At 36.0% G+C, this 72,089-nt stretch overlaps 1 pseudogene; it reads right to left on the reverse strand.

Moving 5' to 3' along the window:
• Positions 1-34,776: 34,776 nt before the first annotated feature.
• Positions 34,777-34,830, reverse strand: LOC132674658 (U5 spliceosomal RNA; annotated as a pseudogene).
• Between the last annotated feature and the right edge of the window lie 37,259 nt (positions 34,831-72,089).

Here is a 72,089-nt window from a genome sequence, read left to right on the forward strand (position 1 = left end):
TACATTTATTAACTTATATTTAAAAAGTTAATCCACTTCAACTACGATTGTCCCATTTGGCTTGGTTTAAAATCCAAAATCAAGTGCTAAAAAGAGATCAGTTAGAGTCCCTGTGTCCCAGTCCAGATTCCCCAGAGATGGCATCTGTGTGCTTCAGGGTGATTATCTTCATCCCTTCTCCCATATGGATTTCAACTAAACTGAGAAATAGGCACAAAAGTCAGAGTGATCAAAATACCTATTCTGTTTCTGGTAAAGGTAATTTGCATGAGAAGGAACAGCATTTTCTTCTAAGACAGCTGGTCCTCCAAGCTTTCCAGTGATATATAAAGCTATTAATTGACAGTGACTGTGCATGAAATAAGAAGGAATTGGAAGTTGCCCAAAACCATCACTTGCACTGACCAGTAGGAGCATAGTGGAGGGGAATGCCTTACCCTATAGGCCTTTTGAGAGCTGAAGAATCATCAGCTAGTCTGGCATGGGACTCAAAGATCTGCTTTTTTACAAGTACTGGGTGACTTTAAGAAACAGCCAAAAAGAAGAGCAACTATAGAGATGAAGCAAGGAAATTGCACAGAGGGAGAGAAAGGAAAACAAAATACACAATGTGGGTGACAGGGAATAACAAGTCAATTACGATAGGTATAAAGAAATATGTGTACATTTGATCTCATTTTGAGATACAAAACTATTATATCTTTCAGGAGTTTGTGAACTATTTCAAAATGCTTTCTTATTAAATTGTACAATATTTTCATTATCAGCAGTTTTTTCCTGTAAAGAGCCAGATAGTCAATATTTTAGACTTCATAAGCCATACAGCATCTTTTACAACCACTCAATTCTGCCATTGTGGAATAAAAATAGGCATTGATGATATGTAACTGAATTGTATGATTGTGTTTCAATAAAACTTTATTTACAAAAACTGGCACTGGCTGGTGGTATTTGGCCCATGAGCTGTAGTTTGCCAATCTCTCATATAGTTGATTAGCATGTATTATCTACTATTTGAGGAAGACATGAAAGTTAATTGGATTTCTAAACATTACATAGAAATTCAACAGGAAAATTAAAATCTTGGTTAAATTCTAATACGGATTTTAAAAAAACCTAAATTGTAAAAGAAATTGATAAATAAAAATTCGGAATTAGAGTCTCTTTGGTAAGTTCCAGAGATCTAACATACAGTAATGTGATTCCAGTTAACAATACTGAATTGTATACTTGAAATTTGTTAAGAGGGCAGATCTTAAGTGTTCTCGACATAAAGAAGAAAAGAAAAAAAAATGGCAACTATATGACGGATATGCTAAATAGCTTTATTTTATAATGTATATGTATATCAAATCATCAAGTTGTATGCCTTAATATATATAATTTAATTACCATTTATACCTCAATACAGCTTGGGGGAGGTGTGTGAAGTCTATTTGGTAAGTAGACTGCTGAGTAAACAATAGTTAAAAATAATAAACTACTCATGGTCCTGGAAAGAAAAGGTATTTCATCTGAACAACTTTATAGTAGTTACTAAGATTATAGCATAATGCTAAGGAAATCATAATAGAGGAAAAATCATATTTTTAACTTGCATGTAAAGAATATTAATTGGAAATCTTCACATATGGGAAGTGTCTTATTAAAATATGGAGAGGACATCTATATCCCTTTCATTGACTCTAAAACGTGGCTTACGTCTTAGGAAAGGATTTCTGATATTGCAGGTTCAGATATATGATCAGTGCCCAAATGTCAAGGGTTAAGAGATGTTCAATGAAATGTGGTTAGTGAAATGTCATGTGGCAGAATTCCAATCATGAAATGCTACAAAATGAAGGGTCATGGCAACCTATGGTGTGAAAGAAAATGTCAGTAATGGAATGGAACAGTAAATAACACTATCCTGCTTGTTATTTAAATGGACACTTGGCAATTCATTTCATCTTCACTTGATCACTTTACTTTCTCTCTGTGATCTATGCACATTGGGTGCCCCCTTTTGCTCACTCACTCTCTCTCTCCCCAGCATACATTTTAAGCAGGCACTGTTTAAACACTCTTAAAAGATAAAAATGGTATAAAAGAGAAACCCCATGGGGCTCAAAGGTAGCTATTATTTCTCACAATATACTCAAACAAAATATAGTGAGCTTACGATATTACACTGTGATAGAAACTCGTTCTTGAGCCAGTTAGATTTTGGGCAATTACTCATAGTTTTACAGTCTTATACTCTTATCAAGTAAAATCAATCTGAGCTCTGCTTTCCTCAGAGGAAAAGTGTTCTCTCCAGCACACTTTATGTGCAGTACTGTATAGTGTCTGCCCCTATGGAATTGTGCTACACACAAATACTGCAGCCAAACACACCAAATTTGCCAGGAATTAAGACAGTTTGTGTGAGGTTGGTAGTAGCTTTGGAAGTAGATATTACTCTGGAGGTTGGTAGACTATTACTTTGGTTACCAGCCAAGTAACCAATCTCTGAGTACTCTCATTCTTGTATAGTCTCCCCTATAAATCTGGGCTGACCCTGAAATATGTTTTAACCAATAAAATGCAGCAGGAGTGACATTGTGTCAGTTCTTGGCTGAAGCCTTAGGGAAACCCAGAAAATTTTGCTTATGTACTTTACATTTTTGCATTTTGGGTAGAGCCAGCTGCCATGTAAGAAGTCCAACTACCTTGAGAACACTATGCACATGGCCAAATTGACCATATGAAGAGTACACATGGTTGAGAAATGAAGTGTCCAGGCAGTAGCAAAAACAGAGGCCCCAGGCATATGACCCCAGTGGAATCGATGTAGCCAGCCCCCAGTCACTTGAGCCACACCGGATGGCCCTATGTGCTGCAAAGATGAGCTGAGCCAGTTCCACCATCCTCTGTCCAAAGTCTTGTCCCACAGAATTGTGAGCAAATAAAAGGTGGTTGTTTTAAGCCACTGAGTTTTGGGATAGTTACGCAGAAACAATATATAACTGAAGTCGGAGAAGAGAGGCAATCATAGGCAAAGCCAGGAAAAAATAAAGACCCTGGTAACCAACAATGTTCTTGAGGAAAATCCAGGGAATGTCATTATATACAACCAAATATACTCTGCCATAGGCGCCCTCAGACAAATTATGTACCATTACACCAGATAGTCTTTCAATAATGAGAGGAGATAATATGGTCTCATCAAATGACAAGGGGACATATACTGTTTAGTTTTGGGGATATAGGTCCAGGGGGCAGAGAACAGAAACATTTCTTCTGCAGGTTACTTTTAATAGAAGGGTCAAGAAAGAGAGCAGAATTTGTTAAGGTTTGCATTTCTATATTTACATTGGTAAAGAAAAATTTTGATAAAGGCAAGGTGTTATGATCATCCTATAGAAACAAAATGGACACTCACTCAAAATTTGGTTTGGCTGTTGAGACTGAAGACACCACAGGTTTTCTGGGGAGAGCAGGGCAGGATTCTCAAGCTGGTTCAAAAATGGCTTGAAAGAGTACAGAAAGGAAGCTAGTTTGAGATTTTCATGGTGGAGAGAAGGAGTGGGGCAGGAGTAAAGTTTCCCTTACAGAAAAGGGTATGCCTGGTTTGAATTTTCTATCAGTGCCAAAGAGAGGAGCATCTGGCCTTTCTTATTAGTTTGTCCAGACATAAGGCAAAGGAGAAAAAACAGTGGTGAGGCTCAAAAGCTTTCAGAAGTCAAACATCCAAAAATGGAGTCAAACTCTTTGTTATAATCCATTAGTGTTTGATGACTAAAATGTGCCACAATGGCATACAGTTCATTTCATTGAATTTGAACTTATTTAAGTAGGCCATTATAGCATTCCATGAGGCCTGTTATATGACTGGCAAGGGAAAAAAACAGGTCCTTGAATGTCTTCTTCAAGAGCCCAGTAAAATGAGCGCCTTGCTCACTGTCAATAACATCTGGAACTCTGAAGAGGATAAGGAGTGTCTTGGTGAGGCTATAGATTTTAGATTTAGTGTGTATAGAAACCTATGTGACCTTGATCTATGTTTTGGATGTTTATGAGGCAAGAAATTACCAGAGTTCTTTACCCTTAAGGGGGCAATAATGGAGAGGGAATTGTTGCTGCCACTGAGTGGATCAGACATCCAGACGATTTGCAGTGGTTCAAGAGACTAAAATTGTGCAGATAGGGTTGATTGTTGGCCAAGACATCACATGCTAAGATGCCTGACATCCGGTGTTTCAGTGTCTAAAGTTCAACCAATTATGCTGACCTATGTGTCCTGTCCTTTATCAAAGACATTCTGGTTTAGGGATGGAAAGCAGCTGCTCTCCAGGGATTTTCATCATTTGTGATTGTTGTAAATAATTTCATCCATGAAGTTTACAAACGTGTTTTGCTGTTCATTTAGTTGATCCCAAGGGGCTTAGGTAGCCAGAGGTGCTTGGAGAAGGGGTTGTCTTCTTTCATATTCTGGCATATAGCAGGAGACTAAGGACAGAGGATGTAACCCCTCCTGTAGGAAGGATATGTCAAACGGCCTAGGTTTGTCTCTATACTGTAGCAAGGCACCTCAGCAGTCATGCTGAGTTTGAGGATTGCTGCTTCCATGATCAAGACTAGATAGGCAGCTGGTATGAAAGTCACATGTCCAGTGTGTGGTCAAAAAATGCCACTAAAATGGCATACAGCATTGGGTAGGTAGGGGCGGTTTTTTGCATCAGAAGCCTGTGGGCAACTTATAATCATTATAGGTGGTGAAGAGACTCCAAAAGACATGAAAAGAAGTTACAAAAGCCTCTACAACAAAGGAGTGTCTGAAGATACTAACAGGAGAGACTGTTGTACACATTTTGAACAGATTCTAGAGAATTTTGTTATAAACTATAGTAGCAAAATATTTACCAGTTGCTGTTTGTATAGAGTCAGAAATTTCAAGAATATTGATATGGAAACCTTAATACGTGAGACCAAGGCATCAAGGTTGCAGTAATATACTGTGTGGGTACCATTTATTTTTTGTAAGTGTAAGAAGAGGGCATATTAGACTATTAAGTGGAGAAGAAGTGGGAATAATTACTTCCTCTCTAAGTAGGACTTTTACAATGTGGTTCAATCTTTGAAGGCCCCAATTCTAATTTGAGCTTTATTAACTATTTTAACTAGCGAGAAAGACCATGTAATCCTATTTTGTCAAGCTACTTTGTAAGCGCAAAGACTTAATTTAATTTTTAATTTACTATTCATTAGGTCAAGGCAATTATTGCTTATCATAGGATATTTTTGGGCAATAGGTGCTATGAATATGGGGAATTTAGGCAAGACAGTAGTTCCAATGTTTAAAATGAGACATGTGTCCTCTACTTTATGTTCAGTATCTCCCCTAAGATCATGGGGTGGAGGGGTGCTTTGTTTCAGTTTAGTGGGATTCCCCAGTGTAACTATAATTTGAGCCCCCATGTTGATTAAGGCCATAAAGGTTTGCCAATTTGTGCATTTTAGCAGATATAAAAAGTTAATTAACAACCTATACTGTAGGGACACAAAAACCAATCAGCACCTTTTTTTTTCCCTCCCTTTTCTGTGTAAATTACTTTAGTAACTTTTGGGTTTCCAATTGGGTCAGGTTTTTTCATTTATACCTTTTGTATGTTTCATTCCTCTGGATCCAGATTTCTTTCCTCTCTCCCTTTCCCTTCCCTTCCTGCCTCTCTCTGTTCTTTCTTTCTTCCTGCTTTCTTTCTTGTTTTTGTGTGTGTGTGTGGAGGGGGGAGGGTTACTGGGTATACTTGAGTGGGTTCCTCTCTACCCTGCTCATATTATAGGCTTCTTCCTCCAGAGAGCCTCAAATCAGTATCATCAGGGTTAGGGGCTTCATCTCTGGCAATGGTTGAATTAATCCTTGATTGTGCTACAGGAATGCCATGGATGTTTTTCCCTATATCTCTGATGATAAGTATCTGTTTTTGGCAACAGAGATGTGAGTACAACAGCACCAGCACCAGCACCAGCAAAGGCATTTTGTAGTGTCCCAGTGAGCCCTCTGCCTTTAGGAGGGTGGAATTCAGCAATTCAAATTTTCAAATAATTGCTGCTATTCAAATAGTGATCATTTTTCCTCCATTGAGTTACCACCCAATGTGCCCATGTATCACACAGGGTGTAATTTTTTCCCTTGAACTCTGTGTGAATGAGGGCATACATGTGGATGAAACACCTCAGGTCACAATTGGTCACAGAGCAGGAGTCATTCTCTGAACCTAGTGTCAGTCACAGTTTTTCCTGGAATTGGGACACATGATTTAATATAAGGCATGCAGATGGGTTCGAGCTGAGACTCATGACCCAGGGCTGCTTGAATAAGGGCCTGAATCCCATACTTCTTTTCCTGAAAGCCAATTAATTATTAAAACTTCTGACTTAGGTTGGTTAAATCTATAGCAGGCGCCCAGTAGAACTCAGAAAATACAGCACAAAGCAGCACAGCTCAAAATGCAGGCTAGCCAGCAAGCGGCAGCTCGAAGTTCATGCTAGCCATCAGACAGTAGCACCTGTTTGTTAGTAAGCCAGAGAAAGAGAAGAAAGACCCCTAGTGATGGTGCTAATTGTCTAGGGATTCCATTCCCAGAGTCTGCCGTGACATTCTGCAGAGACAGGGATCATACACAGAAACTGAATGGGACCTCCAACCAAAATTTGGTCAAGTCTGAAGACTCCAGGCACACACCAACAAGGTCTGAAAAAGGTTTATTATTTACATAATGGGGCTTTCTGGGGAGAGGAGAGCAGACTTCCCAAGCAGGTCCAAAAATGGCCTGAGAGAACAGAGAAAAGGGACTGGTTTGGGGTTTTGATAATGATTAAGGGACAGTGGGAAGTGATAATGATTAAGGGATAATGATTAAGGGACTGCCAAGATGGGGGGCAGAAAAAAAAGAGGAGAGGCGGGTGTAAAAACTCTCAGCAGTCAAACATCGAAAATAGAGTCAGACTTTATCACCAAGGGATTTCTGGATACAACTGTTCACAGTGGAGTGAACTGCCAATGAAAATTGACTGTATGAGCTTAGAGGAGTTAAGACGACATGCTGTGGTAGGTGGTGGATCACTGGAGCACCCCTAGGCATCTATAATCCTTTCCAAAGGGGAACAGAAGGATGAGGGCAAAGGTTTAAAATGACAACTTGCCCTGAAAAGTGAGCCTTTTATTTTTCTGATATTGTGGGATTTTAGCAAGTCAACTTTAAAAGATAATAGCTTACATAATCAGCATTCACCACTGTATTCCATATGGAGAAATACATGGTACCTAGTACAGCCTGTGACAGGGGGTAGGTACTGTGCAAACATTGGCTAAATAAATATATGAATTTTATGGAGTTTTAGACTTTAAAAACTACTTCCTCATACTTTATCTCGTTTGATATTTAAATGCCTTCTCTGAGAAAGACACTATTATCTACATTTTACAGGCAAGGGAGCTGAAGTTCAAGAAAGATAATGCCTTTGCTCAAATTCAGGCAGTGAAAGAGCTAAGGTTCAAGCCCTATTATTTCTAAAGACTTGTGTTTCTTACCAAAGCACACTGTCCCTGCTAGAGATAGAGATAGGAGATCTCTATTTGGAGATAAATGAATTCCTCTCTCAGAGTACTTTCTGGTTCTTTCATCTTTCTGATCTTCGAAACTCTACTTCATAATTTAAAAGGCTGTTTCAATGAATGGTGAAAAAAATCTGTTAGACACATTTAATTCTAATAACACTTAATTCCAGTGATTCACATATGCTGTTCAAATACTTCGTCTGGAATAATTCTCATTTCTTCCACTAAAGTCCAGATTCAGATACTCTAAGTGATTCATTTATTATACTTGATATCCTGAAATATTTTGAATATTTTTTGAAGATTCAAATAAAAAGAAACAATCAGATCTCTTTCCAAAGCCGTACTTCATTTCCTCCTAAATCAATGTAAAATTGTGTTCAGGAGATGAGTTCTAATTGACTATAACCCAAAGTGGAATTTGTTTTAAAGTCCTTATCACTCTGATTGCTCAATCTGTAATCAGCTTTCAAGTTCAGAAGCTACATGAAGTGTGTTCCTTAAGTGGGTGGGTCACATGAAAACTCACAACATGACAAATATTTTTTTAAGGAACAAAGCTTATCACAAGTGGTAGAAAGCTGAATTTATATTTATGGTCAATTTAGTCCTCTCAAGGAGACCATTTTCAAAACAATGCAGTGCAAAATTCCACCCACACTTTAATTCCTGAAGCATCTAACAATTGAATCCCTGCCATTGTTATTCCATCTATTAATGTCCTAGATGTCTATCTCAGATAACATTTCCAGATGTCCTGAAAGCATTTCTCTCTTGGATGGAAAGCACTGTCACTGACCAAATTTGCTCCTCTTAATGCCTCTCTTTCCTTAGATTCCTGATAGACTTGTCCATCAGATCATAGTTCATACAAGGGCAGAACTATCTGAATCCTAAGGTAAAAACTGTTTAGATTCTCACCCTGAAACCCGGAAAGAAGTGTGGGTGATGAGCTTCCATATATACATTTTACTTCAGAGAAATGTGATTTACCTATTACAAAGGCATTGTTTTTTGTAGTTAGCCCCCCTGCTAATTCCTAGAAGGTACATTTCTGAGATCTAAAGAGATGTAGTGACATCACTATCCATGAACCCCTCTGTTAGTCTGTGATAACAAACACAAGGCATTCCTTTTACTTATTTCGTTGAGTGGGGCAGGGAGTGATTTTTCACAGTACTTACTATACTTTATTATGACAATTCAATTCCCTGTCATCTTCCTCAACAAAATAGTAGGATTCATGCATACACTTTAGGTCTTATAGTACTAGCACTGGACTTTAGTAAATATTTGTTGAGCTAAATTCTAAAATAAAAGTGATATTTCCCCCCTCTATTGTACCTTCTCTGTGGAGCCTTGAGCAATTCAAAATATATGGGCAGATATTTTTCCTGTGTCAACACCTTCCATTTGAAGGAGGATTGATTTGTGTAATAGTAAATTGTACTGTGAATTTTTATTCCATATGTTATTGTTTGTGTCCTGAGTCAATATTAAGGTTTCAAAGGGAAAAATATATTTTTAGACTCACATTAACAATAGTGTCATTACATCCTGTTTCGAATGCTGAGTGCTTCTATTTAATGTGACCAATTAGCACTCAAATAATGGTGTGATCATTTTTATTTTTGTTGTTCTAGGATATGGTGCTTTGGAAAATAAAAACTCTTCAGCAGGAGTGATAAATACATCCCCCATGCGACACTACTAGTTCCTAAACCTGCATCATAAGTCTCTCTTTTCTCAGAACTCCAGAACTTTTGCCTAGACATAAATAAGCAATCTTTGTTCTCAAATAATGCCTAAGACACATCTTATAAAATCCATTATGAGTTTGGCCAAGTTTTGGTCCTGTAATCACTCAAGAAAGAGTAGTTTCATTGAAATCACCTAGGATAGTGATGAGTTCCTAAGTCATTGTAGATCCTCAGTTCTATCCCCTGCTGTTGGAACAGTTTCAGCCCCTATGTCAGCAACAACTCGGTTTGTCACATGATCTAATGCATCCCTGTGGTTAGTTAGCAAGAGACACGTGTTTCAGTATAGGTAGAAGTGGAACATGATTTTCCCAGTCCTTTAATTCCCTGATGAACAGGATTTACTCACAGTTTTATCTTCTCTCACTTGGAATTAATATATTAACATCCTAAGAGGATCCTGGCTGCCAGTCCCAACTCTTCCCTCTTAAATATTTTAATCACTGAGCATGAATAATATAGGAATGTCATTCCCAAGCATTCAGCCATTTCCTACAGAGTAAATAAAATTTTCTTAGTAAATAGAAGCATTTTATGGTTTCACCCCATCTCACCACTTTTCACCTAACACCTTAAACCCTAATAATGCCAAAATGCTTCCAGTAACCCTACAGAAATTTCACAATTCAAAGAACACTGTCTTGGGTGCACTTCCTGCCTTACTTCATCTGGCTTTCAGTCCTTCATCTCTGCCAATAGTTCCTTCAGGAAGCCCAAGGTGCAAGTAGGAACCTTTCCATTGTGTTCCCTGAAAACCTCAACATACTTCTAATCTATCAATCAAAACGTATTTATTGGGTGCCTATTATAACCTAATTAGGCATTATAATATACTATAATTTTAAACAGTATCTTCTCTGCAACTGTTGCCTGGAAATTCTTCAAAGACAGGAGTCATATATAATGTGCCTTTGGCCTCCTCTGCCCATAGTACAAACGGTTCATAATAGAGGCTAAGTAATTACTGGTTAAACTGAAGTGAAACAGAAATTAAAAGGGAAATCTAAAGTTATTTTCCTGAATACCTTATTTTAGAAGGACAAAGCTAATAGTTGTGATTCACATATGGCTCTCCTAAGGGAGGGGGAGAGCAAATCAACTGGCCATTGCTAGATTCTTTTTAAAAAACTCAAAACCAGGGGTTCCTGGGTTGCTCAGTCAATTAAGCATCTGACTCTTGGTTTTGGCTCATGTCATGAACTCATGATTCCTGAGTTGGAGCCCTACATTGGGCTCTGTGCTGCCAGCACAGAACCTGTTTGGGATTGTCTGTCTCCCTCTCTCTTTGCCCCTCCCCCCACTCATGCTGTCTTTGTCTCTCTTAAAATAAATAAATAAACTTTAAAAAACCCCTCAAAACCAATCCTTTACACAATCAGGGGAGATCAACTCTAATATAAATTTCTATACAGCATTATTGTTATTGTTATTATTATTATTATTATTATTATTTTATTATTTTAGAGAGAGAGAGCATCAGTAGGAGGGGGCAGAGGGAGAGACATCTTAAGCAGAATCCACACTCAACACAGGGCCTGACACGGGCTGGATCTCACCACCACAAGATCATGACTGGAGCCGAAATCAAGAATTGGACGCTCAACCAACTGAGCCACCCAGGTGCCCCTGTATGCAACATTATTGAAAACAATTTTTATTTGGACTGGAATAACTTTATGGTATACCGTAATTAGAATAAAATTCAGGAGCAGCAGTTTCTTATTCACAGGTGATTTTCATTAGCAGAACACTAAAATATAAACCTGTCTTCAATGTCCTCTTGTTGCAATGTTTATCAAAGGTAAATTATATATATACAGTAAGGTTTACAGTCATGTATATCTTCCTCCAAGTTTCACAGTTTATAATTTCCATGATGATTCTTTGGAACAATGTGGACCAGCATAAACCAGAAGTAGAATAAAATTGGTTAAATTAACAGATCACAGCTGAGCCAGGAAGACAAAATTAAGGGTCAAGTTTGAGGGAGGAGCATTAGATACAAATTTTATTCAGAGTCATGGTGATCTGCACACACCATAAAAGTTTCTTGGACCACTCATTCAGACAGAAATGATCCAACACTTTGTAGACACCAAAAGACAGAGTTGTTCTAACAAATTTTCATGTTGACAGTGAGGGTTTTTTGCTTGTTTTTTTTTTTTTAATCCATAACTCTAGGGTTGCCTGTTTGATTCTATTAGATGAAACACTGATTATTAATATAAAGTCGTGCATCTAGAAAGTTGAGAAATTGGCCTGTGCTCTTAGTGTCTGTTTTATGTGGGGGCATTGCATTTTTTTAATTGACCTGGAAAGCTGGGTATAAATTTTGTCAATATGGTCAAATGGGGAGTGCCTAGACTTTGATCCTTTTGAACCATGAATCCCTTCTTCCCCCTCTAGTTACCTCTCAACTCAATTTAGGGGGTCCAAACCTTCCTTTTCGAGCAATTCTCCTACATTTCTATCATAAAGATCTATTCCTCTCTATCAAAGGTTACTCCCAGGAATATTTGCAGTTTATCATCATCTTTTTTACTAATAGTTTTTCTTTTCAGTATCAAATTAATATATAGAATCATTCTTAACCAAATTTCACCCAAATCATTGGATTAACTAATGCCTCTGTAAAATGATCAGATTGCTCTTACTGCACACCGAATTTATGGCTAGTAGCTTATTCTCCCCTAAGTATAAACACATCTGCTTATACCAGGTAAGCTGGATCTTACCACAACTCAGGTGTTTCTGCCTCTAAATCTGTTCATGCCAGTTTTCTTTGCAGTGGTAGCTTCCAAAGTTTGCTGTCATCATTTTTCCCCACCCTGCGTGAACATGCCACTCCTCCCTCTCAGAAGAGGGTCTGATTCTGCTCCCCTTGAATCTGGGCTGGCTCTGTGACTTGCTTTGACCAACAAAATGTGGCAGAAGTGTTGCTGTGCTAGTTCCAGGTTTGGGCTTTAAGGGAATTGGTACCTGCTTATTCTGTCTTAAAAATCAGCCATCACATAAGAAGTTTGATTACTGTGAGACCACCATGCTATAAGGAAACGCAAGATAGCCCTGTGGAGAAGCCACATGGAAAGAGATGTCCAGTCACCTCCTAGCTATTTTTGCCACCCAGCTGAGGCAGTAGACATGCCAATCCTAGAAAATACCACATAGGATGGAAGAACCATCCACCTGAGCCCTGTTCAGATTGCAGAATTGTAAAAAATAAAAAATCACATTGTTGTTTTAAGTCTCTAAGTTTTTGTTATACGCCATAGATAGCTTAAGCACTTGTAGTAATCACATAATTTAGTCAAATAAGTAAACCCATGAGGCTTGAATGTTGGATGAATGAGAATTGTTTCTATTAAAAATAAAATGAAAGCTTTGGAAAGTCTTAAAAAAGCTTTCAAAAAATAGCTGAAAGAAGAGAAATGTTGCTATCAAAATAAGGATTGGGGGAGAAAACAAAAACCTAGGAATAGTCTGCATTCAGATTGCTTTAAAACATCTTGATGTATATTTTTTATAGTTCTCATTTGCTTTGCTTTGTTCTTGCTTGCTTATCCTTGAATGTGAAATGTTCTACTAGCCAGAATTACCTGCAACCACAGTGGCTATGTTAATTGAATTGGCCCCCACTGTCCACTTCATTGCAGTAGAATATCTTTCTCTGATCTGTTAGCTAAGGAAGCAGGCTTAAGAGTCCAATATGCTAACCACTTTTCTGCACTTATTAGCTACCCAACTAATAGAACTCCAATATAGTCTGATAAAATTTGCATCTTTGCTGCCAACCTGTATTTTATACATAGAAGAGAGTGTCTGAGGCAATCTCTAGTGCTTGGTCCAGATGAACACACATAAATGACACATGCTAAAGAGGGCATCCTAGAAAACAAGGTTCCCACCTGTCTATTTATGTGTTAGCTGAGTTTAAGACTTGTAACCATAGACAAAATAGAGGGAGAAAATAGGAGATAATTATGACTGCCTAATGAAATAATACCTATAAAATAATGAAAAAAAAAAAAACCCTTCTGGTTAGTGAAATCTCATCATCCTTGAGCTAGGGACATATGTGGAAGTTGAGCAAGTATCCCCTCCCAGATCCCTCTGCTGACACAGAACCAAGGCATACAAAAACTGTGCTTCTCTGCCGAAACCTTTTGACTTCTCGAGTGTTATAAATCTCTTCCAGTCTCTAGCATATAGCTAGATAACATTCTTAGCTTCTAAGTGCTATTGTATAGTTTTTATTGTTATAGATATTTATCAGGAAGTTGGAAAGGCAGAGTCATTTTAATTTGAAAATCATTTGAATGTCTTTGAAAGAATTGTTTCCCAAACAGAGCAATTTGATTCTTCTCTTTCTCAACTCTACACCAGCTATTGAATTCAGGCATTTTTCTCACTTGGAAGGTGGTAGAGAAATGTGATTATATTACTTACCAATATTATATTTCCCATATTTGAACATTTTATATTCCATTATGAGAATATTGTCTTCAACCATGTGGCAGAAACAGTAATGCACACCTAGTAGCCCATTTGTTTCTCCATATTTCCCATCCCTCTGCAGTTATGGGGCCATGTGATTAGTTCTGGCCAATGAAAATAAAATACAAGTAGAAGTGTGATAGTTCATTTCTAGACTGAAGAATTAAAAAACCATGTGTGATTCTCTGGTTTCTTATTCCTCTGCCAGGATAACTGACAAAGCCTTAAATTACAGATGATTCACCTATAAGACAGAACCTTAGATCAGCCTGTGTCCCTAGTTGAGTAGATGAAAGAGAGCTCCTCGTCTATGCATGTAGAAGATATAGCATGAGCAATTCATAAACTTTTGCTGAACTTATCTAAAATTTTGGAACTGTTTTGTCACTGCAGCACAACCTAGTGTACCGTAATAATACATTATGGTACGATAACAAAAATAAATAATCAGTTAATAAATTCACCCAATGTGTAGTGGGCATCCACTAGTGCCAAGTACTATTACAAGACACTAGGGTTAGGTTTGTGCAAAAATACACAGCGTATGTCCTCCGTGAGCTTATAGTCTAATGAGGAAAATGGAAAATAAACCTTCAACAAGGAGCATTGGCAAGCCCACATTATATGCTGCAACTATACCAGGCACTTGGCAGAAAAATATGAATGAGGAATTTTTTAATGTGATACAGTATAGTTCAGTGTAATAGCATCATGATTATAGATTATTAAAATATAATATGGCTTTGGGATGAGCACTGGGTGTTGTATGGAAACCAATTTGACAATAAATTTCATATATTAAAAAAAATATATATATAATATGGCAAGCATTTCAAGAAAGCCTGTATAAAATATTGGACAGTAGAGATAAAAAAGCAAATAATTATCCTGAGATGTCATGGAAGGCTTCTCAGAGGAGGTGACATTTGTTTGGATCGTGAAAAGTGAGTAAAACGTCACCTACTGGAGAGGTTGATGAGGTAGTCATTAACACTGTTCAACAAAATTACCTCACTTTCTTTCTTCCATTGGTAGGATTGCACTTCTAATCCCCTTTCAATTTAAAAATAGCCAAGTGCTTTCCTTTGGCCAACGAAATGTCAATAGAATGGGTGATTGACACTTTGAGGCAAAAAAAAAATTTAAGAGCCAATGCGTTATTTGCCATGGTCCATTCTCACTTCTGATCATGGGAGTGCAGTCTGAGATTAAGTTTCCAGCAGCCTTGTGTCAGAGGGACTATGATAAGATGAGCCCCCAGCAATCCACATTGCATAAGTAAAAATAAATTTTTATTGTGTTGAGACACTGATAAGTGAAGAGTCATATGTTATTGCAGCATAACTACTTCTGACTGATAACAGTATATTCCAGTTAAGAGAATAGCTAGCGCTAAAAGATCTAGAGATGTGAAAGATTATTGTGCGTTTCTGAAACAATGAATTCAGCAAGGCTTAAGTTCAAGGTATGTGGTGAAAAAGGTTGAAATAAAATGAGGTAAGACAGATATGTAAGTGATGAATCCCTAAATTCTACTGAAACCGATATTATGCTATATGTTAACTAACTAGAATTTAAATAAAAACTTGAAAGAAAACGAACACGCAAAAAAGATGAGGTAAGAAAGGGTAAGGTGTGAGTGGTCTTCTATTGCTGTTAAAGGACTACTTTATTCTTGAAGCAAGAAAAATAATTCTGGAATAGAATAGTGATAGTGATAGTCAAGGTATGAGCACATGTCTACCTTCACTCATGTCTATCTAACACTGTGCTAGAGAATGCTTTGTAAAAAGCCCTTAGAGAAAGATTTTAAATAATAAGTTGTCCTGTTGAGGCAATTAGGTGTGCTGATGAAGTCACGCTGACAACTTCTTGTTTCATATCATGTAAAGCAGGATGTTGTCAAAGCCTTGAATCTATTGTCTGTCATTGCTACCATATTTTATTTGGAGAATGTTAATATCTCCTAAAAGGTAAAGCTGAGAATCTTTTTTTATTGTTGTTAGATTTGCTTGAGAGATGGAGTAACATGCCGATTGTCTGTGGCGGTGGGGAAATGAAACTGTCACATCAATTACAAAAGCTGCTAAGTTGCCAGCAGGAAAAGCATTGATTCTCAGTGAGCTCAGATCTGTAATTTCAGATACCTTTGTCATCTCATTGAATGGAAAACTTTGAAAAGAAAATCACTTCTTCCATTCATAACAATACCCATCATTGGAGTCTTTGGACGAACTGATAAGATGAAAATTTATTTTTGAAATGCCCTCAGTTGTTAATTTTTACTTATAATTTAATTTTCATTTTTCCTTTCTTTGAGGTATCAGTTTATCAGCTCTCTAGATTCCTAGCAGGACTCAATATGACCACACAGTAGTTTGCAAGTTTATTTCAATATGCAACTAAATAAGAGTGATTCAGAATTGTGTACATTAGTATCTCAAAAAAAAATTTTTTTTAAAAAAGCATTTATTTCTATTAGCAGTTTAAATTCTGGCCATAGTTTGTTTCTTCCCTCCTGTTGCCTCCATGTCTGGTCTCTTCACAAAATAGAAATCAAGATATTTAGAAAATTTAGAAAGTCTTTGCTCTCTACGAACCAGATCAAATTGTTCTAAAGTAGTCCAAGGAGACTTTTGGGGAGGGATGGCTGGCGGGGATGACAGAAGGAAAAATGAGAGACACTATGGCAGGAAGGGATTGGCTGCTGTTATTTATCAAACATCTTTATGTGTCCTGCCTGATACATTTATCCATTCCCAGCATCTCCCCCTTCTACCACTAATGACCAGGTTTCAAGGGTTCTGATGACAATCTGAAAAGTTTAGGAGTTGCATATTTTGTTTAGGGATTGTGACAGAATCATCATCTTCTTCTCCTTCTCCTTCTCCTTCTCCTTCTCCTACTCCTCCTTCTTCTTCCTGAACACAGAGGGAAGGCTGTATTTCTGAGTCTCCCTTGAAGTTAGATTATGGCAACATAACTGGATTCTGGGTAATGAGTTGTGGGTAGAGCTGTTGTATTGATTTTGAAGCCTGCCCTAAAAATCTTCTGTGTGCTTTTCCATACTCTTCCTTCTGTGGTTACCATGGAGGCCATGTTTTTAAGATGGCAGTGTTATACAATGGAAGGAGCATAGATTCCTGAGACATTCTTGAAGGAGTACTAGCTAACGTGTAGCCAATGGCAACTTGAGAAAAATTTTTATCAAGCCACTGAGATTTGGTAGTTGCTTTTCACAGTGGGTGATATACTTCTTGTTCTAATACAAGATACTTTTGAAAATGAGAAAAGGTATCCTAATATGTTCAAAGTTTAGAATAATATGGGAGAAACAATAGAAATCCCTTCAAGTAGGGCTTCTAGACTCCAAAATGATACTTAAAATTGTTAATACTACATCATGACTTACATAAACTATAGCTGTCACATGGGTTGAACCAATATTTAAGAATCCTTTCTAGAGAACTGTGGTCATCACTTTCCATCTTAGCTTAGGGATAGAGGCAAAGCTGTAGCATGTTTATTACATAAAAGTAATATACAAATCCAACGAGTCAAAGAATAAGTTATAGCAAGTGAAAGAAAAACTCCATAAGAGGAATCGTGACTTTTACTGACTCGTACTAAAGAAATATTTTTGCAGAGTTGACTTAATTCAAGGAATGAAATGAAGAAATCAGTTCTGCTTTTAAATTCATTACAACCAAGTAGCAATTTTGCATCACTAAATGTAGGTTCATTGAAATGGAAATGGTTTGTAGTATTTTACTTCTCAGTTTCAGATAGATTTTCATGCATTCCCAACATCTCATATATTTACTCACCTAGGAAGTCTGTCTTTTAGCCTTTTGTGTATAACTTAGGTGCTGAGGGGCTTGACAGTTGATTTGAGCAGCATGTTGGTATGACACATGCACAATTTTGAGCTGGTTGCATTGGTTTGTGTGTAGCCTTTTGATGAAAAGAAAAACAACCTCCTCATAATGCTGTATCAGTTCAATAAAAAAAATTCCATTAGGCTGCTAAACATCACTTTTTTGACCTTTTTGCTTCTGTAAGCTATAATTAGAGTTTTAAAAATTTCTTCCTTAAAAGCCAAGTTTTAGCACAGAGACGAATGGGTAGTGATTCATTATTGGAAAATGTAGTATTTTTGGCATTTCATTTCCCAAACTATTTCACGTGTGGCCCACGTGACAGACATATTTTAAAAGCCATTAGTTACTTTCTTTAACTTTAAAATCTTAAGTGAGTCTATGTGTTTGCACATTGAGTCACTCTTAGGGAATGGAAATGAACAATTTTTAAAATTAAGTTACAAAGCTAAGAAAGCTTATCAATTGTGGCTCTTGCATCTTTCAGTCTCATATACTTATAAGTAAGGGCTGTGCCATAGAAAAAGCCCTAGTCTACAAAACTGAAGCCTGACTTTTCTTCTAGCTCCCCACTTAGTGTGACCTTGACAAGGTCTTTCATAATGATAAGTAACATTTGGATGATACTTGAAAAGCCTCAAAGTATTTGTGCATATATTTCACCCTATTTATGAATCAGTTAGGATCATAATTTTAGTTTACTAGAGATTCATCAGAACCATCTAATTTTAGAGGAGAGCAGGTACTATCCCTACTCAGGTAAAATGTCATGTCACCATGAACTTATGTGACAGATCATGCTCATAAGCTATAGTATCTTTCTATAAACAGGATAATACTACCCATAATATAAGGAACCATCTAGTTATAAAGTCAAAGATCTCTTTTATTAAATTTTGCTACATTCAGTTGTTATGTTAAATGAGAACTCTGGCTAATTTCATAATTTGTTGTATCAGGTTTTTTTCTTATTATTTATGAGTAATTTATTAAGCCAAACCATGAAAGCCAAGCTTGTCTCACAGAAATTTATGGTAATAAATTCAACCCTTGGAAATATTTGATTACCAAAGAGATAAAACCTGGTCATACCTTTCTTAAAGTTCAATTTCACAAATAAAATCTAGAGAAATACACTGAAGAAGATTCAGACTTGATTGCCTTATGGTCTTTAGAATATAAATTCCATAAGAATAAAGACCTTTCTGTCTTTTTTTTTACTACTTTATCCTTAGTGCTTAAAATATAATAGATGCTCAGTAAATATTTGTTGAATGAGACAAATTATCTTTCTTCTGTTGGGTTCCTATCACTGATTTCAAAGAAATAGAAAATCGGGTGAGTATAGGATGTGAAGGGAGATGAATGAGGAAAATGAGCATATTATAGTGCAGCATGGGAGAGGGTGGGAGATGAATGACCATGTACCCATGTCTTTCCTCCAATATTTTGCTTTAAAATTTCTTAATGTTTATTCATTTTTGAGAGAAAGAGACAGAGTATGAGCAGGGGAGGGGCAGAGAAAGAGGGAGACAGAATCTAAAGCAGGCTCCAGGCTCCCAGCTGTCAACACAGAGGCCGACACCACAAATCATGAGATTATGACCTGAGTCAAAGTGGGACATTTAACTGACTGAGCCACCCAGACACCCCACTGAGCCACCCAGCTGCCTATTTTAACTACCTGTCAGTGAAGATGTTAACAGATGAAGTTGAGTCTCGCTCACCATGACTTTGATATAAATAAGGGACAATTGCAAATCTGAAATTCTTTACATCCCAACAGTGATAGGATGGATGGACATTTTGATCCAATTTTGCTGGTTTGTAAAAGTGAAAATTATTTATTTGAAAATATACAAGACATCGAAGATGGAACATTCTGCTTGTCACTATAATCTTATTTCTTTCCTATGATTGGAAGAGGAATTCATTTGAATTTCCTCTCCCTTCCCCCTTTGCCCTCTTCCTAGAGAAACCTCTAATCCATAGCATGCAACAACTAATGAAACAATAGAAGGGGTGGTTAGGAAGAATCTGAATTTAGAAATTAAGAGAACAGGCTCAGGAACTCTGGTTTTGAATATAACCTTTGTCTTGTAAGAGCTGTAAGATTTCTAGAAAAATGAATTCACTTTTGTAAGCCTGAATTTCATCTGTAAAAGTAGATAATAATGGTCCACAACTCACAGGATTAAATGACCTAGGAAAAGAAATGCTCTTAGCCCAGCAAGAATAAATAATAGTTATTATTTTAACAGTGAACAGAATTCTCAAATCTTGAATTATAAGAGAAGGCTTTATATTAATTGCAAGTGCTAACTAACTAAAATGCATTCAGTACTATCTGTAGGTTGAGATGGCTACTATTGGGGTCTGTTTTATACAAATACCCAAGTATCAGCAGAGTAATGAGCCTAAAGTAGGATTTAGTCCTCTGCACAAACTGTAAAATGGCAGGCTAGGGAGTGATCCAACGGTTTGCAGAAGAAGAGCAAGAATATCTTCACTACCAATTGAGCAATTAATGTTTCCATATGAATGTCAGTCTGAGGGCAAATGTTTGTGCTGTTGACATAGCTGGAAAACAAGGGTAACAGCACAGCAGGACACTGAAGTAGCAATAGGAGGTAGTTCTCCTTTAAGTTCAGACACATTACAGTTAATTGATTGGCAAAAGCAGATTCCTTCTATCCAAAATAAAAGAAGAAATTAAGCCAAAATGACTGTATGTAAACTTTTTGAGGTTCACACAATCCATCCAATCAACTCCAGCTCGTAAAGAAGGGACCAAATTCTTTTCTGTGTTTTATCATACGTCTGAAGAGTAAAATTTCTTCTCTAGAAAATAGTTATATCTTTTTTTGTTGTTATCAATACTTCATAAATACTTCAGTATACTTTTACCCATCACAAATTGTGCTAATTCATTTCATACTTGAAATAATGCCTACATATCTTAAAACCAATCCCAAATGGAGAAATAATAAGTCTTGCAGGTAATTTTTAGAAATCATATGATTTAAATTATTCTAATTCAATTTGTATTTTGGCATTGGCTACATCTAAGTTGACTTGGACATTTAGGTTTGTTTTTTTGTTTTTGTTTTTGTTTTTTGGTTTGATTTGGTTTGGTTTTGGTTTCTCTTTTACTTTTTGCTACCCACCATCTGATCCCCCTTCCTGGGTTTGCAAACTCCCAAAATGAAAATTCCAGATACTTACTTTTTCAGAATCTCAGCAGCTGGTAGCCTCAGCTCAGGCACATGAAATGATAGTGAGGTAGAAAATACATATTTATTTATTGGGGCGCCTGGGTGGCTCAGTCGGTTAAGCGGCCGACTTCGGCTCAGGTCATGATCTCGCAGTCCGTGACTTCAAGCCCCGCGTCGGGCTCTGTGCTGACAGCCCAGAGCCTGGAGCCTGTTTCAGATTCTGTGTCTCCCTCTCTCTGACCCTCCCCCATTCATGCTCTGTCTCTCTCTGTCTCAAAAATAAAATAAATGTTAAAAAAAAATAATAAAAAAAAAGAAAATACATATTTATCTTCTAAGATCATGAAAGACAATTGATGCAATCCAGACATTTCCTTAATGAGATACTATATAAAATACCAATATTATTTGACCTATGTCTATATGTCTCTGTTACCTTGAGTCAGATTTTAAAACTCATGGTGAAATAATTCCCATTATAGTCAAGAATAAGAAGTTTATATTCTGTGACTGCTATTACTCATCAATGTTTAGGAGAAATTTACAGCTGTGATATAGGTATAAAAATTTTCTATATTAAAAAATAAGAAAGTTGTTAAATTAGTGATCTAACTTACACTTCAAGAAACTAAAAGAAGGGGCACCTGGGTGGCTCAATCAGTTAAGTGTCCGACTTTGGCTTAGCTCATGATCTCACAGTTCATGTGTTTGGGCCCCACATCTGGCTTTGTGCAGACAGTGTGGAGCCTGCTTTAGATTCTCTGTCTCCCTCTCTGTCTCTCTGCCCTCCCTCACTCCTACTGTCTCTCAAAAATAAACATTTAAAAACAATTTAACAGCAACAACAAAAAACTAAAGGAAAAAAGAAAAAAAAGCAAACTGAATCCAAAGCAAACAAAAGGAAGAAAATAATAAAAATCAGAGTGGAATTGAATGACATAAAAAATACAAAAACAATAGAGAAAAATCAATGAAACCATAAGTTAGTTCTTTGAAAAGATCAACAGAATTGACAAAACCCTAGCTAACAAATTTGTATGCTAACAAATTATATAACTCAAATGAAATAGAAAAATTTCTAGAGATTCCTAGAAAGAAAAGTGAAATGGAAAAATCAAATAAGACAAACTATGGAGGAGCACCTGGCTGGCTCAGTCTATGGAGCATATGACTCTTGATCTCAGGGTTGTAAGTTCGAGTCCCATACTGGGTGTAGAGATTACCTAAAAACAAAATCTTAAAAAAAGAGAGAGAAAGTATGGAAACTGACTGGAGAAGAAATAGAGTATCTGAAAAGACCTGTAACAAGTGAAGTGACTGAATTAGTAATTTAAAAACTTCACTTAAAGAAAAGCCTGGATATACAAGACTTTACTGGAGAATTCCACTGAACAGTTAAAGAAAATTTAATACCATTCTTTCATAATTATTCAAAAAAAAAAATGAAAGAGAAAGGAAAACTTACCAACTCTTTCTTTGAGGCCAGTATTACTCTGATACCAAAACCAGACAAAGTCAGTATGAAAAGAAAAACTCTAATGTCTCTTAAGAATCTTGATGCAAAAATCAACAACAAATTCAACAGCACATAAAAAGAATTATACACCATGTCCAGGTGAGATTTACATATGAAAATCAATTAATGCAATTCACCACATTAATAAAATAAAGGACAGAAATCACATGGCAATAATCTGAATATATGCAGAAAAAGCATTTAGTAAAACTATCTCTTGGTAAAATCACTCAACACATTAGGAATAGAAGGGGTATGAGAGGGACTGTTAATGAGCGTTGGATTTCTTTTTGGGGTGATGAAAATGTTCTAAAATTAGGGTGTGGTGATGGTTTCACAATTTTGAAAATATACTAAAAACTACTGAATTATGTACTTAAATGAGTGAATTTTATGGCATGTAAATTATATTTCAATAAAGCTGTTAAATATCCATGTCTAAGTAGCAATTTATGTCTAAATAGCAATCATTAGGTAAATATAATGTAATAAAAAGGTTTCCATATACAAAATATGTAAGAATAAGCTGTAGCAAAAATGGACAAAATATATATGAAGAAAGATTTAAATGGCTACTGAGAGACATAAAAAAGATAATCCTTTTGTATAATAAAATCCACTATTATGAATTTGTTATTTTGCCCAAATTAACATTTGAGGCTACCAATAGAAAATACTAACATGGCATGTAGGCAAGAAGTTAATTTGATTCTCAGATTTATTTTAAAATTTAAAATGTGGCCAAAATATCAGAAAAAAAGTATAAGACAGAATTAACCTACTAGCTCTCAAACGATATCATAGAACCATAACAGTACCATTGTTTATATGGAACATATTAGGGTCCAAATAGCCTCAAAAGCCTCAAAAACATATGGAACTTTGGTTTCTACATTGGTTTACTAAGCAAGCTGAAATCAGAATGAGAAAGCAGGAGGGAAATTTATTTTTATCCTATTACTGTCTTTAACTCATTCCATCAGATTTTTCTCCCACTCCTGAATTCATTTATTCAGTATTTTATAAATATATACTGTGGCTCCACCATGAGCCAAACACATTCCTAAGTTCTGGGTGATAGCACTGAACAAAACAGGCAAAATAACCTCCATTCCTAAGATTTATATTCTACTTTAGGGACACAGACACTAAACAAAACAAATAAGAAAGTTTATAGAAGGTTAAACGTGATAAGTATAGTGGAATAAGATAAAAGAAATGAAGAGGATAGGGAGAGCTAAAATAGAAAGGTTTTAAATATGTGGTCTAAAAGAGGATATTTAAACAGACACTTGAAGAAAGTATAAAGATAAGCCCTGTGGATATCTGGGGAAGCTTCTCCCAGTCACAGCAACCAGCAAGTGCAGAGCATGAGATGGATGTTTGCCGGAGGCATTTGAAACTAGAACAAACTGGGGGAAGAGGGATTGATAGGAGATGAGGTCAGAGAAACAACAATAATCCACTGAAGCATAAGGGCTCCAGCTCACACAAACACCCCTCATCTCCTATATCCTACCTTATATAGCACGTAGCTGCTTTTCTTGGGGTCACCTGGCCCCGACAAATAGATGTCTTTCAAAAGAGCTCTAGCCCAGTTGCCTTCTATAGCATTCACTTGGTTCATGAGAAAACTCAGGACCTCCGCCCTGTCAAACTCAGGTAATACAGACTGCACCTACTCTTGTCACCTACTGTCTTGTCACCTAGTTTTGCTCCTACTCTCTTGTCACCACCAGCTGCAGCCAGCTTTTCTTATGTGCTGTGTTCAAGTCAAGAGTCCAGCACCTTTACCATTCCTCACACTCTCCATGGACTTAGGTCAAAATCTCCCAAGAGCCATCACACCACACTTTATTCTGCTCTCCTGACAACACAAATGTCCATGAAATTCTGTAACTTGGCAAGTAGCCGAACAGGTATAAGATTTCCATTTCCCCTGCTGGCTGACATTCTGCTCTTTATGAGTGGCTCTCTTTCTCAAAGAGGACACTAGAAACACAAACAATTTTGACAGTTCAGTTCAAAGAAACCCTTGTTGAACAAGTCCCTGATCACTCATTACCTTACTCTTATTATGATCTTGGGATGATGATGAGCTAAGGATTGCAGAGTTGGTCTGACAACAACTATTACGAAGACTTGCATAGGTGGCTTAACATGGGTGGCCGTTATTTGAATATGGAGATATGTGCCCTGCACCATTTGCAGATATAACTTCTCAGCTGAGACTGGGTAGAATTTTATGTAACATCCTATTACAGTTAGCAAAGGCAGCAATTTAAATCAGTGGTTAAAAGATAGATTATTTAATAAATGGTATAAAGACATCTGGCTAGTTCTCTCTCTCTCCCTTTCTCTCCTGCTCCCCCCAAACACACACACACACACACACACACACACACACACACACATTTCTAAGATACCCAAAGATTTACATGTTAAAAAATGAAACAGCAAAGTACTAGAAAATGGATACATGTTACAACATGGAGGAACCTCAAAAAAGTGTACTAAGCAAAAGAAACCAACCACAAAATACCACATGTTGCTGGATTCCATTTATATGAAAAATCCAGACAAGGAAAATCTGTGGAGACAGAAAGGTGAGTAGTGGTTGACAAAACTACAGGGAGTAGTGTCTACAAATAGGCATAAGGTTTCTTTTTGGGGTGATACAAATGTTCCAAAATTAGGTTGTAAGGATGGTTGTCCAACTCTGTAAATTTTTAAAAAGTCATTGAATTATACACATAAAATAAATAGATTTTTGGTATGCACTTCCATAAAGCAGTTTTTTAAAAGTATTAGAAAAAAAACTTGAAGAAGTATGCCTTCCTAAGTATGACACAGCACCAGAAGTTATTTTTAAAAGTTACAAATTTAACTACACAATAATCTAAAATTCTTCTTTGACAAAAATTATAAAATGTCAAAAGATAAATGAAAAACTGGAAAAGAGAATCCAGTCAGGATTCAGGGCAAGAAACAGAAACTGTTTGAGGAATATTAAGAAGAAAGCAACTTGGTGAAGTAAAGTATGTATTTACAATGGCATTAGAAGGTGAAGGAATGACGGGGCGCCTGGGTGGCTCAGTCAGTTAAGCTTTCGGCTCTTGATTTCGGCTCTAGGTCATGATCTCTCAGTGTGAAAGTGAAATAGAGCCCCATGTTGGGCTCTACACTAACAGCATGGAGCCTTCTTGGGATTCTCTCTCCACCCCCACCCTTGTCCCTTCTGTGCTATCACTCTCTCTCACTCTCACTCTCACTCAAAAATAAATAAATAAAAATTTAAAAAAAGAAGGTGGAGGAATGAGCCGGAGGCTGGAATCATCAGCAGTCATCCCAAGAACACTGTTCCATTGTCCCACCAGAGATAGTTTTACCTCCAAAACTACCACTGTGAACAACCGAGAGCACACCACTGTAGCTGGAACTCAGGGATCAGGGAGATAGGGTCAGGAAGCTGCAACAACTATTTCTTAAAGACACAAAGCTGGCACACCAACACTGGAACATGAAGTTTACCTGTTAATCCTAGCACAAGTGCCTCTCACCACCCACAAAATTGGCAAATAGGCCTGGAAATACGGGATTCCACTGTGTCTGCCACCAAAACAGCCCCTTTTCATTGAGAAGATAAGGAATAGCCAATACTGTGTATAAACCTCACATTTCCATAATTTTACTTAAAAGCAAAATCCAGTCAAAATGTCAGGAGACTGAATACAGATTCACTGTTAACTGTTTCCCCCAAATCTCATCAAACACCCCTAACTGCAATACCAATTTACTATAGAAGCACGGCTATAAGGTGCTCTGGAAACATAGCTATTAGTTTTCTTATAGTTGCAGAAAAGAAGGCATCCTAGAGAGAGGGGGAATAGAAGTAAGTAAACCAGTCCACATTATCACTTGTAAACATGTATAACAACCAGTGGCTCATCCTTCAGTGTGTAAAGAGATCTTATGAGTCAATAAACAAAAGATGAAAATAAATACAAAGTTCCCAAGAAAACAGATAGAGATCTTTTATAAACATGTAAAACAGCACTCAGGATCACTCATAATAAATAAATGCAAATTAAAAATATAGCATTCTACCTCTCAGATTTTAAAATATCAACATAATTGAATTGAAGAGAGGTTATGGAAAAAACTATCTCTGGAGGGCAATTGGTGATATCTATTAGAATTCAAAGTGCACTTATGCCATGGTTATCAATTCTAGGAATTATTACTGGGTACATATAAGTGTGTTTGCAAAGACGTATGTACAAGGCTATTTACTGAAGTACTATTTATAATATCAAATACTGAAAACAAACCTAACATCCATAAAATGAAGTGTAGTAAGTCCTAACATGGAATGCCTGGAAAATATATTGTTAAATTAAAGAAGCAAGAAAGCAGAATGGTATGTGTAGCTAGTCATCATTCACACACATAGAAAATGGACAGATAATTATATATATATGATTGTATAGGAAGAAAACATTTTTTAATAATAGTTATTGCCTCTACGTAAAGCAACTATAGGCCTGTATATAAGGGGTGGGACAGAACCTATTAATTGTATCATATGATATTTGAATTGTTTCCATGTGCATTTATTATCTGTGCAAAAATACAGAAAATTTAAAATATAAGACACAGGTACCCATAAAATTAGTGCAAAAAAGGAAAGCTATAGCACATTATAAATTTCTCATTATATGTTTTTTTTAGTGAACTCCTGTCAGCCATGCCAAAATATTATGAGATTGACAGTTACTTTTGCTTATGCCTCCTGGTACTGATACACAGTTTGTAGAAGTATTGTCTGTTAAATAAAACACTAAGATAAAAGATTGTATTCTTGGGATCATTTGGGATCACTTAACAATTTTTTTAAACTACAAAGGTAATTTATAGGCTCATTTGCTAAAAACTCTAGAGGTACTGCTAGATTCACCTGAGTTTGATCAGAATTCTGTTTCCTTTCTCTGCTGTTTTCTTGACTCTTCTAGTTTTCTATTACCTTCTCTATTATCTTTATTCTCAAGTCTCCATTCCTTAAATTAGCTAACAGGCTTCATTCAGCTCCAGGTAATACCATCCAGAAGACAAAAGAATTTGCTGTGCTCAACGTGTAGGCACAAGTCCTGGACTTTAAGATGAGTGGGGTAACATAAGTCATACATCCCTCCTTGAGCCAATCACTGTAGCAAAAAGATGACATTCTACTGATTAACTTCAGGCAATCAGTGCTCATCCATAGATTTTCAAAATGGTGTCAACCTAACCAAAAGCACATTCCTGTTTTTATAATCCAAATACACAATAAATACTAAGTAAATACTTTGTTGTTGTGAGGGAAGGGTAGGAAAGGAGCCACAATATTCACTAATGTATTATTTATTTATTTTTAGGTTGCTTCCAGTGAAACACTTTTTTTGGAAAATGTAGGATTTTAATACAGGTGGTGTGCTTATTTTCCATTGCTGGAAATTTATGTAGTCACCTTCTTTCTTTCCAACCTAGGGCAGAACACCAAGTCAAAGCCTGAGAGTTAGAGGGAAGAGAGTTTTCTCACCTGGACTATAATAATGGTAATAATACCTACCTCACAGATCTGCTCTAGGAATAAACCAATACATATAAAATGTTAGACTAGTTTCTAGTATATTACAACTACTGAAAAATAGCTACCAATATCTTTTTATTTTTATTTATTTATTTTTTTAATGTTTATTTTTGAGAGAGACAGAGACAGAATGCAAGTGGGTTAGGGGAAGAGAGAGAGGGAGACACAGAATCCAAAGCAGGCTCCAGGCTCTGAGCTGTCAGCACAGATCGCGATGCCGGACTTGTACTCACGAACTGCAAGATCATGACCTGAGCCGAAGTCAGAAGCTCAACCGACTGAGCCACCCAGGTGCCCCAGCTACCAATATCTTTTTAAACATGATTATTCATCCACAAACATGGCAGAAATGTTAGGCTTGTCTGACTTACCTAACAAAGATTTTCAAGTAGCCTTGACAAAGATGCTTCAACAAGCAATTACAAACACACTTGAAACAAATGAAAGAATTAGAAACTTTCAGCAAAAAAGCCTAAGATATAAAAAAGACCCAAATAAATATTTTAGAACTAAAATAAAAATACAAAAGCTGAAGTAAAAAATTTAATGGATGTATTTAACAGCAGAATTGGTAGAAAAAAAGGAAAGAATCAGTTAACTGGAAGACGAAAGAATACCAATCAATCAATGTTAATAACAGAGAGACAATAAATTGAAAAATAAAAGTGAACAGAGCCTCAGGCCTGTGGGATTATAAGAAAAACTGTAACATGTCCTCAGAGTGTAGGAAGGAGAGAAGAGAGAGGTCAAGATTTAAAAAGTACAGGAGAGATAATGGCTGAAAACTTCCCAAATTCAGCAAGAGAAATAACTCTACAGAATTAAGAATCTGAGAATATTACCAACAGGATAAATTCAAGGAATTCCATGCCAAGATACATTACAATTATACATCTGAAAACTAAAGACAAAGAAAAAATGTTGAAAGCAGCAAGAAAAACATTTCCCACAGGGGAAAGACAATTGGAATAGCAGCAAATTTCTCACCAGCAAATGGAAGCCAGAAAAAAGTGGCACAGTATTTTTCAAGTGCTAAAAGGAAAAGACAATAAATTTATAATCCTATACCTAGTGAAAATATCCTTCAATAGTGGAAGGGAAATCAGGACATGTTTAATTTTTTTTTTAATTGTTTAACGTTTGTTCATTTTTGAGAGACAGAGGGTGTGCAGGGGAGGGACAGAGAGAGAGGGAGACACAGAATGTGAAGCAGGCTCCAGGCTCTGAGCTGCCAGCACAAAGCCCTACTCGGGGCTCGAATTCACCAACCCTGAGATCATGACCTGTGCCAAAGTTGGATGCTTAACCAACTGAGCCACCCAAGTGCCCCTAATTTTTTTTAATGTTTATTTATTTTTGAGAGAGAGAGAGAGAGAGAGAGAGAGAGAGCGCAAGCAGGGGAGGAGCACAGAGAGGGGGAGACACAGAATCCGAAGCAGCTCCAGGCTCTGAGCTGTCAGCATAGAGCCTGATACAGGGCTCAAATTCACTGACCATGAGGTCATGACCTGAGCTGAAGAAGGGCGCTTTATTGACTGAGCCACCCTGGCACCCCCAGTACATCTTTAGATGAGGTTAAAGTACAAAAATTTGTTACAAGTAAATCTACCCTAAATTAATGGCTAAAGGAAGTGATCTATACAGAAATAGAATAATAAATGAGGGAACCTTATAAAATCAGAAAGGAAGAAACAAATGATAAGCAATATGAATAAATGCAATAGGCTTTTCCTCTCCTCTTGAATTTCTTAAAGTATGTTTGATATGAACCAAAGTTATAACACTGCATGATGTGGTTCTAAATGTATGTAAAATACATTTTTTTAACGTTTATTTATTTTTGAGACAGAGAGAGAGCATGAACGGGGGAGGGTCAGAGAGAGAGGGAGACACAGAATCCGAAGCAGGCTCCAGGCTCTGAGGAGTCAGCACAGAGCCCGACGCGGGGCTCAAACTCACGGACCGCGAGATCGTGACCTGAACCGAAGTCGGACGCTTAACTGACTGAGCCACCCAGGCGCCCCTGAATTTTTAAGATCGTTATATTATAAATGAGTGAAGGTCAAGGTATAAAAAGGTTTTTTGTACTTCAATCAAACTGGTAAAATGATGACACCATTATACTGGGATAAATGATATATACATAATGTAATATCCAGAGCAACCACTCAACACCATACAAAGAGAGAATTTCAAAAATACTCTCTTCAAAGGAGATTCTAAAAAATGTTAAAGTAACTCTTAAAGAAGCATTAAAAAAACAAAAAATAGAACAAACAAAACAAAAATTTAAATGGCAGACTGAAGCCCTAATATATAAATACATGACATTTTAAAAGTTGAAATACACCAGTTAAAAGACAGATTGTCAGAGTGGATTATACACATTGCTAGTTGGAATGTAAAATGGTCACTCTGCCAAAATAGTTTGAGAATTCCTTTACAAACTAAGTATGTAGTTTTCAAAAGACCAAGAATATTCACTCCTGGGCTATGAATGCTTGTAGTAGTTTTATTTAGAACAGCCCAAAATTGGTGACTTTCTAGAAACCATCAAGATGTCCTTGAACGGGTGAATGGTTAAACAGTGGTACATCAATAACATGGAATACTACACACAATAAAAAAGGGAGAAAGCTGTTGATACATTCAAAACCCTGAATGAATCCTCAGAAAAAATATGCTGAGATTAAAAAATCCAGTTCCAAAAGGTACATACGACATGATTTCATATATGTATAGCATTCTTAAAATGAGGAAGATAGAGAATATTAGAGGTTGCCAATGGTTGAAGGAGTAGGGGTGGAGCTTTAACAAGACAACATGTAAGTGGTACCCTGGTTGTAATATAGTACTATAGTTTTACAAAATATTACCACTTTTGGATTTTTCAAATCTGATAGATGAGAAGTGGGTATCTCAGAACAATTTAAATTCTTATTTCTTTTATTATATATAGAGCTGGCAAGTTTATCATATGCCTGAGAATTAAAAAATATTTTTTTCTTGTATGCTCTACTCATATTCCTTGCGCATTTTCTTAGACAGGTTCTGGTCTTTTTCCCCTTTGATTTGTGGATTTCATGGTATATGATATAAATGGAAACATCTTTTAAAAAAATTTTTGTGTCCTTCGATTTTTCTTTCTTTTTTTGTTGTTTACAATGAGAAAAATTTTGAGTGTAGTCAAATTTATTAATCATTTCTTGTTCTATATATTGAGTAATTATTAGAAAATATCTTCTATACTCGTTACAAAAGAATTAATCTACGCTTTCTTCTAGTTTATGTGTGGTCTTCATTTTATTATAGTTAGAACTGATCTATTGTGGAATTTATTGTAGTGTGAAAGTGAGGTACCAATATGATTTTATCTTTTCTTAAATGGCCAACCAGTTATACCAACAACAATTGCAGGCAGTCTCATTATTCATGGTTCAAATATGTATGGATTTCACCACAGTTCAGTTAAATAACACTTTTCCTCAATAACATAGTTCAAATTTCATTTATCACATTATATTAGCGGTGGATGATTATATACAGTACAAACTTTGCTGCAAACTCTTCATTTTGTAAATGACTATGTAAATAACAGATGCACATCGTGATTAGTGACAAATCACGCTCCTTCTTTCAGAGGCTATTGGTAATAAGGTCACTGTGTATCTATTATTCTGCTTATGGACAGACAGTAAAGCATGTAGTTGTGTTGCCTTCTTATCTCCCAGTGATAAATTCATGTGGCACTTTACAAAAATAGACAATCAAGAGAGAGTTGCTCAACAAGGATAAAAGTATGCTAAAGAAATAAAAATGATAACACTACAAGTAAATTTGAATCAAACATAAATGCATTTATAGAAGAAACAGTTGACTGGGAATGGTAACACTTCTGCTCTCTGAGAGACTGTATATGCAGCCACATGTTCCTGGTGATGGACATGAGGAACGGAGTTCTGATGAAAACATGAAGATGTCTCTGAGGAAGTCATGCTAGCAAAAGAAGACAAAAAATCATACTAGAACTCTCAAGGATTTCTCATAACATAGAAAGTGCAAAGGATAAAATTGTGGAAGCTGATCCAAGCTTAGAAAGGAGTAGCTCAAGTTTCCAAGACCTAAAAAAGGCACAATCTCTGTTTCATAAATCATATGACAACAAGAAGAAGACAAACACTGTTAAAACTACTCTTGGGGAGCCTGGGTGGCTCAGTTGGTTAAGTGTCCGGCTTTGACTCAGGTCACAGTTTGTGGGTTCAAGCCCCACGTCGGGGTCTGTTCTGACAGCTCAGAGCCTGGAGCCTGTTTCAGATTCTGTGTCTCCCCCAACCCCCCTCTGCCATTCTCCTGCTTGTGCTGTCTCTCAAAAATAAACAAATAAACATTTTTTAAAAAGTTCTTGATAAATTTTTATAAAGAAATAAAAAATTTTCATTCTTTTTTAAAGAAATATTTATTTATTTGGGGTGAGAGGGAGAGGGCAGAGAAAGGGAGAGAGAGAATCCCAAATGAGCTTCGGGCTGTCAGTGTGGAGCCCAGTGGGGGCTCAGTCTCATGACACTGAGGTCATAACCTGAGCTGAAATCAGGAGTCAGGCACTTAACTGACTGAGCCACCCAGGTGCCCTAGAATACTTTCATTCTCAATGTCTCTAATGTATTTTTAATTTTATTTATTTATTTTGAGAGAGAGAGAGAGAGAGAGAGAGAGAGAGAGAAGGGAAGGGGCAGAGAGATAGGGGGACAGAGGATCTGAAGTGGGCTGTGTGCAGTCAGCAGAAAGCCTGATCTGGGCCTCAAACTCAGGACCTGTGAAATCATGACATGAGCAGAAGTAGATCGCTTAACTGACCGAGCTACCCAGGCGCGCCCCTAAATGTCTCTAATGTTTTTTTAAATGTTTATTTATTATTGAGAGAGAGACAGACAGAGCATGAGCATGGGAGGGGCAGAGAGAGGGGGAGATACAGAATCTGAAGCAGGTTCCAGGCTCCGAGCTGTCAGCACAGAGCTTGACGCGGAGCTTGAAATCACAAACTGCGAGATCATGACCAGAGCCGAAGTTGGATGCTTTATGGACTGAGCCACCCAAACACCCCTCTAATGTTTTAAATTAGAGTGTACTAATTAGAGTGTACACTAAATTAGAGTGTAATAAACATTAGTCTTACCATTTCTAAATTTTCCTATACATTTATGATCTACATGGAAGGAAGTTATGGTGCTTTAACAAGAATGTTGAAAGACCATAGAACAATTATAATTTTCTCATTAACTATTAAGATTGTTTTACATGATGTCAGCTTGCATAGTCATTTTCTATGTTCTTATACCATCATGCAGTGTTAGATCCACCTGTAATTTCCCTGTATTTTCCCCAGGGATTTGAGAAGCCCCCTTATATCATACACTACATTTCTGCATGTACTTGGGTCTATTATTGGAATTCCTATTCTATTCCATTTGATCTGTCCCTTCATGCATCAACACACATTTTAAATTATAGAGGCAAGCTCATTGGTGTTGTTAACTTCTTTCCCAAGGTTTTCTGGCTTTTATAAGCAATCCTGCTTTAGAATACAGAAACATTTTTACTTCTTCCTTTCAGTCCACATGTCTTTTAATTCCTCTCCTTGCCTTATTATAATGGCTAGGACTTTCAGTACAATTTTTCATCATCAAATTGATGAGAGTAAGCATTATTGCCTTGTTCAATATTAGAGAGAAGAAATTCAGTATTTGAATGTTAAGTATGATGTTAGCTGTAGGGATCCCCTCCACCCTTCATACATGCTCTTTATCAGATTAAGGAAGTTTCCATCTTTACTGAGGTTGCTGAGAATTTGTATTATGAATTTCTATTTTCTTGACTATTCTTGCTGGGTTTTTTTTCCATATCAATTAAATAATCTAGTTCAAAACATTTTTTGAATTTTATTATAATTGTGTTACTTTATAAATTAACTGAGAACTGATACTTTTATGATGTTAAGTCTTTCTGTTCAAAAACTTAATGATTCAGTCTTTATTCAAGTAAAGTTTGTAATTTTAGTAATGTTTTAAAAGTTCTGTTAAGGTATTTTTATATTGTGGCTTTGCCTAGATATTTTAACTATTTTTCTTCCTATTCTGAATGGGGCCTTTCTTATATTTCTAACAGATTATTGTTTATATACATGGAGACCCTATTAATTTCCTATTAATTTTAAACTCTTCTACTTTGCTAAATTCTTGTACATTTTAACACTTTTTTTCTCATAGACTCTTCTGGATTTTCCAAAAATCCAATCCTATCTTATTACCTACTAATAATACTAGTTTTACCTTTTGCTTTCTGCTTTTTGCCCTGTAATTGTTTTTTTCTTTTCTTTTTTTTTCCCCCTAACTGCATTAGCTAATATTTTCAATATGGTGTCTACTAGTGGTGCTGATAGTAGATGTCCTTGTATTATTCTTTAATTTTGTTGGGAGGTCTCTAGTGTCTCCCCATAAAGTAAAATGCTGGATTTTGGATTGTGATATAAAATTTGTTGAAAATGTCATCTGATGCAGCTGCTCTCGAAAACAGTGTGGAGGTTCCTCAAAAAATTAAAACTAGATCTACCCTATGACCCAGCAATAGCACTGCTAGGAATTTACCCAAGGGATACAGGAGTGCTGATGCATAGGGGCACTTGTACCCCAATGTTTATAGCAGCACTCTCTCCACGGAAATCTTTAGTAAAAGGCGAAAGATTTATGCGATTTGAAAAGAAACCAGAGCATATATATAGCAGCACTCTCAACAATAGCCAAATTATGGAAAGAGCCCAAATGTCCATCAACTGATGAATGGATAATTGTGGTTTATATACACAATGGAATACTACTTGGCAATGAGAAAGAATGAAATATGGCCTTTTGTAGCAACGTGGATGGAACTGGAGAGTGTTATGCTAAGTGAAATAAGTCATACAGAGAAAGACAGATATCATATGTGGTTACTCTTATGTGGATCCTGAGACACTTAACAGAAGTCCGTGGGGGAGGGGAAAAAAAAAAAAAAAAAAAAGAGGTTAGAGAGGGAGGGAGCCAAAACATAAGAGACTCTTAAAAACTGAGAACAAACTGAGGGTTGTTGGGGTGTGGGAAGGAGGGGAAGGGTGGGTGTTGGGTACTGAGGAGAGCACCTGTTGGGATGAGCACTGGGTGTTATATGGAAACCAATTTGACAATAAATTTCATATTAAAAAAAAAAACCACTTCTGGTGGTATTAAGTATCATCTGATAGTTAAAACAAATCAATAAAAAATGTCATCTGGGTTCTTTTTTCTTTTATAATTAATCAGTTTGGTTTTAAGGTGAGTTTCAGGGAGACTTTTTAAACCACTGCTACCATGATGATATCACAGAAAGTTCCTCAACGTTTACATTTTATTTAGTAAGAGAACAGAGAAAGAGAGAAACAGAGAGTGGGAGAGACCAGGCAGAGATGTATTTCCTCTGTGACTAGAGACAAATGACTCTAGTGAGGAGAATGCTTGCCTGAAGGAGACAGAAGTCTTGTTCAATCTGTTAATAGAAGATAAACCACTAGAGTGCTGTTAATGTGTGCAGCAAGTTAGCTCTGGAAGATGCAACATGACAGGAAAATCCCTATAAGCAAATATGAAGTACATCACTGGGAAATTGACCAAGAGCTAATATTAAAAATTCTGTCTGTAGATCACTCTAAGAGCTCATTTGATGCACTAGGTAGCCTCGGGATTAAATTGACCACATGTGAAAGAATTCGAGTCCTTTATCTTTGGAGTCATACTCCAGGCTCAATTGAGGCTCAGTGATAAGTAAGTAAGTTATTTTTTTTTTTTTATTTTTTTTACATTTATTTATTTTTGAGAAACAGAGTGAGACAAAGCGTGAGCAGGGGAGGGGCAGAGAGAGGACACACAGAATCTGAAGCAGGCTCCAGGCTCTGAGCAAGCAGTCAGCACAGAGCCTGATGCGGGGCTCGAACCCACAGACTGTGAGATCATGACCTGAGCCGAAGTCGGACGCTCAACCAACTGAGCCACCCAGGTGCCCCAGTAAGTAAGTTATTTTAAATCAACTAAAAAGCATTCAGTGAGATTAATTTTTCATTTCTTCAAACTGTGTACCTGTTCACTCCAGACAATTTTGACTTCTTACATGTTAGTACTTCAACCTAGTGGAAATACTTTCTTATCAGAACTAAAATTCCTAGTTCTAATGCTCTTTCGTTGGGAACATTTTCAGAGGATACATAACTTATGCAATACTATACTAACCATCAAAACTCCAACTTTTAAAAGGATGGCAAATATCTCAAAGGCAAATGTAAGAAATAAACCTCCAGAAAATACTATAGTTAGTGGGAAGAAGAGATTGAGGAAGAAATAACATTTGTTTTCAAAACAAAAGGGTTACTTACTATTCAGATAGACATTTGCAGTTTTTCATTAATTCCTACTGAGTTAATAAACCCAAAAAACCAAGATGTTGAATCACAGAAAAAATTTATTTTGGCTTCAGCACCCACCCAGGTCATTCTGAGATTCCAACTGCACCATACCTCATGCAGGCAGATTGCTGTTCATCCACTTAGATAAAGGGATGTACCCACAAAGGAGAAAAACCTATCTCTTCTGCATCACACGATAACAAATGTATTTTCAGTGCCTTCTGTATTTACCTAAATTCAAAGTTGAATTATAGTTCCTGTTAACCTGTTGAAGTTCAATCAGTTCTTTATAATTTTCAGATAAGTTTTAGAAATGCTGATTTTGAGAATTGAGTTTTTATTTTTATGTATGTTTTTATTTTTTATTTTATATTTATATCTTATATTTTTATATATGTTTATTTTTTTATATTTTTATATATGTTTTTATTTTATATTTTTATTGAGTTTTTATTTTTTATATATAGGCATGGTATTGATTCAACCATCCAATTAATTAGCTTTTCTTGAGGAAAATAATAGTATAAGTCTATAAAGTTCTAATAACAATTTCAACACTAGGAATTTTTCTCTGAATATCATACAGCCCAGTTTATCAAACATGAAAATACCTAAGAACTAAAATATATGGTTATCTTTATTGCTTGGATATTAAATAAAGCCTCTGCCAATTAGAATGAAGGTTGATTGAGGGGTGACTACTAGATATTTGGAGAGGTCCAAGGAAGTATGCAGGGAAACTCCATTTTGACCTGATAAGCCATGCAAACCAGGAAAATGGCTCCTTCCAGGATTGTCATCTCAGGGACCACTTTGCAAATGCAAGAGAGTTTGCCAGACAGCTGTTCCTGAAAGCTAAGTTTTTATTTTACTGTTTCCTATTTTTGTTTAGTGGAAAAATCTCCTAGACAATCAAATATTTGTGCTGGAATTTTTTCTTGTTCTGGCTCTGCCAGACACAAAAGCCGAGAAAACATTTTATTTGTTTGCTCCACAGGAGCCATTATAGATGGCTAAATGGCAACACTGAACTATATGAAAAAACAAAAGCAGAAAGCATAATTAGTTTATGAGATAAAGGAAAGGGAGAAGGAGAGAAAGAAAGTGAGAAAGAAAAAAATGAAAATAAATAAATCTTTGTTTCAGGTAGTTCATCATTGTGTAACTTGAGGACAGTCACATATTCAAAAAAATTTATCTAGTTAGTTATTCTTTTTCAAGTTTTTATTAAATTCCAGTCAATTAACATACAGTGGTATATTAGTTTCAGGTGTACAATACAGTGACTCAAAATTCCATACATCACTCAGTACTTATCACAACAAACGCCCTCCTTAATACCCATCACCCATTTAACACCCACCCCCTGTCTACCTCCCCTCCAGCAACCCCCAGTTTGTTCTCTATAGTTAAAAGTCTGTTTTACGGTTTTCAGATCTTTTTTTCCCTATGTATCCATATGGTTTCTTTCTTAAATTCTCCATATGAGTGAAATTACCTGGTATTTGTCTTTACAAAAGACAAGATTTCATTCTTTTCTCTTTTTTTTTTGGCTGAATACTATTAATACTATTCATATATATATGTGAATATACATATAGCACATCTTCTTTATCCATTCATCAATTAATGGACACTTGGACTGCTTCCATAATTTGGGTATTGTAAATAATGCTGCTATAAACACAGAGGTGTATGTTTTGTATTCTTTGGGTAAATACCCAGTGATGCAATTGCTTCATCATAGGGTAGATCTATTGTTAACTTTTTGAGGAACCTCCATGCTGTTTTCCAGAGTGGTTGCGCCTGTTTGCATTCCTACCAATAGTGCAATAGTGCACATCCTTACCAACAACCTGTTGTTTCTTGTGTTTTTGATTTTAGCCATTCTGACAGGTGTGAAGGGATATCTTACTGTAGTTTTGATTTGCATTTCCCTGATCATAAGTGATGATGAACATCTCTTCATGTATCTGTTGACCAACTGTAGGTCTTCTTTGGAAAAATGTCTGTTCATGTCTGCTGCTCAGTTTTAAATTGGATTATTTGGGTTTTGGGTGTTGAGTTTTACAAGTTCCTCATATATTTTGGCTACTAACCCTCTGTCAGATATGTCATTTGCAAATATCTTCTCCCATTTGTAGGTTGCCCTTTAGTTTTGTTGATTGTTTTCTTTTCTGTTGTATTTTTATTTGTTGTAGTCCCAATAGTTTATTTTTGCTTTTGTTTCCCTTGCCCCAGGAGACATATCTAGAAAAAAGTTGCTACAGCCAATGTCAAAGAAGTTACTGCCTGTGTTCTCTTCTGGAATTTTTATGGTTTAGGATTTCATATTTAGGTTTTTAATGCCTTTTGAATTTACTTTAGTGTATGGTTAAGAAAGTGGTCCAGTGTCATTTTCTTTGTATGTTGCTGTACAGTTTTCCCGAAAGAAAGAAATATAAACGTATCACTAAAGGAAATCAGCAAACCATAAAAGCAAGAAGGACAAAAAAGGATCAGAGAAAATCTTTAGAAACAACCACAAACAAATAACAAAATGACAATAAATACATATCTATCAATGATTCCTTTGAATGTAAATGGACTAAACATTTTAATCAAAAGATATAGGGTGTCAGAATGGATTAAAAAAAAACAAGACCCATCTATAGGCTGCCTACAAGAGACTCATTTTAAACCCAAAGACACCTGTAGATTGCAAGTGAGGGGATGGAAAAATATCATGCAAATGGATATCAAAAGAAAGCTGGAGTAACAATACTTATATCAGACAAAATAGACTTACTACAAAAACTACAACAGAAGACAGAGGGGTGCTGTGTAATAATAAAGGGCACAAGCCAACAAGAAGATACAATTGTAAATACTTGTACGCCCAACATGGAAGGACTAAAATACACAAAGCAGGTAAAAACAAACATAAAAGAAGTAATTTATAATAATACAATAATAGGGGCCTTTAACACCCCACTTACATCAGTGGACAGATCATCCAAACAGAAAATCAACAAGGAAACAGTGTGAAGGAAACTGATCAGACTGGATCAGATGGATCTAACAGATATATTCACAATATTCCATCCTAAAACAGAAGAATACACACTCTTTTTCAAGTGCACACAGAACATCCTCCAGAATAGATCACATATTAGGCCACAAAACAAGTCTCAACATAAGAAGATCAAAGTGATACCATGCATTTTTCTGACCACAATGCAATGAAACTAGATGTTAACCACAAGAAAAAATCTGCAAAGACCCCATGGTCTCCAAGACTACATGGAGGTTAAATAACATGCTACTAAACAATGAATGGGTCAACCAAGAAATAAAAGAAGAGATTAAAAAGTACATAGAAACAAATATTCAAAAATTTAAAATCTTATTAAGTAGTCACCTTTGCAAGAAAATGTTTTTTTTCTCATTGTGCTCTTATTTTTTTTTTTTTTAATTTTAAAAATTTTATTTAATTCCAGTATGGTTAACATATATTGTGCCTATCTGTAATAGATTCCTACTTTGGATTGAGACAGTAGAAAATATAACCATGTGTTAGTAAAACATATACACACACAACAGCAACAACAAAGAAACAGTCTCTTCTTTGAGCCTGAGTGGCTCAGTCAGTTAAGCATCTGATTTCAGCTCAGGACATGATCTCACAGTTCGTGGGTTCAAGCCCTGCATCGGGCTCTGTGCTGACACCTCAGAGCTTGGAGCCTGCTTCAGATTCTGTGTCTCCCTCTCTCCCTGCTCCTCTCCTGCTTATGCTTTCTCTCTCAAAAATAAGTAAACCTTAAAAAAAAGTTTCTCATATACGCAATTCTCAAAATTGTTAGATAAATATTCTGAGGCTCTAAGTATATGATGTTATTATCATCTGGTATAGAAAATTAATATTTTTCTAAACTGTATTATTTCAAGAAGAGTACAGTTTTGTGTCTACATCATTCTACACTATTTGATAGGAAGAAAAATAGTTTGTGTTAGGATTTTTAAAAATCTATATATCAAGTTTGGAGCCTTTTTTTTGGAAGTATTCCATTAAATAAAATAGAAACCCCTGAGATCTGGGGAATAATGCATGTGGGAGTGGGGAAGGAGGCTCCTAGGAGTTGCCAATGAGTATTACTCATCAAGAGTACTCTCCTAATTTGAAAGTTGCCAAAAGAAGTCTATTGGAAGAATATCTCCACCCATGTGCTTAGAATTTTAAACAGAGGGTTAGTGTGAGGAAATGTGAAAGGGGTCTCCCAGATAAAATGAAAAATAGAGGAACACCTTTAGGAAAATCATGGAAAGATAGTGCAATGAAAGATGGAACATAAAAGAAATCTCTTCCTTTCTCTACAGACCTATGGGATTATGACAAAGGAGTTCCATGTAGGATTTCATTTGAGAAAAAGGAATATCAGCTACTATGATTGAGAAAACATTGGATTAGACAGAATTCATGGTCTCTTTCAATTATAAAATATGTAAGAGTAGAATGTTTATTGTAATAATATTCATTGTAGTGAAAAATGTTGTGCCCTGGGCAAAACTTCATGGGAGAGAGAGAGAGACAGAAAGAGAGAGATATCAGGAAAATGGGAACACATCAATACTTATCTCCTAGGCTTTTCAAAAAGTTAGACACACATGTCCTCTTCAACAGCTCTTGTCAAGCCTCAGTTTCTCTGCCTGGTGGGTATCTGGCTTTGTTTATGGCCCATCAGTTGGCCAATGGGAAACTACCCTCTGAGACTAGCTGCTCCCCTATTCATATAATCAAGTCTGTATCATTGTGCAAATCTTTCAGGAACATTGTTTCAGCAACAAATCTGCAGGAATTTGAGAAGTTAGAGAAACAAATAGAGTAATAATACCATAATTTTTTAAACCCCACAGAAAAAGGAAAAGACTAACCAAGAAAATACTATGATGGTTTTCTTGGAGACTGAAGGGAAGTCTGACATTCTGATGTTCTAACCCAGATAAAGCAGCAAGTAGTTAATAGTTGTCAGTTGAAGGGAAAAACCCAACAACAGTGTTATCTATTTTAATGGACACCTTCCGTTTCCTTTTTTCACCCAGGCATGGTTCCTGTCTTTTAAAGGAGGAAATTTGGTCATCCATGGACTAATACATCATGAAATTCTTCCTGTCAGACTTTATGTGGAAATAGGGTCTGCCAATTTGGCTTGTGGTTTTATGCTTACATAGAATCTTCTGCAGAAACTCATTCTTTGCTTATCAAAGACAAATTCTAACAGGCATTGTTGTCCTGTCAAACCTTTTATTCCCCTCATGACTGCTTAAGAGATACCTCTAAACTCAAATTTGAAGACTCAAAATTTATCATCTATTTTTTTCTACTCTCTTGTATCCCTGCCCCACAGGTATTCAGGTTCCTTTATGAGGGAGGTATTCTGATTCTAGATTTTCTAGGATCCTATGTCTAAGATCCTATGTCTTTCTATTGATTCACCTTCTCATAGGCATTTTAAAGTTGCTGTGGTTTCTATCTCTGTGGTCAAACATCTTTTGTTGCCCTTTTCTTTTACAACCCTGATTATGATATCCTAAGTGGCATCCTTCTAATAGTAGTTAATTCTTTATAAAATATTAATGTCTTCATCCTTCCAGATTGTGAACTCCTTCTGTCCTAGAATATTGACATTAATTATGTGAATGATAGCGCATTCAGGTAGGAAAATATCTTTAAAATATACAACTCTCAAAAAGTCACTCAAAGTATTCACCAAATGCTATGATGGATCTTACTAAGATTATACCTGAGTTTTACTGATAGGAATCCATTGTGGTGGATTAACTTTGTTCTAAGTTATCTCTAATAACTTAGTGTTTCTGACCAAACTAAAGGAATTATCTGGCAAATATTCAGCTTATATAGAGACTATAAAATTTTAATTTGAGTGACTTCCTTCCCCAAATGCACTCTTGTCCAAAATTAGCCAATTTAGTTGTCCTCATAATTTAATTTTTCATTCAAAGTGCAGGAGTTTTATTTACTTTACTAGTATAAAAATCTAATTGATGTATTTTTGTTTTCTTTTTTCTGGAATTTAAGCTTCTATATATTTGCTAAGGTACCATAGGAATGGCATCAGGAAAGGTATTAAGGAAAGGTATTAAGCCAAGTGAAAGATTTCCAGATTTCCACGGGCAAGATATATTACCTATGTATATACACAGGCAGATGGGCTTGGCCTAATCTCCCCAAATCCACTCTAGAAAGAGGGGTTATTGCATTACTTAGTCACCCTCAATTCTCATCAAAGACTCACTAGTAACAGTTGTTGGCATAAGAAATCACCCAAAGCAAAAAGTCCATCCTGTAAGTGTGACTTCATCGGGGATTTACATATATAGCAACAAAGTCAGAACTTACTTCTTATTTACTCACATTCATTTAGTTCATTTCATCCAAGTAGTTCAAAGTGATTAAACAGTTAAAAAATTGCTAGAAGTCAAATCTCCTTTAAGAAATTAATTTTGATATAAGGATAAGTTTGATATGTTTGCTAGGAAACTAATTTATAGTATTTACAAGTTAATTGATCTTAAATGTGTTGTATATATTATCACTTCAAAGGTAAATTGAGAATAAATAAAACTTGATACCTAACTACTTCAACTGTGCATCTTCAGATAATTTCTTCTCTAGTCTCTGACTGAAAAATAATTTATTTGCATATTTCCTCACAGTCTGTTGATTAAGGGACCTAATACTCCCACAAAGTAATTTACTTAACATGAGCAATTATGTACATCTCAAGCATTCCCATTCACAATACGTGTTCTGGGACTTCCAAAAAGATGACTTAATTTCATGTTAATTAGTTTGAAATTAAAAATCCCACCAGAAACATAAGGTCGTGTTCCCAAGATTTACCTCATTTCCCTTCTCTGAGTAAATATATGGGAAGATTTACCATTCTTCTACATGCAGCAAGGAAACTTTTAAACAAACTAATCTTTGGTAGCTAGGATTTTGTGTGAAAAATATTAGACTGTTTTGGTGGACTCAGTAATGTTTTAATCATTCCTGAGGCTTAATGTGGATATAACTCTGTTGTGTGTGTGTGTGTGTGTGTGTGTACACTTGTGACTTATTGCTTCATCAAAAAATACAAAAGATCATTATGTTGCTTTGTAGGAAGTTAGGTGAGAAGCAGCTGTGCTGGCTTCCGACAGAGGATAATGATCTCTGGAGATATTTATAATGGACTCCCTTCTGATATTATGTAACAATTTGTGCCTCTTTTCTTGGTATGCCATGTCATTTACACTGTAATTATGCCTTACAGGTTATTTAGTTGGACTGTTTGGTTTGTATACAATAGGTTGTTGTATGGTTTTCTTACTGACGTTTTGTTTTGGGTGTCTGTTTGGTAATTTTTTTGTAGGATTTGTATTATGTTGATCTAAGTTGACTCATACTTATCAAAATTCCTTAGGATAACATAATGACCTCCTTGATGCATTTTGTATTATTCTTATTTTATTTGGAGTCAGTGGCCCTTGAGAATAAATGAACACAATGCTTTTAGGTTTTCTCCATTTCTTTGTATTATCCTTAGCCTTGAGTTCATCCCAAATTTTACATTTGACTTGGTCTTTAAAATATTTTGCATTTTTGGGTTAGGAAGACTATGAAGGCTGGATGATGAACCACTTCTTATATCCAGATTCACAGAATTCCAACTGACCTGGACTTTGGTACCAAAAGGGTGCCTAACAGGATGATTTTTAGATCTCCGGATATTTTTTTAACCTCTGGATTGACTCACTATAACCATCTATAATGAACTAATTGGCCAGAATCAATTATAGTTACTGGATTAAACACAGAGGCTTTGGGGGATATGATATAAAGGCATAACTCTATGGGTATATCTTAGGGTCATGAGTAAATTTACCAGATTTGCCATTATGGCCATTACAGAAATCTCAACATTAGATCTCTGATGAGTCCCCTGTGCTCTGAATATATTCAAAGAAAAGTTATTTACTCCTTTGAGATGTTCTGGAGACTTTCTTGCACTTTACCAAAAGGTAACCATAATAGTTATTACAATTTTGTTGTTTCGTTTCTGTGACTGCCATACTTTGCTTTCCTAATACTGCCAGAAAAGCAGTTGGACTTATATTTCTTGCCTTTATGAGCTTGGTTTTAAAGCAGAATCAAGGAAGGAAATACAGGAAAAATTTCCTCCTATCCAGTAAGTCCTTCTCATCCAAAAATAAATAAATAATGCTGCTACTCTCTCTTTGACATGCTGTATAAATCAACTCTAGGAAATTATATTTTCATCTTGTACATGAAGTTATGAACAAAAACCGGGCCTCTTTTAAGGAAAAGGAGCCAATTATATGCAAGGATGTGCTTGAAAATAAGCAGCAATCATGGCGAGTTTTTTGTTTGCATGTTGCAATCTAATCCTTCTTGCTTTCAATAAACTTAGAGAGTTTATTGGCATCCACATAATTTACTCTGGAGATAATGACATAACAAGCAAACCATTTTATTTTCTCTAGCTTAGCCAAGAGAACATAATCAACAAAAAGATTTTATGTAACCGTGGAGTCTGAGGATACGATTTCCTTTTTTTTCCCAAAGATGTTCCAAATCCAAGGTGTCAAGAGAGAAAACTCCATTACTTCAAATTAGTTATTTCCCCAAAGTTAAATAAGTGGTGATGGTTGATCTAAGAATATACAAGATGGTGTATTCCAAAGATTAATCATTTTTGTCAGTTTTGCTATTTTTAGAAATGAAGATATCAGATTTGTTTGTTAGAAATGACTGGCACAATATTAAAGACCAGTTAATTTTATTAAATCTTATTATAATAATTCTTAATTTCACCAGAGACTCTCATGGACTCATTAAGAAATTATCTCACATGTATTATTAAACGCAATAATTATTCATCATAAAGTCCCTAACCATTAGCTGTAAATGCATTTTTTCTTCCTGGAATGTTGAAAACTGGATGGTATTAACAAGTGAAAAATATACACCGTATTTTATTTCTGAGAAATAGTCTCTCCTTTGGTATTTCTTTCTTAGTTTCTAGTCATATTAAATTTGCAGCCAAATGAATTCAAATAGTTGAAAATGCTTGAACATCACACAAGCAAAGTATAAGTAAAGATAGTATATATGATATGGACACGATGGTTTGTCAGTGGAACCTTTTTAAAGGCTATTAGAAAATGTGAGGAATAAAAGAAATACTTTATTTTCTAAGTTCACATGGATTTATATACTGTGGAAGCAGATATGATGGCATGATTTTAAAGTCAAACGTACCATTTACTTACATGCATCTGGGACTAGACCTTTCCAATACTTTACTGCTACTGTAGCTGTGTAAACTGGCTTCAGTGACTAAAACAGTCTGAATCAATACAGTTAAATATCCTTCACTTTGTTTACTTATCTATCCATAAGCTCCCTCATTCATTTGGCATACACTTATTTTTTAATGTTAATTTATTTTGAGAAAGAGAGAGAGAGAGAGAGAGAGAGAGATTGCATGTGCACACATGAGCAGGGGAAGGGCAGAGACAGGGAGAGAATCACAAGCAGGCTCCACACTGTCAGCACAGAGCCTGAGAAGGGGCTCAATCTCACCACCGTGAAATCATGACCTGAGCCAAAATCAAGAGCAGGATGCTCAAGCAACTGAGCCACCCAGGTGCCCCAATACACCTATTGAATATGAACCATATACCATATATTGTATTAGGCACTGGAGATACAAAGATAAATAAGACACAAACCTTGCCCTTCAGAAGCTCATAGAGTCCCAGAAGAAAAGTGATACGTTAATAGTATAACAAAAGCAAAAATGGAAGCATGTATATAAATCAGCAATTTTACAGGTTAGAGGTTGATTTGCTCTATATAGAAAAACCAGCAAATAATTCCTGGAAGAAGCAATACCTGAGCTGGACTTTGAAGCACCATTAAGGGGCACTGAGACCCAAATGGGTCTTGAAAGACTTATAAGAGTTTAGACACACAAAAAAGCAAGATGAATTATTATGAAAAATACACAGTCATGGAAATAAATTGGTTTATTCAAGGAGCAAGGAAAAACTAAGACGAAAATGGTGGTAAGTATAGGATGCTGGGAAACACCACTATTTCAGGAAAGAGGACAGAGCTAAGCAGATGAAGTCAGAGAGATAGCAGGAAACCTGGATAGAGCTGTGTTTCCAAATTCAAGGGAAGAGAAAATTTCAGAAAGAAGTAGACAGTCTATCAATGCTGAGGAAATGGCAAATAAGATAAAAGCTTTAAAAATGTACGGCAATTAGATCAGTGGCACTTTACCAAAAGCAGTTTCAGGAGTGAAGAGGGTAAAATTACCAACTATTTTTCCTGTTCTTGAGGAAAGCTGAAGATAAAGATAAAACTTTCACCAATAGAAAGCTCCCATTGTCCTTAGGGATGTAAAATATAAATGCATTTGTCGTAAGAGTTAGCCTTGTGCTACTGTGGAGTGAGCATGATGTGGTGCTAATTAGGGAAAGGATAAGTTTTGATGGAGGCTGGAAGAGGAATAAGGAAAGAAATCAAGCCTGGGGCTCTCTACAGATAAGGAACCCCAAGCCAGGGGAAGTGGTATCTGAAAACCCACAGGGACTCTGGGAATTGCATGAAGGAGTAAAGATATAAACTTTATAATTTCACTTGACAGGAATGAAGTATAAGTACAAGCTTCATAAATGAAAGTACTTGGGGATTACCTATTTAGAGAGTGACATCCTATCACCTCTAAATAGGGAGAATCATTTTCTACCAAGGCAGATCCATGAAAGCTGTAACAGCTGACATGACAGGAAGGGAAAAATTTGGGAAAACAATGCTGAGGATATTTAGATGCATTGAAATAATTAATACTCTGTGTGATTTACTTTTACCTCAATGCCTTACGAATTAAATACATTTGGTAAAATGTCACCATATGATATCATTTGTAACTCTGTCACGCCATCAATTCTCTTCTCTAGATATTGGCAGGAATTAGTGACCTTATTAGTGATGTATCTTTACTTAAACTTCTAAAAGTGTTTCTGAGAAGATAGATATTATCAAGGAAACCTGATATTCTTGTATTCTTACTCTTGTATTCTAACTCATCCTTACTGAAGCCCTTGCATTATTTGACTTACCCCCGAAAATAAGTGTGTGCTTACAGGTTCTTTTCCATGATTTAAAATTCCCAACAAAAATTATATATTTATCTATTACAAGGCCACATGAGGTACTGTACATCAAATGTGAGCTTTGGATTAAAAATGTTTCTTAAAACACAAGTTCATGGGAAGAAAAAATAATGGGGAAAAGGGTGCTTCCTTGGTGGAAAGTTTAAGAAAACAGCATTTGGTGCTGTTTAAAATTCATGCTGACAAAAATCAATAGCTAAACAGACTCAAAAGTTCAAACCAACAGGAAAGATGATTTAAGCCACATCTATCTAGATTTAGGACATTTGGCAATTTAGCATCTGTGTTCCCAATAAAGGTCAATAAAATTCCTTTTCCAAACTGAAAAGCAGGATAAAGAAAGAGAATCTTAACTAAACTATGGTCTCAGGCTCATGTTTCCAAGAAATAAGGAATTATAATGATTAAAATTCCTTAAAGTCAAATGAAATATATTTGACAAGGGAAAATGCAGTGGCTCAATTACTTTTCCTCAATCTGCAAATGGAAATGAAATAATGTGGAGTATATAAATTGAAAAAAAGTAGGCTGAAATACTTTGAGAAGGTCATAGATTTAATTGTCTGAAGTATGCATTTCTCAAATTATTCATCATTATTCCTTGTTCTTCCACTGACAAGTGGGACAGAGAGATACAAATATAACGATATATTAATATGTTCTAACCATTATCAGTGCAAGTAACTAGTAAATATCTGTCCTTGGACAAAAATAAATCTGGTTATACATCAAAGATAAGGTTTGTTGATCCAAAAGTGAGTCACTCAATCATTTGTATTCCATCCCATAACCAAGAGTGGGAAATTGTTAGATGGAAATAACTTTGTACCAGCTGAATTGGCTTATTCTTTTGTTCTTCCTTTAACATATTCTGCAAGTTATATCACTCACCACTGGAATAGCATAAGAAGATGCAAGTCAAGTTCAAAGGCAAATGAAAACAAAATCAGTAGTTCAGAAATGTATATAAACTGCTCTGTTTCCACTTTGTAATATTATTCATTGTTTCCACCTTTCCCCCATATCATTTGGCCTTCCGTTCTGGCTTCAAGTCTTCATCCACTTCCTATAAAAAGGTGACATAATTTAAAAATGTTTATCTTGCCTCTTATGATACATTCCTTGGAGATACTGCATTGGCTCTTTGCTTGTGGAAAATGGGTGTCTCAATTCTGAGGAATTCAGATGTGAAAGAAGATTGTTGACTAGGTGAATTACAGTCCTGTGAGTACCCACCCATAATTAGATGGGTTTCATTTATAAGAAGCAAATATCAAATTGGCTGTAACTCTTCCTTATTCAGTTTCAGAGACTCACAGGCATCAATCTAAGTCAACTTGCATCATTTGATAGCTAGTTTAGCATGAGCTGCTCAATCTTAAAAGTCATGTAGTATTCTGTTTATGGTAAAGGAGAAGTAGCTTGTACCATCATAACCATTCTGCAGGTATCAGTGATAAACTCTCAATAAGATATAAAAAAACAACTAATTTTGACTCTTCCTCTGAAGCCATTAAATGTTATGAGAGTGAGATAATACAGCCGGTGGCAGCCATAACAGCTGGAAAATGGGAGCAAAAACCTCAAAGTAAAGGAGCCACAAAGGAGAAAACACAAAAATATAGGTATAACTCAAACACCTAAACCATGTATGCACAGGGGAGACTGTACTGAGCCCTCTTGTAAACATCGGTTGGAATTCTAAAAGAACAGAGTGGAGATGTCAACTGCTGCCCCCTAAGGGGAACACAGAATCCAACACTAATATCAGTCAAGATGTCTGCCTGCAAGAATAAAAGGCAACACTCTTCAGAGGAAGATAACAGAAACTAGAGTCTCTATACCACATCATGCATATGGCTAACATAAAAAAGACTGACCATACCAAAGGTTGGTGAGGATGTGGCACAACTAGAACTCTCATTAGCTGATAACAGGGTTGCAAAATGGAGCAGCCACTTTGGGAAACAGTTTTTCAGTTTCCTAAAAAGTGAAACATACACCTAACGTAGATATAATCCAGGCCCTCCTTCACTATGTATTCACACAAGAGAAAGAGATATGTATGTGTATACAAAATGTTTACATGCTTGTCCATAGCCAATTTTATTTGCAATGAAAAAAAGCTAGAATTGCCTCAAATGTTTATCAGTAGATGAATGGATAAACAAACTGTGGTATATTCATACAATGTAACAAAAAGGAATCAGCTGTATTTAAACAATGTCAAAATAATTATACTGAGTGAAAGAAGACAGGCAAAAAGTGTATGTACTGTATGATTCTATCTATACATATTCCATATATTTATACATATATTCCATATACTGCATATATTTATAGACAATACAGACTAATCTATAGTGATAGAAAGTAGATTAGTAGTAGCTTGGGAAAGAAAAATAGTGGATGGATGGATGAATGGATGGATGGATGGATGGATGACAAAAGGCCACAAGGAAAGGAAACTTTTGAGGATAGAGAATTTGTTCATTTCTTGACTGTGGTGATCGTTTCAAAGGTGTGTGTGTGTGTGTGTGTGTGTGTAAATAAAGATTTACACATTGCATAAAGATTGCAATTTATTACATGTCAATTTCTCCTTGATAAAGTCCTGAAAAAATTCTTAGATAAGTAAAAATATAAGATATTAAAAAAGGATATAAAAATGGACTATTGATAGAAACAAACCCTGAGATATTGGAATTAACAGACCATGGTTATATGATCATCTTGAATGAACTTATCACAGATGGATAATACCAGTGGAGAAATGCAAACTATAAAAAAGAACTAATTCTAGAACTGAAAAGTATAACATCTGAAGTGAAGATTTCACTGGATAGACTTAACAACAGATTGGACATATCAGAAGACTTGGTCAGTGAGCTTGAAAGTAGATAAGCAGAAATTATATAATCTGAAAAAGAGAAAAAGGGCTAAAAAATTTTTAATGTTTATTTATTTTGAGAGAGAGAGACAGCAACCAGGGAAGGGACAGAGAGAGAGGGAGGGGACAACTCCAAGCAGGCCCCCCCAGTGTGGGGCTCAAACTCACGAACCATGTGATCATGACCTGAGCCTATATCAAGAGTCAGGCGCTTAACTGACTGAGTCACCCAGGCACCCCAGAAAGGCTAAATATTAACCTAGCCTCAGAGACCTTTGGGAACATATCAGCCAATCTAACATGTATGTAATTGGAGTCACAGAAAGAGAGGAAAGAGAAAAGAAGACAGAAATTTTTTTTGAAGAACTAACGGCCCAAATTTTGCCAAATTTGGTTAAAAAATTAGAACAAGAAGTCTCCATAAATCTTAAAGATAACTGCAAAGAAAACTACAGCGAAGCACATTTTAGTCAAACTTCTGAAAATCAAAGATTAAGAGAAAAGCTTTTTTTTTTTTTTTTTCAGAGAGAGAGAGAAAGAGACTGAGCGTGAGCAAGGGAGTGGCAGAGCGAGAGGGAGAGAATCTCTAGCAGGCTCTGTGTGGGGCTCAATCTCATGAATCTGTGAAATCGTGACGTGAGCTGAAGTCAAGAGTCAGATGCTCAACCGACTAAGCCAATCAGGTGCCCCTAATAAAAATCTTAAAAGCAGTCAGAGTAAAATGAACATTATATACTGGAAAACAACAGTACAAAAGAGAGCTAACTTCTCATCAGACACAATGTATTCCACAAGACAAATAACCACATCTTTAAATTGTCAAAAGAAAAAGAAATCTGTAAGCAGAGTTCTCCTTATCTAAAATAGAAATGAAAAAGATGTTTTCAGAGAGCCAAAAACTGAGGGAATTCATCACCAAAACACTCGCATTATAATTAAGTAAAACGCAGTTCTCCAAGTGGAAGAGATCTGTCATCATATGGAAAAACCAGTCTGACAGAAATGATTGAAGAGAAATTCAGAAATTATAAATATGTGGGTTAATATAGAAGAGATTTTTTTCTTCTCTCACTCAAAAAATATATAAACTATTGTGGATTTCAAAATATAAACAGATGTAATATATGACAACAATAACATAAAGAATATAGGTTGCATACATGAAAAATATTTTTGCAAGATTCTTATATGAAGTAGTACAAAATTAACCCTGAGTAGGCAGTAATAAACTAAAGACACATAAATGCACCCCCTAAAGCAACCACTAGAAAAATAACCCAAGAATAACAGCTATAAAAGCTGATAGAAAAATAAAGTGAAATGCTAATGTCTATTTATTTAACCCAGAATTAAGGTAGGAAAGAAGCAAAAGAGGAAAAATAAAGATAGGAGACAGAAAAAAAATAGCAAAGGGTAGACTTCAAGATAATCATATCAATAATTGCATCAAGGTGGAGATTTTTAGATGGGATAAAATAGTAAAATCCCATTATGTGGATTCTGCAGAAGATGCACTTTAAAAGAAAGACACAGATAGATGGAAATAAAAGAATGGGAAAAGATAATTAAAGCAATCAGTATGCATAAGAAAGCTGGAGTGGTTATATTGATATCAGGCAAAAAATTCAAGGTTAAAGATACATTTTACAATGAAAAAGGATTTTGACCAAGAAGGCGGAGCAATCAGAAATTTATATGCATCTAATAAGAGAGTTTCAAAGTGCATGTAGCAAAAACAGACAAAATTAAAGAGAGAAATAGGCAAATCCACAATCATAGTCTTTAGGGGCCTGTCCCACACAGTGACAAACTGGAAGAGTGGGAAATTTTTCTCTCCAGCCTTCCTTCAGTCCCTGTCATCTCCAGTCATGCTGGCACGATAGCCCTTCTACCTGTGATAGATCTGCAATGGAAAGGGATCCATAGATTGATTACCTGTGTCCAAGTTATTCTGTGAAGGCTTGTCTCTTCCCCATCTCTAGTCTATTCTCTCTTCCAATAGCCAGAAGTGATGTTCAGCATGTTTTACATTTAAGTACCTGTGCATTGTGGAACTGTCAGAGAATTCTGTGGTTCAAGAGGTAAGCAATGGTCAGTCTGAACTGAGAAAAGCATCCCCTCCTGCTCTAGCTCGAGACTCACAAGGGGTCCCTCCTGACAGATACACTTCTCACATTTACCATTGCTCCCAGGGCAGTTTTCTTTTTGGCATTACTCTGCTTTGTGCTACCATAGACTCGTCTACATAAATACCTACAGCCCTCCGTCACCACTGGTTAACTGTTCTCACCATATTCACTCCACACTGTGGCTGCATCTAACCAAAAGTGGGGTCTGCATCTGTCCTTTGCCTCTGGAGAAGCAAGAGGATGCCCCAGAGGGGATGCATTCCAGACTCTCCTCATTTTATCAGATGATTCCTGTGCTGTCTATGGTGGACTCACCCAAGTAGTGGAGCAAGATAAAAGGCAATTCCTTCCCTTTACATGAGGACACAAGTTGATCCCTTCACCAGGAACTGGCTGAGAAAAAATTAATTCATGTTTATTCACACACATGTCATCAGCTTTAGTTGTCCCTGACTCTGAGCCATCACATCTCAAAGAAGCTTCTGCATTTATTTCTAAAGTACTGTCTTTAGCAGGAGGACATCTAGCCATTCCTATAAGAAAGTGCTCAATCCACCACCCCAGAACACTGGCAAGTCTTATTCCCAGGGCTTTTTAAAACAGAACTGCTCACTCTGCCTTAAAATGCTCTTTGCTATGCTCCCCAGAAGCATGGCACATCAGCCACTCACCTTCAGCCCTACCCATCCCAGCTTACTGTTTTGCAGCTGGGTAAAGCTTACTTACTGTCCCAGGGACCCTTGACCTTGTAAGCTAAGCAAACTGATCCAAGGTGATTATGCTACCACACCTCACTTAAATAGTGCACAAGTCATTCTCTACAAAACGCAATTCATGCACTAGGGAGTATAAATCTCAGCATTGAGCTATCCACATCTCTCTGTTTAATTATGCTTTGTATTACAAAGAACAAAAAGTTACTTTTTTCCTTCTCTTTTTAACATAGGAAGAAATGTGAAATTATTCTGAAGGGACAAAGTTGATTTTTTTTCTCCCATAACAAATGTAGTTTTGCAATTTCTATAGAAAATCAAAGTATCTATTTGTAATCATCTACTATTCATAGTCTAGGAAAAGCTTTACTAAGAAAAGGCAAAAAGTAACCACTATTGCATGCAATTTGTACTTCTTAACGTCCTTGATCCTTTACACCTTCATTCTGAAAGTAATAGACCTGAGCCCCATAGAACTTAGACTGATCTGTTCTTTCATTCTACGTGGTTGAAAGGCATGTTGCTTTCCATGAAGTTAGCATTTCGTGCTCTGGACTTCTCTAAGAAAGAAAAAAACGTTTGTAATATTTGATTTATAAGTTCCGCGGGGGAACAAGTGCTGTCTGTACAAGCCTCTGTGGTCCAGGTAGTGATTAATCTCCACGTAAGAATGGAAACATGGCAGGTAGAGGAAGCCACACTAGTCACTTCTTGCTCAAAATAGGTATCTGTGGCTATTAAGCAAGAAGCAACACAGTCTGACACAAATTAACTTCTGCTTTTTATTACCAGGGAAGGAAAAATTGGCCATTTATATCATCAGATAATTGCCCCCTACCCCCATGTGGTTTTAAAGTCCTTTTTACAAACCAGTGATTCCAACCTGAAGTGGAGGGGGGGGCATAATACAAGCATATGATGAAGCTTTGAAATGTGATTGTTTCCTGGAAATTCATTTATTCACTCATTCAAAGAACAGTTGTTGATTGCCAATAATTTGCAAGGCATTACGATAAACATTTAAACCTACAGGAGGAAAAAAAGAAACAAAAAACCTTACACTGAATATATCTGAAATTACTAAAACCCTCAGAAAAGATGACTGGGCTGTGGAACATAAAATCTGGGCACTGCTGGCCTGACCTTTATAGATTATTGAAGGTCATTTCCTTCATTTCTTTCACCATAAAATAGTTACATGATTTATTTAAGAGAGGCCTTCTAGGAATTCCTTTTTAAAAATAATTTACATTAGCAGTCTGTTTGGTGAAGTGGCTTTCAGGATATCAAGTACAGACAAAACAACTGAGCACCTGGCCCTCCTATGCTGCTAGTGTGCATGCATTTCGTTGCCAGCGCTTACAAAACAAATTGCAACTCTCTTCCAAAAGTGAACGTAAGCACACTTCACAACTTAGCAGAACTTAAGAACAGAACCACTGCAGATTTATGCTCCCTTTCCACAGTGTACGAGTAGTGCCACTGCTGCTCGCCTGGGACAGGGACGAGAAGCCCCTAGAGTCCTGGTACCTAGTGTTGATCGTATGCTTAGTTCTGGCCCACAGAATGTGAACAGAATCTGTGAGTGGCATTCCCAAACCAGAATGGTGATCTGTTGTCTTTCCCATGATCCTTTCTGAGGCCACTGTAGGGCCAAGGGTAGAAGACTGCAGCAGTACCACGCATAGCAATCTGCCTGTGAGAACCAACCAGCACTATTCACATGTAACTTGGAGTGAGTGAAAAGTAATGTTGATAGTGTTCAGTCATTGAGATTTTGGAATGGTTTCTATCAGCAGCTAATCCACCCTTATGAATACCAAGTAATTCCATCTTAGGTTTGCTTTTGGGAACCTCTTTCATATGTGCATGAGGAGACATGTTAAGAAAGTTAATAGTAATATCATTTATAATGGCCAAAATCTGAAAATGATTCACATGCTCTCTGGAAAGAAAACGGATGAATAATTGCCATGTAGTCATATAATAGAATACTATACAGCAGTGAAAATGAATGAACTCAAGTGCCTCACCTTGGATGAAATGCAGAAACATAAATGTTGAACAAAAAACTTTACTGAAGAATAGATACAGTATGCTTACATTTATGTAAAATTCAAAAATATGAAAAACTAAAAATTTATTTAGGGATGTATATATATGTGGTAAAATTAAAAAGGAAAACAGTCAAATAATGAACACAGCCTTATAAAAGTAGTTACATTTGAGGGAAGAGGCACATGGGGACTTCAAAGTTAATGGCAACGTTTTAACTTTATCTCCAACCATGCCATAAAAATGTAATCTCAGCAAATGAGAATTCACTTAAATTTCCCTGGGGTTATATCTAAGATTCTGAGGGCTCATGTAGTTCCAGAGCATCAGGAGGGGCACTTCTGACTTCCATGTTTATCAACAACCGTGTATATGCCTTCTGACACTTTCTTATTCTGGTCTCCAACTGCCAGCCACACAGATCCCTTTGAATCATCCTTCAGTCCTATCTGTAAGGTGTTGCCAGATTTTGCTCTGTTCCTGACATTTCAGTCTCATTCTTGGATGTACTGGAATCACCAAGCTGCTCCCATGATATGGGAGACCATCTAAAGCCTTGTGTTTCTTCTAGGAGTAGGCAATCTAATGCTGCTTTACCACATCCTTTTTCTATGTTCCAAGTTATCTCAAGGCCCAGGCTTTTGAAATTATAAAACCTTTTCCCAATTTTCTGTTGTAAACTCCCATTCCTGAGGATTGCCACACAGTCTAGTTCCCTGAATGGAGGAAAAGATCAAGAAAAAAGAATAGCTTATATTTCCAAATAACATCCATTAGAAGTTTTGGGTATTGTGCATTATTTTGGTAGTCTCATATATAAATGAGAGTCTTCTCTTTGTGAGGGACAAACACTTATCCAAGCCACATTCTGGAGATGAAGGTTACAGAGGATGGGTGCTTAGTCTATGAACACATCAGTGGTAACTGGAAAGAAAAGATAATTAGTTTTCTAGGTAACTCTGCAGATGAACTTTTCCCAATCTCTGTCTCTCCCTGTATCTCTTTTCCTCTCTCCTCTCTTTCCATTTCTTTTCCCCTCCCTTCTACCCTCCCTTCCTCCTTCTCTCTCTCTCTCTCTCTCTCTCTCTCTCTCTGTCTCCTCATGATCTCCCTCATTGACTTTTCTTACTGCTATTTATACAGTTTTATACAAATAAATTGTTCAGAATTTTTGGATAAAAGCTAGTCTGATTGATTTAGGAAATTTCCATCACTGAGCAGTGCCCTTTCTTTTGGACCAATAAATAGTCAATCAATAGCATATAACTAGACTGTTCTTTCTTATATAATATGCTTGGTCTAACCAGTGGCCACCTCTACACAAAGAATCACCCAGCACTGCACATTTTCTAAATAAATAGGTAGTAGAGTTTGAACTATACTCAGGACTGATTATGTCAAGTACCATGTCAAGGGAAGTCTGTCAAGAAATCAAGAATAGATGAATGAGACTAATAAAATGGCATAGACTCATTTCTCCCTGCTCCTCTTTGATGAGGCACAAATACAATCCCTGGAAATAACGTAAGCAGTAACCAAATGAAAATTCTGAAAGGCGGTGAGAAGGAAAGTGGTTTGGGAATCCAGCACTAGTGGAATGATACAGCAACAGGGAATCTTATGTCCCTTGCATCAAACAAAAGACAAAGCAGACTCATTATTCTCTGACCTCTAACCTAGCGACAGAAGGCAGCCCACATAGGCTCATTTCCCTGTGGAGCTTAATGGAAACCCCTTTGACATTAGGTGAGCCTGACACCACCACCAAGGAGAATTGATCAGCCAACTTTAAGCGACTTCTAGGGAAATTATATAACTGAAACGTATAACAAACACACACACACAAATGATGCATGGACTCAGTGGTACAGTGGAGATGACAGAACATATAATCAGTGAACTTGAGACAGATTAATAGAATTTGCCCAATCTGAAAAACAGAGAGAAAATAGATGAAAGAAAGAAAGAAAGAAAAAAGAAAAGAAAGAATAAAGGAAGGAAGGAAGAAAATGAACAGAGCCTGAGACCTATAGGCCCATAACAAAAGATAACAACACTCATATCATAAGAATTCCAGAAAGAGAGGAGGAGTAGGAGTCTGAAAGAGTATTTGAGGAAATAATAGATGGAAACTTCCCAAGTGTGGAAAAAGAATAAAGCCACAATTCAAAAAACTAAGCAAACTTCAAACAGGGTAAATTAAAGAAATCCACACATCATAATTAAACTTCTGAAAACTAAAGACAAAGAAAACATCTCTAATGCAGCCAGAGAAAAAGGACATATTGCCCACAGGGAATATCAATTTGCATGATCTCTTGTCTGAAATCATGGAGATCAGAAGGAATTGGGACATTTTTCGAGTGCTGAAATAAAATAACTTTCAGCTGCAAATTCTACATCCAGTGAAATTATTATGTAGAAATTGAAGAGAATTAAAGATATCTCAGATAAAGGAACACTAAAAGGTTTTTTTGGTTTTTTGTTTGTTTTTGCTAGCAGGCCTACCTTTAAAGGCTGGCTAAAGCAAGTACTTCAGATAGAAAGGAAATTATAAAATAAAGAATCTTAGGTAGCAGGAAAAAAGAAGGAATAGCACAAAGAGAAGAAATAGGGGTACATATAATAGCCTATTCTTTCTCTCACCACTTTTTTTTCTTTTTGAGAGAAAGCACAAGTGGAGCCAGAGGGCAGAGAGAGAAAGAATCCCAAGCAGGCTCCACACTGCCAGCACAGAGCCTGATGCGGAACTTGAACCCACAAACCATGAGGTCATGACCTGATCCAAAACCAAGAGTTCAACACTTAACTGACTGAGCCACCCAGGTGCCCCTTCTCTCATCAGTTTTGTAAATTATATTTGATGATTGAAATAAAACCTATAATACTACCTGATACTCAGGACAATTACATTTTAAAGTGGAAAAAGTCAAGGGACTCAATTGGAAATGAACTTTCCACACTTTGGTTCAAGTGGTAAAATGTTGGTATCAGTAGACTATGTATTGTAATACTCAAAGCAACCACTGTGTTAACTATGCAAAGAGATGTACTCAAAATACCTTAAATAAATCAATGTGGAATCTTAAAACAATATTGAAATACTCCATAGGAAGGCAAGAAAAGAGAAATAGATAAACAAAAACAAGAAACAGAAAAACAAATGATAAATGGCAGATTGGTTGTAGCATGTTAATAATCATGTTAAGTGTAAATGACTTAAATACACTGAGTAAAAAACAGGATGGATTTTAAAAAATGACCCAACCATACACTGTTTACAAGAAACACTTCAAAAAAAAAAAAAAAACCCCACTTCAAATTCAATGATGTGGATAGGTTAAAAGTTAAAAATGTGGGAAACTTAATGTTAAAACTTAAACATTATTTTTATTTTTTAATCTATTTTTTTATTGAAGGATAGTTGACACACAATATTACATTAGTTTTAGGTATATAACACAGAGATTCAACAAGTCTAAACATGATGCTATGCTCATCACAAGTGTAACTACCATTTGTTATTATAAACATTAATTTTTTAAAAAGGAAGAGTTATATTAATGTCTGATCACATAGATTTCAGAGAAAAGAAAATTACTAGAAAGAAAGAGGGACATTACATAATGATAAAAGGATCAATCCACCAGAAACATGTAATGACGCTAAATGTGTGCACCAAACAAAAGAGTCTCAAAATAAATGAAGCAAAAATTGATGGAGCTGAAAAAAGAAACAGAAAAATTGACAATCATAGTTGGGGAACGTTTACCAAGATACCAGAACCTGACCCACGAAATGAACATTAATAAATAAAATAATTGAAATCATATGTAATTAATTTTATTATAAGTTCAAGATTCTGGTTCAAAATTGAGTTGGCTTAATAATTCTATTATATATTTTACCAAATGATCACAAAATATGTATGAAGATACAGAAAAATAAACTCATAATGATGTGAAAACTAAAATTGCTAGGAAATCTGTTACCAGGGTCTGAAAGACATTTGCACTAACTGCAAAACTAAAGGAATTAAATTAAAACAAACTCCTGCCCATTTGTGCAGCCATGCTCGAAAAAAGAGAAATTTTCCTTTTCTGAATGAAAGATCCTTTACTGTCTGTTTCATATTTTAGGGGGAAAAAATTTTTTTTTTGGCTAAACCACCACAAAACTCATCAACAATCCGTACACTTTGTGAGTACTAATGTTTGAAAAACATACAAATTATATCAAAATTGAGCAGCTTAAAACAACAACCATTTCTTATCTCACATAATTTCTGAGTGTCAGGAATCTGAAAGCAACTCATCCGGGTGATTTTGGCTCAGCAGCTCTCATAAGATTACAGTAAAGATGTCAGCCAGGGCGCCAGTCATCTCGACGCTTGACTGGTTCTGGAGAATTCTGTTCCTCACCAAATGGTTTTTTCCACGGGCTACCTCCGTGTCTGGAAGATGTAGAAACTGGCCTTACCCAGAAGGAATAACCCAGAAAAGAGAAAGAAAGAGAGTAAGAAAATGCTCAAGATGGAAGCTTTTGGAATCCCAGAAGTTACATGCCATCACCTCTGCTGTATGCTGTTGGTTTCACAGACCAATCCTGATCCAGTGTGGGAAGGAGCTGCACAACAGGGAGAAATACCAGAAAGCAGGAGAGTATTATTAGGGCTAACTTGGAAGCAGAATATCATAATCTCTCATCAGTAGCATTCTTTTTATATGTAGCCAGTTAGAGAGTGTGACTCCCAGTAAACAATGCAGAAGGAAATGGAGAAGGGAGAAGAGGGATGATCACAGAATATTGGATCATAGGAATTATGGTTTTACAAACAACTGCTATTGACTAGCCTGAGAGGAGAAGAGCCACTGTCTGAGGTCTTCTGTTTTGTCTTTATTTCTTTATTCCAGTTCAGAGTGTCAGGAAGCCTTTTAGAGTGGAACATAAGAATACAATAAATCAATGTAGCAAATCTATGTTAGTGTATTATCTGCTGAACTCTGATCACTGTTCTCTGCATGTCAGTCCATCTCTAGCTGCAGCTCTGAGGTAGAGATCTGGACGCTAGACAGAGTGTCAGTGAATAAGAACAAGGGAAGCCTATACACACTATTTTAATGGGCTGGAGTGATTTCTTCTCATACCAAAAGGCATAGAGTGTACAACCAGCATAGGATCTATGAAACCACACTATAAACTCACGGTAGAGGAAGATAGCTTTAAAGACTCAAAGGAAAACAAACAGCAAAAAATGCTATACCACAGGAATATACCACTGATAAGACAGGTATGTTTGAGTTCTTTTATAGTGTATTACATTGTGTCGTCTTTTTAATTAATTGACTTTATTTTTTTAAAACAGCTTTAGGTTTATAGGAATATTGAGCAGACAGTATGGAGAGTTCCCACATATCCCCTCTTCTCCCACACACAATTTCCACCATTATCAACATCTTGCATTAGTGTGGTATATTTGTTGCAGTTGATTAAGATTGATCCATTATTATTAACTAAAGTCCAAAATTTGTATTAGGTTTCACTCTTTGTGTTGTACATTCTGTGGGTTTTGACAAGTATATAATGTTATGTATCCACCAATAGAACATCAGAAAAAATAGTTCCGCTGCCCCAAAAATCCACTGTGCTCCACCTATTTATCCCTTCCTCTCACCCCTCAAATTCCTGGCAACCACCGATTCTTTTACCGTCTCTACAGTTTTGTCTTTTCCAGAATGTCATATAGTTGGAATCATACAGGATGTAGCCTTTTTTAGGAGGCTTCTTTCACTTAGCAATATGCATTTAATAAATGTTCCTCTGTGTCTTTTAGTGGTTCGATAGCTCATTTCTTTTTATTGCTAATAATATTCCATTCTGTGGAATGGAACCACAGTTTGTTTATCCATTCACCTGTTGAAGGACATCTTCCAACTTGTAGCAAATATAAATAAAGCTGCTACAAAGATTCGCATGCAGGTTTTTGTTTTGACATAACTTTTCTTTTTTAACATTTATTTATTATTGAGAGACACAAGGCGTGAGCAGGGGAGGGGTAGAGAGAAGAGAAGACACAAAATCTGAAGTAGGCTCCAGGCTCTGAGCTGTCAACACAGAGCCTGACACAGGGCTCGAACTCACAGACTGTTAGATCGTGACCTGAGCTGGTCAGTCTCCTAACCAACTGAGCCACCCAGGCACCCCTTGACATAACTTTTCAACTCATTGGGTAAACTTCTAGGAGCATGAATGCCGGGTTGTATGGTAAAATTACATTTACCTTTGTAAAGCTGGGTCCCCAGGAGTTTTTAATCTCTCAAACTAGCCCATGCTCAGTTTCCAGCAATTAAGTTGATTTACATTTCCGTGTTCCTACCAGTTCCTGGCTTCTGTTGTAAGCTGCTCCTGGGGCTCTGCTCCTGGTAAGCTGTGATTCTCTGTATTTACCTGTTTAGTTTTCAGGCTGGCAGTTTACCCTGTGACATCAGTTATCTGATGGATCTAAGAAGAGTTGTTGGTTTTGTTTGTTTGTTTTTGTTGTTGGGAGGACAGAATGACAACTTTCAAGCTTTTATAAGAGTCAGACTGGAAACCAGAAGTCTCTTCTGTTTTTTAAATATATATATTTCACTAGGTGTTCTAGGTTTTTTGCTTTTTATTCCAGCTTTCTGATATTTCTTTGTATTTCTTTTATTGGGTACTTTGCAATTTTACTTTTATAAAATGCCCTCAGTTCTCTCTTTCTTTAGCCCTTAACTATTTGTTCCCTACTATGAACTACAATAAAATTAACTCATATCTTCTACCCTCCCCTGGTAATTTAATTGCATAATTTTACTCAACAGGGTGACGTTAGTGTTTATATTTATGAATATGCTATTATTCCAACTACTTGATGTCTCAGCTATAAGTGGTTTCCTCTGAGTCCTACCACAGCTGATTCCATTTTCCACCTTCTCTTTCCTTTGCCTCCTGATTTTTGTTAGGTGTTTCATTTCTACATTGACTGAGCGTATAACAAAAATCATTCCATTCTGTTACCCTTGTTCTCACTTCTTTTCAGTCTTAAATTCTACCGTTAATGACATTCAGAGCTCCAATCAATCCTTTTCCTGTTTCTCTTTATTACTTGCATGGTTGAAGATTCTCCTCTAGGGTTATGTTCATTCAATTTAAGATTTGATATATTGGCATAAAAATAGGCTCTTTTTTGTAGCAAATAGAGTATTATCCTTGTAACCTGTATTCATATCTGTACTGATGTCTTCTGATAGTGATTATTTTTGCCTTGTTTCCTTGTTTTCTGTTAATCTTGCCTGAAGTTTGTCGATTTTATTGATATTTTCAATTAACAAAGGTTTCTTTGTTTGGCATTGTGTATTTTGTCCATTTACCTTTGTTTCTACACCATTAATCCTTCTATGGCTTTCCACTTTTTGAGTTTTGGGGGTTTGGTTTGTTTTTAAATTTATTCCATTGTTCTGACTGGTTTCTTGGGAAATAAATGATTAAAACAGCAGGTCTGCAATGCATTTGCTCTCCTGACCAGAGGAGGAGTTGCCCTGGAAAAGAAAGAAGGCAAATGCCCTAGTTTAATCTCCTTGTAAACAAACCAATGACAGACCTCATAGCAAATAGACTAAATGGTTTGTAGAAGGAAAGGCTTTATTATGAAAGGCTTTTAGCAGGGTGTGCCTGGCCATTTACAATTGCTTAAAATAAAGAACCTGGAATCTATAGATTTATGGGACATGATTGATTGCCTGAAATACATCATGTAAGCTACAACTATCTGAGTATAAAGCAGAGATGGGTTATGACCTAAATAGCTGCTCCAATATGGGTGCTCTGGGCCAGAGAATTTCCAATACGGTTTTAAAAAAAGACCTGAGAATGCCCACCTAAAAGTACTAGACTTTTCTATGGGTTAACTATGCTCTTTGATTATTTGCATCCTTGATACCATTAATAAGGTTTGGTCTCTTGTGTCAGTCTTATTATGACAATCCAATCCTTTTAAAAATTATTTTGCATTGAAGTATATTTAACATACAATGCTATATTAGTTTCAGGTGCATAATACAGGGATTCTCAAAAACTCCATATGTTAAGTTATGCTCACTGTAGTAAGTGCAGTCACCATCTGTTGCCATACAAAGCCATTATTGACTGTATTCCCCATACTGCACCTTCATCTCCGTGACTTCCCCATTCTGTAACTGGAAGTTTGCAACTGTGACTCCCTTTCACCTGTTTCCTCCATCCTCCTAGCCTCCTCCCCTGTCGCAAACACCAGTTCTGTTTTTGTTTGTCTTGTTTTTTAGAGTCCTCATATAAGTGAAATCATATGGCATTTTTCTCTCTCTGAATTCTTTTACTTACCATAATACCTTCTAAGTCCATCTGTATTGTCACAATTGGAAAGATCTCATTCTTTTTTATGGTTGAGTAATATTACATTGTATGTATATCCTACATTTTCTTTATCATCTATCAGTGGACCCTTAGGTTGCTTTTATATCTTGGCTGTTGTAAATAATGCTGCAATAAACATAAGGATGCGTATATCTTTTCAAATCAGTGACTTTGTTTTGTGTGTGTAAAAACCCAGTAGTGAAGTTGCTGGATCAGATGGTATTTTATTTTGAAGTTTTTGAGGATTCTCCATGCTCTTCCTCAGTGGTTGCACCAGTTTGTATTCCCACCAACAGTGCACAAGGGGCTCCGTTTGCCCCCACATTCTCATCAACACTTACTTTTTGATTTTAGCCATCCTGACAGGTAAGAGATGATATTTCATTGTGGTTTTGATTTGTATTTCCCTTATGATTAATGATGTTGAGCATTTTTTAATGTGTTTGTTGGCCATCTACATTTTTTCTTTGGAAAATGTTTGTTCGGGTCCTCTGCCTATTTTTAATTGGATTGTTTTTGTGGTGTTGAGTTGTGTAAGTTCTTTATATATTTTAGATATTAACCCCTTAGTATATATTCCATTTGCAAGTAGATTCTGTTACTCAATAAATTGTTTGCTTTGTTGATGGTTCCCTTTGCTGTTCAAAAGCTTTTTATTTTGGTATAGTCCCAATAGTTTATTTTTGCTTTTGTTTCCCTTGCCTGAGGAGACATATACAGAAAAAATGTTTTTAAGGCCAATATCCAAGAGACTATGCTTTCTTTAAGGACTTTTATGGTTTCAAGTCTTACATTTAGGTCCTTAATCCATTTCGAGTTTATTTTTGTGTATGGTGTAAGAAACAGTCTAGTTTCATTCTTTTGCATGTAGCTGTCCAGTTTTCCCAGCACCATTTATTGAAGACTGTCTTTTCCCCATTGTATATTCTTGCCTCCTTTGCCATAGATTAATTAACTATATAAGTACGGGCTTTTTACTGTGCTCTCTGTCCTGTTCCTTTGATCTTTGTTTTTGTGCTAGTACCATACTATTTTGATTACTTTATCTTTGTAGTATATCTTGAAGTCTGGGATTGTCATATATCCAGCTTTGTTTTTCTTTCTTAAGATTACTTTGGCACCAATTCTTTTATTTTTGTTAATCTTGATTCTTAACTTGGATGCTCAACTTATTAAGTTAAAACTTTCATATTTTCTAATATATGCATTAAGTGCAAACCTTTGTTTCTGAGTATTTCTTAGCCGCCTTCTACAAGTGTTGATAGGTATGTTTTCATTATTATTCAGGTCAAAATATTTTCTAATTTACAATTATTTCTTTTTGACCCATGAGGGTTTTTCTAAATTTCCAAACAGAAGTAATTTTCTAGTTAACTTTTTATTGCTGATAACTAACCTAACTGTATTCTTTTCAAAGAATGTTACCTATATGATATCCATACCTTAAAAATGGTTGAGTTTTGCTTTATGGTTAGGTGGTAATATTCATTGATATTATATGTATGCTTTAGAACAGGGATCAGCAAACTATGGCCCAAAGGCTGAAGCCAGCCAGCCATTTGTTTCTGCAAATCAAATTTTATTTGAATGCAGTCAAACTTATCTATATGTTGTCTGTGGCTGTTTTTATACTACAGTGGTAGAGTTGAACAGTTGTGGTAGAAACTGTATTGTGGATGGAACTAGAATACATCATGCTAAGCGAAATAAGTCAGAGAGAGGCAAATACCATGATTTCACTCATGTGGAATTTAAGAAACACAACAGAAGAACATAGGGGAAGGGAGGGGAAAATGAGATAAAAACAGAGAAGGAGGCAAACCATAAGAGACTCTTAAATACAGAGAACAAGCTGCGGTATACTAGAGGGGAGGTGGGTGGGGTATGGGCCAAATGGGTGATGGGCATTAAGGAGGGCACTTGTTCAGATTGAGTACTGGGTGTTATATGGAAGTGGTGAATCACTGGCTTCTACTCCTGAAACCAATACTACACTGTATGTTAACTAACTTGAATTTAAATTAAAAGAAAGAAAGAAACAAAAAAAACAAACTGTATGTCCTGCAAAGCCTAAAATATTTGCCATCTGGCCCTTTGCAAAGAAAGTTTGGTTACCCCTACTTTAAATTTTTTTTTTTTACATTTATTTATTTTTGAGAGACAGAGACAGCATGAGCAGGGGAGGGGCAGAGAGAGAGGGAGACACAGAATCAGAAGCAGGCTCCGGGCTCTGAGCTGTCAGCACAGAGCCCAATGTGGGGCTTGAACCCACGAACTGTGAGATCATGACCCGAGCCAAAGTTGGACACTTAACTGACTGAACCACCCAGGCGCCCCTGGTCACTGCTACTCTAAAAGTATGTGTATTCTGTAGTTTTGGGGCAGTGTGTCATGTGTCCATTGGATACAAACTGTATTAATTTTGAGTTTTTTAAACAATCTGCATATCCTTAGTGATTTTTTTTTTTGTATCTTGATCTACCAATTATTGAGATAAGTCTATCAACATTTTCACCTATGTTGGTATATTTATTTATCCTTATAATTCTGTTAAATTTTTGTTTTGCTATGCATAGATAAACATAGATGATCTGTTCTTAGGTACACAGAAATTTAGAATAGTTATATTTTCTTACTGAATTTATTTTTAAAATATGAATAGTAGATGAAATTTTGGCCTTACATAATAGAGATATACTAACGTTTTTTGGTTGGTATCTTCCTGGGATGTATTCCAATACTTTTTAGTCAGACTTTCTATTTGTCTATGTTTTAGATTTGTCTCTGTTGAGCAGCAAAGAACTAAATTTATTATTTATTTCAGGAAGATAATCTTTGTCTTTAAAATATTTTCCAAGTGCATTTAATGTAATCATCATTGTATTTGTTTCTATCAGCTTTTATTGTGCTATTTGTCCTAGCTTTTGTATCTTTTGATTCTTTTTTGCTCTTTTCTTGTCCTCATGTGAATTGTTTCTAATTTCATTTTTTTCTCTTTGATAATTTGAAAACCACACACTATATTTTATAGTAATCTTACTTAACCTAAAAAAATAAAATATTAGTAAATACCTTTACTTTCCTAGAATACTTTTATCGCAGTTTCTTTTCCACTTACATAAAATATTTCAATCTAATTCTATTATTTTAACTCCTCCTAAAATTAGTATTATTGGGTTTTTTTGCATGAGTTTATTTAAATTTAACCACAGATTTATGCTGTTTCATTTCATTTCTTATTACTTTTCAAATCTTTCATATAAAGCCCTTTCAACTGAGGAAAGAAAACTAGGTACTTACAAAATCAAGATGGTGAAATTAATAAATATAAACCAAAAATTGATTTATTAGCATATTACAAATGATAGAATCATGTTTCATTGAAAATTTGTTCATTTAAAAGTGTAATGGGGTATCTGAGTGGCTCAGTCAGTTAAACGTCTGACTTCAGCTCAGGTCATGATTTCACAGCTTGTGAGTTGGAGCCCCATGTAAGGCTCAGTGCTGACAGCTCAGAGCCTGGAGCTTGTTTCCAATTCTCTGTCTCTTTCTGCCCCTCCCCCATACTAGTGTGTACATTCTCTCTCACTCTCTCAAATATAAATGAACTTTAAAAAACAAAACAAAGTGTAATAAAGTAGGGAAAGCCATAATTAAGGATAAAATAATGATTTTTTTCCTTAAAAAGATGTGATATAAAATTTAATGTTAAAAACTTCAAAAGCCTAAATCAAATTACTTTAAAGGAAAATTTTAGTTACCAAAAGCAACCCAAGAAGATATAGAAAGCCTGAATAAATAAAAATTCATAAATAAGATAGAAAATTTTATATAACTTTCTTTAACAGAGTGCTAGGCTCACACAATTTAAGGTATGAGTTATTAAAATCCTCCAAAAACCAAATAAACCTGATAATATGATTAAAAAAAATACAGGGCATAGAAAAATGATAGAATATTTTAGAATATACTTTTTTTTCTGACATACCATTAATGCCAACATTTTAGAGAGCATTAGAGAAAAACTACAGAATTTAGACTAAATTTTTATAAAAATTATCAAATTAAGTTTAGCACTGTTAAAATTTTTAATATTAATATGTGTTATATTTTAGGATTTATTGATAAACCTATGTTGATATATCTATTAGATAATTTATCATATCAAAGTATCAAAGGAGAAAAATACCATATTTATATGCTGAATATATGTCAAGCTAGATCCATGATGTATTCTTGATATAAGGAAAAACCTCCTAGTAAATTAGGAAGAAGATTATCCTTCATTAATCTGATAAATATTAATTTCAAACCTACACTCAATGGCATAGTTAACTGAAAAACACAAAAAGTATATTGATAAAAGTCAGAAATAAACAGAAGTACTTTCCTCACTATTATGTATCACTGTTTCTGAAAATTTCAGCCAATGCAACAAGACAAGAAAAAGAACCAGTTGTTTAGATATTGGCAACAGGAAATATAATTATTACTTGCAAATTTTGTGGTTTACTCTGTGGAAAAACTTTAAAAGTCATGTTAAAATATTTTTTCAGTTAAGAAATATTTAGTATTTGATTAATCAGAAAATAACTAGTCCCATAATAATAGCTTTTCAACTTAACAGTAATTACCAGTTAGAATATGTAATTTATAACACAGTTCCTCTGACACAAACAACAAAACTTTTTAAAAATGAAAAACAAAATTTAAATAGAAAAGATTTAAATGAATCATGATGTACTAAGGAGTATTTTTTTTGTTATTCTAATATAATTCCCAACAAGTCCATGTGTGTTTTACCCCTGTATTCGTCTTTAAGATAGTCAAGGTAGCTCATCTTTAAATTTTTTTTTTTTTTTCAACGTTTTTTATTTATTTTGGGGACAGAGAGAGACAGAGCATGAACAGGGGAGGGGCAGAGAGAGAGGGAGACACAGAATCGGAAACAGGCTCCAGGCTCCGAGCCATCAGCCCAGAGCCTGATGCGGGGCTCAAACTCACGGACCGCAAGATCGTGACCTGGCTGAAGTCGGACGCTCAACCGACTGCGCCACCCAGGTGCCCCAAGGTAGCTCATCTTTAAAAGAAGCAGGTCTCAGGTGCCTGGGTAGCTCAGTCAGTTAAACATCTGACTCTTGATCTCAGCTCAAGGTTGTGAGTTCAAGCCCCACATTGGGCTCTGTACTGGGCATGGAACTTACCAACAAAAAAAGAAAGAAGCAGTTTGATATTTAGGATTGTCATCACTAAAAAGAAGTGAGATGCATGGATTTATGGTAGCTGTCCTTGAAATGTTGGCTCTACCTCCATTACAGGAAAGGGAGTTTTGTCAGCCTTTTATTTCCATAGAGTGTAATAAATAAAGCATGGAATTCTGACGAATTACTGGCACAGGCAAAAGGGCAAGTGTTACACACATACTAATTGAAACATGTCTGATTCCATTCAGACAACACCTCCAGGGAACATCTTCAGAAGAAGGTGACTATGCATGAGTCAGTAAGGGCAGGGCGTGCCTGAGTGAGGAGTATCCTTGACTTCAACATTAGTAAACAGGATATGGATTCATTGTGGGCCTACTCTCCTTTGTAGGACTAGTTGATTTGGACAAGTGGCTGAGTAAAACAACTCCTTCATAGGAGTTGCTTCACAGAGAAGCAAAGCGGAGGTGCAGATGTTTGCTGACAGTGCATCCTGTTCCGTAAAAGGACATATAGGGACCATGGACAGAAAGGCGACTTCTCCCTGACTCTAAATATCATTTGTGACTGAAGAAGCCTCTTAGCTCCCAATAGTCTTAAAATATCACAAATTAGGGAAAGAATTTTCATAGATTGGTACTGGACCTTCCACCTGTCTTGATAGTAGGATCTAGAAAAACATCATAATATAATTTGATAAAATAAAGAAGATGAAAATATGACCCTAATTCTATCCTTTGTGTTATATATGCATACATATTATGCAAATGCACTTACTGGAATGGGATTGTTTTTAACATGAAAAACAGATTCTAAAATTAACTTGAATAAATATATTCAAATAGTGAAGAAATTACTTTTTAATTTTTTTATTTTTTTAGATTGTAATTTGTTTAGATTTAAGTTAGTTAATATATAGTATAATGATGATTTCAGGACTAGAATTTAGTGATTCATCACTTATATATCACACCCAGTGCTCATCCCAACAAGTGCCCTCTTTAATGCCCATCATGCATTTAGCCCACCTCCCTGCCCAACACCCCACCAGAAACCCTCAGTTTGTTCTTTGTATTTAAGAGTCTCTTATGGTTTGTCTCCTTCTGTTTTTATCTTATTTTTGCTTCCCTTTTCTTCCCTTATGTTCTTCTGTTGTGTTTCTTAAAATCTATGTATGAGTGAAATGTGCTATTTATCTTTCTCTGACTGACTTATTTCTCTTAGCATAATACATTCTAATTCTGTCCATGTTGTTGCAAATGGAAAGATTTCATTCTTTTTGATCTCCAAGTAATATTCCATTGTGTGTGTGTGTGTGTGTGTGTGTGTGTGTATACATATATATATATATGTATATGTGTATATATATATATATATATATATATATATATATATATATATATCACATCTTCTTTATCCATTCACTAGTCAGTACATTTGGGCTCTTTCCATGCTTTGGCTATTGTTGATAGTGCTGCTATAAACATTGGGGTGCAAGTACCCCTTCAAAACAACACACCTCTATCCTTTCGATAAATACCTAGGAGTACAATTGCTGGATAATAGGGTAGTTCTATTTTTGGTTTTTAGAGGAAGCTCCATACTGTTTTCCAGAGTGGCTGCACCAGTTTGCATTTCCACCAGCAGTGCAAAAGGGTTCCTCTTTCTCTGCATCCTCACCAACATCTGTTGTTGCCTGAGTTGTTGATTTTAGCCATTCTGATAGATGTGAGGTGGTATCTCATTGTGGTTTTGATTTGTATTTCCCTGATGATGAGTGTTGTTGAGTATCTTTTCATATGTCTGTTAGCCATCTGGATGTCTTCTTTGGAAAAGTGTCTATTCGTGTCTTTCGCTCATTTCTTCACTGGATTATTTGGTTTTTGGGTGTTGAGTTTGATAAGTTCTTTATAGATTTTGGATGCTAACCCTTCGTCTGATATATCATTTGCAAATATCTTCTACCATTCCATCGGTTGCCTTTTAGTTTTTCTAATTGTTTCCTTCACCATACAGAAGCTTTTTATTTTGATGAGGTCCCAGTAGTTCATTTTTGCTATTGATTCCCTTGCCTCCAGAGACATGTCTAGTAAGTACTTGCTATAGCCAAGGTCAAAGAGGTTGCTATCTGTGTTCTCCTCTAGGATTTTGATGGCTTCCTGTCTTACACTGAGGTCTTTCATCCATTTTAAGTTTATTTTTGTGTATGGTTTAAGAAAGTGGTCCAGGTTCATTCTTCTGCATGTCGCTGTCCAGTCTTCCCAACACCATTTGCTGAAGAAACTGTCTTTTTTCCATTGGATATTCTTTCCTGCTTTGTCAAAGTTCAGTTGGCCATATGTTTGTGGGTCCATTTCTGGGTTCTCTGTTCTGTTCCATTGATCTATGTGTCTGTTTTTGTGCCAGTACCATACTGTCTTGATGATTATAGCTTTGTAATACAGCTTAAAGTCTGGAATTGTGATGCCTCCAGGTTTGGTTTTCTTTTTCAACATTACTTTGGCTATTCACGGTCTTTTCTGGTTCCATACAAATTACAGAGTTGTTTGTCCTAGCTCTGTGAAAGAATGCTGGTGTGATTTTGATAGGGATTGCATTGAATATGTAGATTACTTTGGGTAGTATCGACTTTTTAACAATATCTGTTCTTCCAATCCATGAGCATGGAATGTTTTTCCATTTTGAGGAAATTACTTTTAAAAAGAAATACAACACTGTTACATTATTATAAAAATTGACACAAATCCTTAGAAAAGAAAGTCAAGAAATAACCATTTGTCTGTTTTTTAAAAGGGCAAATACCTGGCCTTTAGCAGTTAAATGCTTTAATACACTTTAGGACTATTGACCTAACATAGAAATATCCTGATTTTAAAGATAATTGTCTCCTTGAAG

Source organism: Panthera onca, chromosome A2 (assembly GCF_046562875.1).
Source record: "Panthera onca isolate mPanOnc1 chromosome A2, mPanOnc1 haplotype 2, whole genome shotgun sequence".
NCBI lineage: Eukaryota > Metazoa > Chordata > Mammalia > Carnivora > Felidae > Panthera > Panthera onca.